The sequence below is a fragment of the Benincasa hispida genome, chromosome 3 (assembly GCF_009727055.1).
Source record: "Benincasa hispida cultivar B227 chromosome 3, ASM972705v1, whole genome shotgun sequence".
NCBI lineage: Eukaryota > Viridiplantae > Streptophyta > Magnoliopsida > Cucurbitales > Cucurbitaceae > Benincasa > Benincasa hispida.
The window spans coordinates 10,792,819-10,864,451 of NC_052351.1; the positions used below are offsets into that span (position 1 = coordinate 10,792,819).

At 34.4% G+C, this 71,633-nt stretch overlaps 6 protein-coding genes across 13 annotated transcripts; all 6 read left to right on the plus strand.

The window, feature by feature from the left end:
- Window positions 1-2,057: 2,057 nt before the first annotated feature.
- LOC120072716 (putative receptor-like protein kinase At4g00960) lies at window positions 2,058-4,990 on the plus strand. The gene is made up of 7 exons (XM_039025180.1): window positions 2,058-2,905; window positions 3,031-3,165; window positions 3,296-3,435; window positions 3,535-3,745; window positions 3,821-4,058; window positions 4,133-4,283; window positions 4,609-4,990. Exons 1-7 carry the CDS (start codon window positions 2,095-2,097, stop codon window positions 4,930-4,932), a joined length of 2,010 nt encoding a protein of 669 aa, XP_038881108.1. The 5' UTR covers window positions 2,058-2,094; the 3' UTR covers window positions 4,933-4,990.
- A 7,508-nt stretch (window positions 4,991-12,498) lies between these two features.
- On the plus strand, window positions 12,499-18,238 carry LOC120074079 (probable UDP-3-O-acylglucosamine N-acyltransferase 2, mitochondrial). 5 transcript variants are annotated; one of them, XM_039027069.1, is made up of 11 exons: window positions 12,502-12,897; window positions 13,056-13,266; window positions 13,389-13,465; window positions 13,936-13,985; window positions 14,340-14,404; window positions 14,500-14,551; window positions 14,658-14,728; window positions 14,866-14,932; window positions 15,021-15,092; window positions 15,263-15,407; window positions 17,350-17,759. In XM_039027069.1, exons 1-10 carry the CDS (start codon window positions 12,750-12,752, stop codon window positions 15,323-15,325), a joined length of 876 nt encoding a protein of 291 aa, XP_038882997.1. In that variant the 5' UTR covers window positions 12,502-12,749; the 3' UTR covers window positions 15,326-15,407; window positions 17,350-17,759. The 5 variants fall into 5 exon arrangements, with proteins under 5 accessions (XP_038883000.1, XP_038882997.1, XP_038882998.1 ...); XM_039027070.1 differs by lacking the exon at window positions 17,350-17,759 and adding an exon at window positions 16,191-16,735; XM_039027067.1 differs by lacking the exon at window positions 17,350-17,759 and adding an exon at window positions 17,766-18,238 and having other exon boundaries at window positions 12,504-12,897.
- A 4,656-nt stretch (window positions 18,239-22,894) lies between these two features.
- Window positions 22,895-25,900, plus strand: LOC120073002. Of its 2 annotated transcripts, none has more exons than XM_039025553.1 (5): window positions 22,895-23,235; window positions 23,430-23,573; window positions 23,701-23,797; window positions 23,985-24,216; window positions 25,770-25,900. In XM_039025553.1, the coding sequence occupies exons 1-5, from the start codon at window positions 23,209-23,211 to the stop codon at window positions 25,798-25,800; spliced, it is 531 nt and encodes a 176-aa protein (XP_038881481.1). In that variant the 5' UTR covers window positions 22,895-23,208; the 3' UTR covers window positions 25,801-25,900. The 2 variants fall into 2 exon arrangements, with proteins under 2 accessions (XP_038881481.1, XP_038881480.1); XM_039025552.1 differs by lacking the exon at window positions 25,770-25,900 and adding an exon at window positions 24,562-24,938.
- Window positions 25,901-25,927: 27 nt separating this feature from the next.
- Window positions 25,928-34,072, plus strand: LOC120072999 (tyrosyl-DNA phosphodiesterase 1). 3 transcript variants are annotated; one of them, XM_039025548.1, is made up of 17 exons: window positions 25,928-26,265; window positions 26,367-26,546; window positions 26,652-26,876; window positions 27,015-27,209; window positions 27,440-27,500; window positions 27,882-27,958; window positions 28,033-28,290; window positions 28,444-28,533; window positions 28,645-28,779; window positions 28,913-29,062; window positions 32,361-32,464; window positions 32,693-32,746; window positions 32,858-32,948; window positions 33,169-33,243; window positions 33,352-33,499; window positions 33,578-33,712; window positions 33,807-34,072. In XM_039025548.1, exons 1-16 carry the CDS (start codon window positions 26,251-26,253, stop codon window positions 33,664-33,666), a joined length of 1,947 nt encoding a protein of 648 aa, XP_038881476.1. In that variant the 5' UTR covers window positions 25,928-26,250; the 3' UTR covers window positions 33,667-33,712; window positions 33,807-34,072. The 3 variants fall into 3 exon arrangements, with proteins under 3 accessions (XP_038881476.1, XP_038881477.1, XP_038881478.1); XM_039025549.1 differs by having other exon boundaries at window positions 33,578-33,694; XM_039025550.1 differs by lacking the exons at window positions 33,169-33,243; window positions 33,352-33,499; window positions 33,578-33,712 and having other exon boundaries at window positions 25,929-26,265.
- A 210-nt stretch (window positions 34,073-34,282) lies between these two features.
- LOC120073001 (ubiquitin domain-containing protein 7SL RNA1-like) lies at window positions 34,283-36,307 on the plus strand. Its single transcript, XM_039025551.1, has one exon. The coding sequence runs from the start codon at window positions 35,486-35,488 to the stop codon at window positions 36,128-36,130; it is 645 nt and encodes a 214-aa protein (XP_038881479.1). The 5' UTR covers window positions 34,283-35,485; the 3' UTR covers window positions 36,131-36,307.
- A 27,964-nt stretch (window positions 36,308-64,271) lies between these two features.
- On the plus strand, window positions 64,272-66,044 carry LOC120073024 (polyubiquitin). Its single transcript, XM_039025591.1, has 2 exons — window positions 64,272-64,426; window positions 64,690-66,044. Exon 2 carries the CDS (start codon window positions 64,690-64,692, stop codon window positions 65,833-65,835), a length of 1,146 nt encoding a protein of 381 aa, XP_038881519.1. The 5' UTR covers window positions 64,272-64,426; the 3' UTR covers window positions 65,836-66,044.
- The last annotated feature ends 5,589 nt before the right edge of the window (window positions 66,045-71,633 follow it).

Here is a 71,633-nt window from a genome sequence, read left to right on the forward strand (position 1 = left end):
TAGGCTTAAGAAAAATTCAGGCCTAGTCAGCCTCGGTTTGGGCAGAGGTCGAGCTCCTAATGAGAGCCAAAAATGCCAAAAGTTCTAGCACAAGCAAGGCCTTAGAGGGATTTAAACTTAGCGTGCTTAGCAAGAATGTTGGGTCGGTCGGCCTCGGCACAAATAAGGCCCACACACGTTTTGCTCGATGTAGATTTCTAGTAAGATAAGAAAAGAGAAATAGTAGATAAAATGGATTTATCTATTCATATTTAGTCTTAACTTATTAAGATTAGGAAAGATCCATATGAACCTTATCATAAAGGGAAAAGGTAAACTCTATCTTATTCCCCCTATAAATATACCCTATGGCTCCATATGAGTTAGGGTGTGCAAAAACTGAGCTAAACCAACCAATCGATTTGAATCGGCTGGTTTGGTTCATTTTTCTTTGAAAAAATTTGTTTCTCGGCTCAACAGTACAAAAAATCGTACCATTTGGTTTGGTTCGCAGTTCAAAATCTTAAAAGTTTGGAAATACTAAACCGAACGAAAATAATAATAGTAATAATATATTGTATTTAAATTAATTAATTTTTTTATCTTCCTATCTCCAATGTGTCCCTTCATATTTCCCAAGTCTATCACTTATCTTTTCTCTTCCCATTCTCCGATGTGTCCTTTTATCACTTGTCTTTTCTCTTCTCATTCCTCCATGTGTTCTTTCCTAGCTTTTGTTTTAAAACTAAAACTGAGATACTTTCGATTTTGCCAGTTCTAATAGACTAGAAACCAATATGTTCAATTCAGTCCATGGTTTTGTCTAAAATTGGATCGAACCGAACCGTGTACATCCCAAATATGAGGTAATTGGGAACTTTTGGTTTCTTCTCTATTCTAAAATTCTCTTGTTGACTTAGGCATCAGAGCCCTTTTTTTTTTGTTTTGCAGGTAATCTCTTCTCTAAATTACAAATTTACCGTTGATGTCATGTGAAGATCGATGCATTTTTCCCTAGCCAAATTTGGCATCAACAAAAATAATTCACAAAAAAGAGAGGGAAATTCTTATAAATATAGAATTCCAAAAAATATTCACACTTTGTAGCAAAAAGTTCCAAAAGTGTTTTGTACTTTTGAAATTTTTTTGTTATAAATTGTAAATACTTTTAAATATTTTTTATATTTAAAAAGGTCGCACAAAGAGATGTGTTGAATTCAAAAGCAAGCAAATTCATTTTGGTGATCAAGCTTAACATCGAAACTTAGTTGGGCTATACCTGATGGCTTCAGTTTTCTCATATATGAGTTCGTACAAGATGCTAGCCTTGACCATTTCATATTTGGATGTGCACCATTCGAGAGACGCATTTGGAAATATTTTATTATTTTTTCCCCGTACGTCACATTTAAAAAAAAAAAATTAAACCGGCAATAGACTCATTTTGGTACAACACGTGCGTCAGAGTGAGTTGTCAACTCACTCTGATGCGCGCGGTCAGAATGCGTCTGTTTAAATTTGGCGTTTTCCCCCACGTTTTAGCATAAAAAGTCCCACTTTTTTCCTTCATTCCACCGTTTTCATCTTCTCCTTTCACAAATTTCATCTTCCTTTAACGAATTTGTGGCCTTTTTCTTGATTTTTTTCTTCCCTTGACTTTCTTTTTAAATTTATTAATTATATTGTTCCTCTCGATTTTTCCACTATCAAATTTAGCTAAATTTCAAAAAAAAAAAATAAAAAAAATTGAAATATACTTTTTTATGGATTCTCAAAATTTGGCTTGGTTTTTAAAATTAATAATAAAAAGTAGATAAGAAAATAAAAAAATTAAAAGTGAAAATAATGTCTATTCACTAACTTTTAATAAAACAAAAATAAAAAATAAAATTATTAGGGAACGGAGCTTTAACAAATGGGTTTGAGTGGTAGGTAGACTGAGATTTACTTTACCAAAAATTCAAAAATGTGGACCAATAGACCTAAAGGCGGCATTGAGAAAATTAAAAGCGACGACTTACTGGACGCGTCAACTGTATTGTTGGTTGCTTCAGATTATAAGATGGGTTTTCAAGAGACATTGTTCACTTTACAAAACGAAAATTGAGAATTGAGATGATGGAAACTTCAAAAAGCCTCTTATTCCTTTGCGTCATTCACTTATTCATGGTTTCTACCACTATTTCCCAACAGGAGTTCATTGCACACTCATGTTCAAACATCGGCAACTACAGCAGAAACAGCTTCTTCAAGCGAAATCTTGACACCCTACTTTCCTCCATCCTCTCCAACTCCCAAATAGATTACGGGTTTTACAATTTCTCAGCCGGACAGCAACCCGACAAGGTCAACGCTATCGCCCTTTGCCGAGGCGACTGGACTGTGGAGCAATGCAAGAACTGCTTAAATGACTCCGCTCTAAAGATTGTACAGACTTGTCCCAACCAGAAGGAGGCTATCGGATGGTACAACGATTGTATGCTTCGTTACTCAAACGATTCAATATTTGGAGTTGCAAACGTTCAAGTGCTTTCCAGAGATTTCAACACTGGGAATTCATCGAATGTTGATGGGTTCAGCCAAGCACTGAGGAATCTGTTAGCAAGACTGCAAAATCAAGCTTCGTCTGGAAGTTCTACACTGAAATTCGCAGTGGGAGACACCGAAGGACCGAGCATAGAAGAGAATAGGATATATGGACTTGTCCAGTGTACTCCGGATCTGTCCTTTATGGATTGCACTAATTGCTTTGGACAGCTTAATAGAAATATTCCGACTGGGAAAATAGGAGCGAGAATATTTGCGGTAAGTTGTTTTCTGAGATATGAGATCTATCTTTTCTACACCCCTCCTCCGCCCCTGCCACCTCCCTCGCCACCGCCATCCCCACCTCCACCTCTGCCGCCGACTCTGCCTCCGGCACCAGGTATCAACGTTCATACGCACATAAACACACACATCTTTCACCATTTTAACAAATTGTTTTGTTTTGTTTGCAATGACAATATGCTTAAGAAAAACTATCATAAATTGCACAGCTTTATTTTGCAGGAAATAATAGCAATAATAGAACAGTTATAATCGTTATGGTGTCCATCGCTTCAGCCATCATTTTCATTGTTGCCATTTGTATCATTTTGAGAATAAGGAAGGCAAAGAACAGAAGGCCATTAGAAAAGTTTGGAAGTGAGTGGTTTATAATTCCTCTGTTTCTTTTAGATGACAGTTTTGCTATGATAGTGTGGCTTTTTCAAGAATGCTTGTGGCTTTAATCCTACAATTGAATTTGATGTTCAAGCCTTAATCTACTCTTTAGGTATTGCTCTCGGAGATGGCACCAATGAAATTAGCAGTGTGGAGACAATTCGATTTGATTTTGATACTATTAAAATTGCAACAAATGCCTTCTCAAGTGAAAACAAGCTAGGACAGGGTGGATTTGGAGCTGTTTACATGGTATAAAATGAATTAGCTAAAGAATAGCAATGAATTGGAGTTTAAAGTATAAAGTTTTGAGTGACATTCTTACTAAAAGTTGACTCTTTATATTTTTAGGGTAAGCTACCTAATGGACAACAAATTGCAGTGAAGAGGCTTGCACATAATTCACAACAAGGAGATGTTGAATTCAAAAATGAAGTCCTTTTGGTAGTCAACCTTCAACATCGGAACTTGGTTAGGCTATTGGGATTTTGCTTGCATGGAAGCGAAAGACTTCTCATATATGAGTTTGTACCAAATGGCAGCCTTGACAACTTCATATTTGGTATAATAGTTGTTCTTTTCTTTGGTCTACAAAAAATGGAAAAGCCATAGCTTTCATATATCGATGACATTGTAGATTTTGGGAAGCGAACTCTATTAATATGGGAAAGACGATTCAAAATCATAAATGGCATTGCACGAGGGCTTCTTTACCTTCATGAAGATTCTCGTCTTCGAATCATACATCGTGATCTCAAAGCTAGCAATATTTTGTTGGATGAAGAAATGAATCCAAAGATTGCAGATTTTGGTTTGGCAAGATTGTTTGAAGTAGATGAAACTCAAGGCAATACAAGTAGAATTGTGGGAACTTAGTAAGTTCAAATATGTTTATTTTCCTTTAAAATATTGTGGAATAGTTTATTATCTATTGTTATTATTTTTGCAGCGGCTACATGGCTCCAGAGTATGTTATACATGGACAATTTTCAGTGAAATCAGATGTTTTTAGCTTTGGCATTTTGATTCTTGAGATTTTGAGTGGTCAGAAAAACAATTGCTTTCGCAATGGAGAAAACGTTGAAGATCTCTCCAGCTTTGTAAGTATATAATATACTTCTTAAAATTTCTATATGTAACGACACTTAAATCAGCTACCAATAGTATTAGAAGATTTTGATATTAAAAAATGGTTTGTTTATTTATTGTTTAAATTAGTCTGTTTTTGCAATCTTGTTATCTCTAACCCATTTGGTAACATAGCTTCATCCCCAGACTTCAATATATTTGTTTGATATTGTTCAATTTGAACTTTAAATGCAATATACCATAATTTATAAGATCACCAATATAACTAACTATCCTCGATTCTTATTTTAAAAAATCAATGACAATAACTATAACCATCGTGGGATTTTCTTGTAGGCTTGGAAAAATTGGAGGGCTGGAACAATTACAAATGTCATAGATTCAACACTCTTGATTGGTTCAAGAACTGAAATGATTAGATGCATTCACATTGGACTATTGTGTATTCAAGAAAATGTAGCAAATCGGCCAACAATGGCTTCGATATTTTTGATGTTAAGTAGTTCTTCTCTCACTCTCCCTATACCTTCTAAACCTCCATTCTTCAGACATAGTAATAGCACCTATGAATCCAACACAATGTTAAAGTTAGATGGAACTAGTAATTCTGGAAGTTCAACTCTTAATGATATTTCAATTACAAAGCTCCATCCTCGTTAGATTGTTCCCCAAGAATACAGGAAACATATGCTATTTCGAAAGTTGTTATTTATTTTGAGAAACTATAGATTCGACATTAGATAAGTTATTTGTTTGTATTTTTATTGTTTAATGGATCATTAACGGGTGTGAGAAAATATGGTTGAATATAATCTATTATTTCCTCTCAGATTTGATTTTGATTTATGTCATTTAATGAGTAGTTAGTTAAAATAGAAAATAACACTAACTATCTAGAAGCTCCTTGAACGATCTACATAAATAACTTAAATGTAAAGTTAGACTTGTTGCTAACAATTCTAAACAAAAGAAAGAATTAAACTTTTTTTATTCATTCTCTCCGGTTATGAGAATCACATTCATTATATTGTTAATTTCAAGTGCAGCAATTTTTTATACAAGCTGTCTCTTATACACATCTAGATGTGTATAAGAGACAGGAATATTGATTATAAACTAAATGAATGTGATAAAAGCATTGATTATAAATCATGAAAAAATTATTTTCATGTTATTATTAGTTTATATGTTGATGATTTATTGATCTCTAGTTCAAATATATTTGTTATAAATGAAACAAAAAATTTGTTGAGCAGTCAACTCCATATAAAAGATTTCAGTGAGAATTTTATTATGGGTATGAAAATAACGAAAAACTCTGAATAGATTTCTTCTTGACTAATCACATTATATCCAAAACATACTTAAAAAGTATAATTATTATGGTTGTAAGCACGTGTATGTTCCATTTGGTTTAAGTGTTCACTTACTTCCAATTAAAAATGAAAGTGATGTAATAAAATCAAAATGAGTATGCTAATGTGATTAGTAGCCTATGATATCTATTAACATGTCATCGATTTTGTTATGAAATATTTATTGGGAATGAACGATCATGGCTTACTTTATAAAAAAAAATTGTTGAAGGATTTTTGGATGTTGTTTGGAATACATTGTCGGGTGATTTTTTTTATCTACTATAGGGTATATTTGTACATATGTTATGGGGGATACCACTGAGGAAATTAGCAACATGGAGACCATTCAATTTGATTTTGAACCATTAAAATTGCAACAAACTATTTCTCAAGTGAGAACAAGCTCAGACATGGTGGATTTGGTGTTGTTTACTAGGTATGGAATGGATTAAGGAATAGAGCTTAAGGTGTAAATTGATATAAATTCTAACTAGAGATTGAAGTTTTTATTTTCAGGGTAAGCTAGCTAATGGACAACGTAACACAGTGAAGAGGCTTTGCAAATAACTCACAAAAATGAACTGAAAGTCTTCTCAGATATGAGTTTGTACCAAGTGCCAGTCTTGACTAGTTCATCTTTAGCTTTGGTATTTTAATTCTTAAAATCGTGAGTGGCAAGAAAAATAGTTGTTTTTGCAATGGAGAAAAGAGAGAAGATCTCTCAAGCTTTGTAAGTATATAATTCACTTCTTGAAATCTTCTTTTAACATATCGACACTTTTGACGTTGTTGATAACATTAAGGGGTCGTTTGTTTCATGAGAATCTAAGATTTTCATGGAGTGGTAAATTACCACTTTGTTTTGCGTTAATGTAAGATGCTTAAGCATCTAGAAATTCACAGACATTCAAGGATGCCCTTACAGAGGGCATCTCAAGAGTTTTAGATGCGTTCTTGAAACATGAGTTTTTCGAGATTTTCGTGTTGATGGGATCCCCTTTACCTTTTAAACCCTTTTTTTTCATATATACAAAAATGTCACTCTTCTTTATTTTCATTTTATAATTAAAATAAATATTGTCAACTATGTAATTCATCACTTTCTTTGATTTTATTGTGGCTTTTTTAATTTTTTTTTAAAGATTATTCAATTTTAAATTTAAATTAATATTTATTTTACAAACATCTTAAATTAATTTGTATTATTCCGTAGAAAAAAATAACAAATAAAATAACAAAAATATATTAATTTAAAAAAATTCAAATAAAAAACAAATATGTTATATAAGTTCAACTTATGTTAAATTAATTATAAATTAAGGAATAATCGTTAGAGCATTTTTAGAACATGATGTAAATTTTAGATATTCCTGGGTAGAAATACTAAAAAAAAAAAATAATAAATAAAAAGATACAATTGTCCAAATATTTCCATATATTTTCAAAAACATTTCGACAAAACGACAAACTTAGTTATCTAAAGATTCCAAACATTTGTAATTTCGAACATCTATAATTTCAAGCACCTAATTATTCTGGTTATCTACACTCATGTAAAACAAACGACCTTAGCAGATTTGATATAAAAATATTGTATAATATAATCTTATATTGTTCTAAGTTAATGTCTTTATCAAATTTCTTTCATTGTAAAATTCACAATCTTATTACCTTTCAAACCTCGCAATAAACTGATTGTTGTATGTTTTAGGCATTGAAAAATTAGAAGGTTGGAATGATTAAAAATGTCATAAATTCAACCCTTAGTATTGGTTCAAGTGTTGAAATGTCAATATGCATTCATATTAGATTATTGTGTGTTCAAGAGGATGTAGTAGATCGTTCAACGAAGACTACAATGATTCTAATGCTTAGTAGTTTCTCTCACTCTTCCTATAACTTTGGAAACAACATTCTTCATGCATAATAACATTGATGAATCCAACACAGAATCAAAGATAAACCAATGGTTGGAAATGAATGAGGTGGCTAATCATTTTGAAAGCATACCCCTCCAATCTTTATCTAATGAAGCTTCAATTATGAGCTCTATCCTCGCTAGATCTTCATCCATTTTTTGGTAAAATGTGTTATTTTGAAATTTGTTTTTTTTAGACAAACTATAGATTAGTATTTGATTGGTTCATTACAATGTACTTATTGTTCTATGGAATAGTAGTAAGAGTTGTGATTCAGTTGGTTGCAGCCATTTTCAACCCAAACCACGTGGACCATGTCAATGGATTATTAGGAAAAAAAATATAGGTACAATTCTTGCTTTATCCAATTAAAAACGGCTACATCGTAAGTTTTTCTTTAAAAAAAATAATTATTTTTTATATGTAGAAAGATGGAGAACATATTATTTAGGTGCAGTATAGACTATACCTAAATATTGCTCTATATATTATATATGGTTCTTCTTTTCCTTTGCCTTTAATCCTCTTACTTTTATTAAGGATTTTTTTTCATTTAATAACATTTCTATGACAAAACTTTATTTTCTTTTTTCAATATTTAGTTTTCTTTTTATTTCCTTTTCTCATCTACATGATACTGTTTATTATTTATCTAATAGATCCTTGATTTTTTTAATAATAAAAAAAAACTAACAATATTAGAGATTATATTGGAAAGTCACCAACCTATCAAATACAAAATTGAGAGTTTAAAGTCTAATTCGATGCCATTTATAATTTGGAGGCCTATTAAAATAGATGCAATTGAGTGAGGCTTGCTAAGAATTTTTTTTTTTTTTTTTTTTTTTTTTTTTTGGAAGGTGAGACTTGGAAAGTTTATTTATTTATTTATTTACTGAGTTCAACAATATTTTTATCAATGGTTCAAATTTCATACCAGTTCAACCATGCCAAAGCTAATGTTTAGTAAGAAAAATAATGTAGCCCAATTGACAAAAAGCTACATCTATCACGATAGCGATTCTAGTTTTTTTCCCTAGTCCCCCATTTTTTCTTAATCAAGCTTTGAAATATCATAAATACAAGGTTCTTTTCAAATAAAGGAAAATGAGCCAACTATTTATAAATATAGCAAAATGTCGCTATCACAAGACGACGACATTTTGTTATATTTGTGAATAAATTAAACAGTTTTACCATTTTAAACAATTATGCAAAATAGAAGCTCGTTACGGACTGAGTCACGGATCTCACTCTCTTTAAGATGTTTCACGGCTCTGCCCAAGTGTGCAAGCAAGTCACTAATACTGCCACGTTGTCCCCAGGATAAAACAGCAAAAAAAAAAAAGAGGTCTCGGTCGAAAATACACCGTTACTGACGAAAACTCACACTTCAGACTAGATTGCTCAGAAAAACGGAAGAGAGGGAGTAATTGAGAACGTTGGGAGAATGAAAAAAATGATGTGTTTGAAACGCTTGAAAGGTTACGCCTTTTATAATGCTTGAAACTCAACTGTCAGAGAGGGAAGTGCGGTTGGCCACCGAACGTGCACGCGGAATGATGTGAGCGACATGGCAACAACTGAAGACCAACTCCATTTAAGAATTTTTTATAATAAAAATAATAGTTATAACAAACAAAATAAATTTTTTTATTAAAAAATAGTCATACACACACGTGTGCCTCGCCTCGTCCAGACGGACGGCGGCGGTGCACGTATAGGATTTCCACCATACCCACATTGGTATATCTTCTCACTCCCTCCAAAATATGGGTACCCCTGGGCCCAAACCTAAGGTCCAACATGGGAGTATAAAAAGTAGAGTTCAATCCTTAACATAACCAATGTGGGATTCTCAAAAGCCATTTTCCTTAACAACTCAATTTCACCAACAATCCTCAACTTGAAAATTTAAAAACATAAGAAAAATATTTTCCATCGAGCAGTTTTAGTCCATACAACATTGTGCATAAGTAAAGGTGTCTTGAGACTTGAACCTTTACGTAGTGTAGATGATTCAGAGTATACTAGAGCAACCCTTGATTTTGAACTCTATCTCTAACAACATCTCACACGCAGTGTCATTAGGGTGTAGTTCGAATGCTCGAGCTTTAAGACCTAGAATGTGTATCCTAGTTTACTAAACACTCTAGAGAGTTTGCTTAAAAAAAAGACTCCATAGGAAGCGACCCCCACTTCCACATTCACATAGACGAGTCTATCAAGAATACTCCTATAGCTAGGTACCCCACTTGAGTATAGATATCATTAAGAACTGAGTTCAATCTTTCTTACGCTCTAGGATATCATGCTCAGACTCTAAGTCATAGAAATGAAACTTTTGGTTCATTTTAACATGGTTCACTAAATATCACTTATGACCAATTATTACCCGTTGAACCTATTTCTTGGGATCTCTAGTCTACTGGTTGGGTTTTCCTCATAGCAAGTCAATTTTTTATAGGCATGAGTCTCATCCTTTTTGAGGTCTTGAAAACCTTCTCTCTGGTCAGTCTTTTCATCAAAGGAAGCCAAATTTTCATCAGTTCGTATATGATCCACTTTAACGACATCAGAAGTGAGAAACTCTTTAATGGTATTATACTTACAACGTATGTGTCTTCTCTTTTCGTTATAAAAATGGTTTTTAACTTTTGCAATTGCTATAGTACTATTGAAATGGATCAATATGGTTGGTACCGACTTTTCCCATAGGGGGAATCTCTGATAACAAACTTCTATGCCAGCCTACTTCTTCACTAGTTGTTACTAGTTCTATCATTTCTGATCTTTGATAACACACCACGTGGGAATATGAACTTCAGATTTGGAGACACATGATTAGCGTATCAAGTTTGGGTGCTTATTTATCAAAACGAGAGTATAAGTCACAGAAAAATAACTGAAGGGAGCAACAGACCGAGCTATGGCGCTTCGACAGAACGAGCTTCACCCACGATCAGATCCGGGTTGGCTGTGGAGCTTCGACAGAACGAGCAACAGATCCGGGCACTGGTCACGGCGGCACGGGTTACATGGCGAACAAACCTACATGGAAGCCAGATCTACACCACAACAGACTCTTCACCCACATGATCGACGGACGAATGGCAAGAGTTTGGAAGAGAGAAGTAAGAAAGAGAGGGTCTGAAGAGGGAAGTGTAAGAATGAGAGGAAAAGGAAAATAGGGGGAGAGTGAAGAGGGAAAAATTAAGCGGGTTCTTAATGTCGGTTTAAAACCAACATTAAAGGTACCCCTACAATGTTGGTTTAAAACCGACATTAAAGATCTGCTTTAAAAAAAAAAAATAAAACCGACATTATACATCCAATTTTACTTTTTCAACCGACATTAAAGCCCAAAATTGTGTTGTGTCTGTCACACAATATTTTTCTACAGTAAGCTGTAAATCTTCTTTAGTATTAAACAACATTGCTTTCTTTATTGAACTACAATTATCTACACCTATACTCCTTTCCTCCAAGTAACCCTAGTTCACATGTTGAATTTATAATTTCCCAATCTATTGGGTGAACATATCGGTATCAACTCAAGATTATGTTCCCCACTACTACCGTTTCCAAATAATTCATCAACTTCAACAATCAATATCACTGTCTCGATCATTTTCACGTTCAAGAATAACTTATTCTTCAAGACGCATCGACATATTTATTATGATTTTTTCAACAGTTAAGTTGACAATATATATATATATATATATATATATATATATATATATATATGTTAATATGTCAACCAATAAAATCTAATTTCTAAGTTCAACATCTAAGATCTAAAATATTATAGATTTAAATCAACCCAAATCTAAAATCCATAAACTATACATTTAAATTAACCCAAATCTAAAATCCATAAACTATACATTTAAATTAGCCCAAATCTAAGATCCATAAACTATACATTTAAATGAGCCAATCTAAGATTCATAAACTATAAATTTAAATTAAGCCCAATAAAAACAAAATAGATATACATGAATCATACATTTAATCCAGCCCAAATGCAAAAAAAATAATAATATATTATATATATATGAAGCAATCTTTATTTTTATAAAAATATAAATATATTTCTAGTTCAACCCAATAAATACATAATCATCCAACAAATTAATTCATTAAAAAAAAAAAACAGCCCAACAAATAGAACATAATCATCTAGTCCAACAAAATCTAATTTTAAGTTCAACATATATCAAAAATAAATAAGGATCCATAAACTACACATTAGCTTTTAGCCAAAATGCAAACAAAATGATATTATATATATATATATATATATGAAGATTATACATTTAAATCATGGATCCATAAATTATACATTTTCGAACTTAATCCTCATTTTTATAAACAAATACATATACTAGAAAAAAATTAAAGAAAAAACTTTACCTCAGTCAAAGATGAAGAAAATCCTTTGGTAGATCGACTCACGGTGGCAACAACAAGAGAAAATAAGGCAAAGCGGAGGTTTTCGGATGATGTTTCGACGGAGGAAGATCGAAGTTTTGGAGGAAGAATGTTTCGGATGGAGGAAGAAGAAGAGTCGCGACGGTTTAATGGAGAAGGAAATCGTGTACCCGGTACACAACTTAAGATAATCGTGTACCTGGTATACGATTACCTCAGTCAACGCTGTTGCGCGTGCCAGATCAACAGGCACTCGTGTATTATTTATGGCTAATCGTGTACCAGATACACGATTGAGGTGTAATCAGTCAAGATTCAAGTGTAATCGTGTATCGAGTACATGATTAAGAAACCTATTTTTGTCAATCTACTTTTTATGGAATTTGGTTACCCTTTATACTTCTACTTGGTCCTTTACTTCTAAATTCTTTGGTAATTAAAGCCTAATTCAAATTTATATTAGTTGAGCTTTTTTTTTTTTTTTTTTTGCAAGTTATTGTTCTGTGCGGATATCTCATCTCTCCTTTTTGCATCTTTCTCCCTGTTAGATTTTTATTCTCGTTTATTCAGTGTATTGTTTCTTATATAACTCTGTGTATAGAAGTGAATGGCCTATAATATGGCTTTGAAATTGAGATCGCCGGAGAAGAGAGCACTTTGGAGCGTGACTGTCCCTTTGGAAGAACTTAACTAGCACGCACTTCATCGTCGAAGGCTTTCTTTCCCGGAGTAACTACTGATACTTCCTCTGTTTTTGTCGGCTATGGAAATCCTTGTTAGACGCTTAGCTTCTACCGATGTTGCTCGGTGCTTGTCTACTTCACTCACCCGTTCCGCTTCTAATTTTCGAACTCGATTTCCTTCTCAGATCGGTAGCCTTTGTAGTTTTTCCCACTTCTCCGTCACCTCTGGTAAGGTTTTTTCTTCTCCAATCTCCAGCTCTTGCATTTCAGTTTTGTGCATTCTTTTAAATCTTTTAGCAAATATGTTAAAACTTGTCAACTGTAGTTTATCGGTTGCAACTTCAGAAGAGTTCACGATTAAACTTCGCTTTTTGTTGTTTGCAAAGTAGAAGGTGATGCTGCAGTAAATTGCCTCGGATTTCGGACATGGCACAATGGGGGTGGGACTTTCCACCACTCCGCTTGCATTGAACCAACAGCAGTTATCGAGGTCGGTGCCGTGGTTCACGCGAAATCTGTCGTTGGCGCAAGTGTGCATATTGGATCAGGATCTGTTATTGGACATGCTGTTACAATTGGTCAATCAACAAAGATCGGGTTTGTTATCGTCTTTGACGGGATTCAAACAAAGCTTTCCATAATTTTCAAATTATGAATTCTACACCTGCGTTCTGCTATTTTGATTCTCTTTTGTAATGGAATTACTTTGCGATATCTAGGTTCAATGTTGCACTTAGTAATTGCACCGTAGGTGATTTTTGCGTTATCCACAATGGAGTATGCATTGGTCAAGATGGTAAGGCTGATTTTCATAAACTCAATTGATGGAATTCATGGGAATTAGACTAACCATCATGAAGAAGGCATTGGAATTCATGTTAATTTCGAAAGTAGCTGGGAGAGACTTAACTTACTAACCCAAATACTCAAATCTCAGTCCCACCAAATTTTATGGATAAAATTTCATGATCTAATGCCTAATAGTATAGAGGTCAATTAGGGTTCTAGCCACACAAGGGAAAATATCCATTGAAACACGTTAGCTACTAATGTCTGAAACTCTTGAGATTATATGTGTATTTGCTTATAACTAGCTAGCACTGATGCCTATATGTTAAAATTCCAAGTCAGTGTCCTCCCTGGAATGTTTAACTGCAGACTGCAGTAGTTGTGATCTTTAAGCCATCTTTATTCATCAAATGAATGTTGCACTTCCAAGATAAATCATCAAATCAAGATGCTAATTCCAATATTTTCTCCTTGCAGGATTTGGATTTTTTGTGAATGAGCACGGGACTATGAAAAAGAAACCTCAAGTTTGTGTCATAAACCTCTATTTCCATTATTTCTCCATTCTTTTATTGAACAATTTAAGAATAGAGAGTTTTAACAAATCTATTGTGCTAGTTCTCCATCAGCTACTAGTTTCCACAACACTCAGTCATGAATTAGCGAATTACTTGATTTGAAAGACTTAGCTTGTGCTTTTCGAGTCTCAAATCTCTTATACTTGATAATTAGTTATGATTTTGGGATTTTTACTACTACATCTTTGGTATCAGGATGGATATTCATGTTTGGTAGAAGCAATAAAGATGTTGCCAATATCAAGTTCCTTTTACATTAGCAACTGAAATTGTTGTCATATATTTTCTTCTCTTTTTTCTTAGATGCTGAATGTCAAGATAGGAACGAATGTAGAGATTGGTTCCAATACATGCATTGACAGAGGAAGGTACTAATGTAACGGGCTGGTTATATTTCCTTGACCGACATTGCTTTTGGGAGTAGGCTAAGTTGACATGCTAATATAGTGGTCTGTCTATGCAGCTGGAGAGATACTGTCATAGGCAATAACACAAAAATTGACAATTTGGTTCAGGTTTTTTCCTCCCCCACCAGCCACCACACATCCACCCACGCACGCACATCAATAATTCATAGTCAAAATCATCATAGTGACTATCAAACTCTTCCTGGCTATTTAGATCGGTCATAATGTAATCATTGGAGATTGCTGCATGCTTTGTGGACAAGTGGGAATTGCAGGCTCCGTGACGTACATTTTTTTGCTTCTCCTGGACTCTGTCGTGATTTCTTATATTGCCTATTCAATTTAGATTCAAACTTTTATGAGAGCTTCTTTTATGGTAACAATTCTTCCAACATTGACTTTGGGTGACTCATTTCTTTCAGGATAGGGGATTATGTAACGTTGGGAGGGAGAGTAGCTATCCGTGATCACGTATCAGTTGGATCAAAAGTAAGTCTCTTCAAGTTGGATTTACTATTTACTATGAAAACACCAAACGGATCTTAGATTGAGGTGTCTAACTGGTAGAAGTCTGCAGGTCCGGCTTGCTGCCCTGAGTTGTGTCACCAAAGACATCAAGGAACCTGGGGATTATGGTGGCTTTCCTGCTGTAAGGATTATATATTGGTTTTATATTTGCATATGTACTATATTTTCTTTTTGAGGGTTCAAGAATAGTGAATTAAACTTATAGGTTATGAGTTGATATTGACTGTCATCACATGTAACTACAAAACCCATCAATGTTTGAACCATTTGTCCAATTCTTTTTCCCTGTAGATACCAATTTCTGCATGGAGAAGGCAAGTCGCTAAGCATTCTCAGGCATCGAGGAAGAAATGAAACTAGAAAACTTCAAGCTTCTTTCATCTGTTATTGACTGATATCATATGAGTTTGGAGTTATACGTCATGCAAGAGTGGAAGTAAGTGCTGCTATGACTAGCATTTTTAGATACTTAACTGACCACTTAGTTGATGATTATTGTGCTTTTTGTTTCTTACCCTTAAAAGAATACCCTTTGCTATTGATTAGATTATTACTCAGCTTCTACATGCTCAATTATTAAGCATGCTCTGTGTGTATTATATAAAGATTCAAAGGCAAAAGCCTTTTCATTGGCTGGGAACACCTTATTAGATGCACTGATTTATTCCACCCTTTTTTCAATATATGAAAACAGAGGCTTTGAAATTTGTTCAATTTTAGTCCCTCTACTTTGAATAAATCTTAAATTTAGTCCCTCAAAGTTCATTTTTATCAAAATTGGTTAAATAATAATAACAATTTTCATGCAAAGAAATATAATATGTGAATATATTTTCAAAATTTATAGTAAAACTGCTAATAGATAACAAAAAGTTTTTAAAAAAATCAACAATAAACGAGCATTGAGGACTAAATTTAAGATCCTAAAATTGAACAAACTTCGGACCAAAATGGTATTTTAACCTAAAATTTTTCTTATTCATTTTTTAGTTATTGCAACTTGGTCTCAACCCTACTCAATTATTCAGTTCGAAGTGTTTTGTGCCTTTTCATTTCTTATGGTTTAGTTTGTGGAACTCATATTACCTTCGTCATTTGGCAGTCTACTAAGTACTAGCTAAGTTCGTAGTTAGTAATGCTTGCTTAAATGAGTTCATTAATGGACCCATACCAATACCGATTACATAACATAACGTTGTATCTGCAAAGAATATTGCAGAAGAATTTTCACAACTGGAACATACTAGAAGAACCACCCACACCAATTACAGATTTTCTTGCACAATTCAAAATAACAGGTAAACATACTAATTCCAAAGAGGTTCATGGGTTACAAATTTTCTGTAGGTAGGATTAGATTCATGAGAGCTTCTACTGTAGAGCTCTTCCATCTCTCCGTAAATTTCAACTTCCCACCGAGGTTCGTGGATCTGTCATCATCAATCATTCAATCTTCTGTGGATACTCTCTAACTGGAATCAAGATCTGTAATATATTGAGATGTAATGGAATAACTACAAGATAATGACATTTGGAACCTCCTCTTGAGTGTACACACCCAAGCCCTAGATCACTCCACAAAATAGCCTCCATCACTCACACACCCTCCTATTTATAACGGCACGCAGTGACTAACTTCCAATCTACTTATACCCTTTACTAATACTATACTAATATACTTATTTTGGTGTCTTATATCTTTCTACACAAAAAACAAAAAACAAAGAAATTGGAAAAGTATAGTTTTCCTGCTTCCTATAGTGACAACTACATCCTCCAACAAGAGCTGAACTCAACTAGCAGTTGTATGTCTTGCAGACTAAGAGGTCATTGGTTCAAATCTCCCAACCCCAATTTGTTCTCCAAAAAAAAACCCTGTGACAACCACATCCCTGGCTACTAGAGAAAGGACATCAGCACAGCTGACCTCCCCAAGACAATCTCTTTCCAATGCAGTCTTAACTTTGTCAGTTATATGAAACCCACGAAGACTCAGATTGGGAAGTGAGTCTCTTTCAATCTATGGATAGAAGACTCAACAACACTGACCCATCACAACCCTGCATGCAGAGACATGCAAACCAACTTTCCTAATTATACTCTAAACTCTTGACACACATATAAAAGCACGGTCAAACAAATGAACACTTGACTCAATCAGTTCATGCAGTTTGGATAATCTCCATCATGCATGGATTCAAACGTTAATTCAACTTACAAGACTCAACACGTTGACTGTTAATAAGAAACAAAGAGGAAATAACATTATTCAAGTTTTAATGCCATATCAAATTGTTGTTATCCCAATATTTCAAGTTGTAGGGTCGAAACATGAACATGTGTTCATCTGTGCATGTGTGTAATTGCCTAATTGGTAGGGAGCATGGATGTTACTTCAGTTTTCCACCCTGACGAAACAATCATGAAAGTACATCCTCAACAATGCTGCAGCTAGTGTGTGGGTGCTTTATGGATGTTTTGAACAGTTATGTTCATAACCATGGCCTCTGCTCAAACCCTGCCCTCAGACCCAATCCTTGCCCATTTGCAAATCACAGAAGCCAACTGCACGAGAAAATCAACCAAAACTTTCGAATCCACCATGTCAAGCAAATGGCTTTGAGTTTGATACAGAAAGCCCTGAACTTGGGGCCATAAATATACAGCATAATATGCCATGGAAAAGGAAGTGTCATGTGACACTACATCCATGATTGCACGTTGTATTTTGATCTTATTTACAGATGTAGAATGAGATTAGACGATGTGATTAATTTGCTCTGTTTATGTGCAGGTTGGTATTAGCCACTGGATTTGGATTGACTATACCGAGATGAACAGAAGACGGACCGATGGATGGATGGATGGATGCCGTTGAATCAAGTTGGTTGATGTATGCTTGACTTTGACTAATTTAATGAATGATAGATTAAATATCAGTGCAAGACCCGTTTATGCCGCCAAAAGAACCAAACCCAACTGAAGGGAAAGAAAATTCAAGAGAACTCAACATTTGTTATAGGCTTTAATAAGATCGAAAGATCATTATCATCCAACCTTGGTATTTCTTTAGTTTGTTTGTGCAGCCGAATTTGTGACCTATACGTGGGACCTTCAAAACAAGCCAAAGGTTCATCAGATTAATTTCAAATTGGTCGCAGTAATTTAATTTAAGGAACCCGTGTTCTTTTATTTTTCAGAAATACGAGAGGCCAATTGACTGTCGGAGCAAATCAAGTTTATGCCAATCTTGCAGTATTCTTTTAACTATATGACTTGTGAGTTTCTTCATGCTATTTCTTAAGTTTACAAATCATAAATTTAAAAATATTGGATTACAAATGAGTTGATGTATTTTGATGGCTGATTGATTTCATCATTAAGTTCCAATTAGGTTTCTAATAATTTTGTATTTGGACCATTGATTGATACTTTTGTCATGTGAATCACCTCTTTTTTTATAGTTTGAGTGGAGATTTAAACTTCTAATCTTTTAGTCTGAGATGACAATAGAGTATGAACAATTTTTCTCTTCCACGGTTGAGAGTGGAATAGATATTGTGATCGTTTTCTAGACATTTGTTGGCATTTGCAATTAAAATGAAAAAACGACCGCAAAAATAATTTCAAGCTTTTCAACGATATCAACCTGTTAAAGAATATCTAAAACGAACACTAATTCAAAAGTCAAATCTGTGCATTCCCTACTAACCATGTCAACATTGATTTTCTGGAGTCTGCACAACTCAGTGATTCATATTCCAAGCCTGTTTCATCCATCTACCAGAATAAACCCCGACTCGGAAATATAATTAATTACCCTTTTTTTTTTCACTCTCTGTTCCTTGCCTTTCAAAAACATCAATAAAATAGTTATTTCATTAATAAGGACCAAACCAAGCCGTCTGAACAGAAAGCAAGTGCTATTTCATCAATCAAGAATGTGGAGTCTAGACTTTATTCAAATTGCCATATATATATTAATTGACCACAAACATGAAGCCCATTATGCTTACATATATTATAAAGTATAAATGTCATATTTTGAACTTGTAATATAATCATATAGTATAGTTTTAAAATTGAATGGGAATTAGTTCCAGCTGAGCTCCACTTATTCCGCAGATTATTCCACAATACTCACCAGAATCCATCCAAGTCCGGCTCAAATGACTGTTTGTTCTCCCTTATATCTTATCCTAAATTCCTTTGAGAAATGACAAGTGTTGGTTTTTTTAGTTGGGGTGGTGAGTGGTGGTTGGGAATGACGTGATTTTACTTTTTACTTTGGTCCACTATATATATATATATCATTCAAATTAGACTCTAATCTCCATCTAATTTGTATTCTTAGCAATAATCATACTGAAAGTGAAAGGTTTGACAAATGAAAATATATTTTTTTATCGTGATATAATGGATTTACATATATATATATAATGATTTATTTTTCTTAATATAATAGAAAGTGAGAGAATTTGAACTACATACCTCTTTACAAGTAGCATATATTAGTTGAGTTAAACTCTCATTTTGATAATAATGATATTTTGAAAGAAAACAAAAGATTTCTATAAATTTATGTCATGTTTAAGTTACAAAATATCAATATTGTAGGTACTTCACCAACGTTATGGAGAAAAAAAATCTATATCAACGTCAAATTCTAAAAGGTAAAAGAAAATAAAATTGTCAAGAATAAAAACAAAATAAAAGAAAAAGAATTAAAAAGAATACTATTTGAATATCTTAAAGAATAAAAAAAAAAAAAAAATATCCAAACCCACATGATTTAAATTACCAATTTAAAAGTCAAATCAAAATTATCTCATTTTAAAGATAAAATACGCACGATTATATGTATCTATGCTATTTAGGTTGTTATTTATTTGTTTTTTGTTAAATAAAATTTTAAATGTATAAGATGATTGTGTGCCTAAAAAGATCTATTATGTCATTTTCTGGTTAATATTTATTAATATCTTAATAGTATAAAATAATAAATTAATACTTTAATCAATTTTAAAACAAAAGTAAGAGCTTAATTCAACTAAAACACTATTGTTTTGAGCCAAAAACAAGTTAAGGCAAGGCCGACCTTTTAAAAAAAATATATTTGTTTATTATTTTTCCAAAAAATCTCCCTAACCCAACTCATGGGCATCGAAATAAAAATACACCTGTTATTTCTAAGTCCCCAACTGACACAGCCGCATGGACTTACTTTATTTTATTTTGCATTTATAACCTAATTCAAGATATACACGTGTCACTCCATAGTCGATACTATATGACATGTTGTGAAACAAAATTAGTTTATTATAAATTTGATCTGAACTCAATTAGTAAGTATTATTCTACCTTCAACTAAAATGGTTAAAAATTTAAATTCTCGATCGTTTATGTATTTAACATTTTTTAAATATAATGTTTAAATAATAAAATTATAATTTTGACTTGTATTTAGAAAGGATGAAGATAGAGTTTCAACGTGGAAAGAATATTGTATAATCGAAATTTTTAGATTCCATTTGATTACTATTTTATTTTTGAAAATTAAGTTTCTTGTTATCTACTTTCCATTAATGGTTTAAAAAACCAAACTAAATTTTGAGAACTAAAAAAAAATAGTTTTAAAAAAGTTATTTTTGTTTTTTGAATTTGGTTAGGAATTCGACCGTTGTACTTAAGAAAAATGTTAATCATGGTAAGAAATATAGATGATATAGAATTAAAATAGTTAGCAAAACGGAACCTTAATATTTGATAATGTTTGGTAAGGTAGATTGGGTTACTTGTATAGGATAAGGTTGTTAAATATCCCAACTTATGATTGAAACTAAAGAAAGGAAGGAGAATTAAGACAGATTATTTCAAGTCGGAATTTGTTGGCATTGCATATGCTTTCGTATTTTTCCTAAACTTCGCTTCAACAATTATTGCAACGCCAACTATTTATGGTCCATTTTATACAAACGATTTCTCATCTCTTTATTTATTTCTTTTTTCTTTTTGTGGAATGGCCAAATGGGGTTCACATATGACACACCTTTCCATTTTTTTAATTTTTAAAAATTAAGTATATTTTCTTCTCATTTTTTATAATAATTTACATCTTTAATCAGAATTCTTAATCAATTTCCAAAAACAAAAACAAATTTTTAAAAGTTTGGACCCGTTTGGTAACCATTTTATTTTTGAAAATTAAACCTATGGATAATACTTCCATTTCTAAATTTCTTCTTTTATTATCTACTTTTCACTAATGATTTTAAAAACCAAGCCAATAAATTTAATTTTTAACGAAATTTAAAATTTGTGGGAAAAGAATTCCTACATTATTTTTTTTTTCCTTCTAAATCTTTGCTAACATTTAAGTTTATCATTATTAATATTAGACTGTATTAAAAATTATGAAAAGCATAAGGAATTAAATAAATATATTAAATATTAGAGACTAAATTGGAAAAATAAAACTAAACATGAAGATTAGCCTATATGCTCCAAATTCAATTCAAGTGTATAGTTGAAAATTTTATAAGGATGAGCAATGTCTTATTTTCTATCCAATCATTGAATTTTGAAAATTAAACATAATAGCTCATGAGTTAACATCTCAATTAAAAGATGAAGCTTGGGAAAATTTATACTACTAATCTTATACATATATTCTTTTCATAATTTGACACAATTTATTATTTATTTAGTTTGTAGATCTTACATATTCTTAAATTTTATTTTGTGACAATCAATATTGTCAAATGAAATATTAATTTTATGGACCTCACATAATACTGAGATTTTATTATATGGTAATCAATATATTAATTTATTGTTCATTAATTTTGTAGACTCCACACCCTTCTTAGATTTTAGGAAAAAATTACCTTTTAAATCCTTAAGTTTAGAAGAATATGTATATTTGGTCCATAAATTTATAAAACATATCTTTTTAGTTCTCGAGTTTTTTTTACGATAGGTTTATTTGGGCTTAAGATTTTAAAATGTATTTTTTTAGTCGTGCAATTTTTTTTTTTAAGAAACAAATTTAAAAGGTCCTACAATAATTTATTATTGTTATTATTTTAAATTAGAAAGTTATTTAAAAGAAAATACCGCTTCTTTCTAAAATTATTTTTAACCATATTTTTATGATTCGAAATTTAATAAAACGAAAATTAAAAAAAATTAGGGATCGTTTAAACCTATTATGAAAATTTTGGGACTAAAAAGATACTTTTTGAAAATTTAATAGTCAAATGAATTCATTCTAAAAAATTCAGAGACTAAAATTATACATTTTGAAAATTTAAGTACCATGATACATCTATTTTTCAAAATTTAGAGACAAAAAGTAATTTGCTCTAAAATTTATTTTGTAGTAAACAATTTTATCAAATGATATATTAATTTATTGTTGATTTATTTTATCGACCCTGTTCAAGTTTTAAATTTTACTTTTTGTACCTGTTAAAAGAAATTCTAGTTTAGCACATGTTTTTCCTAAAAAAGAAAAGAAAAAAGAAATATTACCTTTTTAGTTATAAAATTTTAAAGAATATGTGTTTGACCAATGAATTTTTAAAATTTACTTTTTTAGTCTATAATTTTTTTAGAATATGTTCATTTGATCTCAAAATTTTCAAAATATAACTGTGTTTAAAAATAGGTATAAAAGATTAATGCAGTAATTTATTATTATTATTTTAAATTAAACAGAGAATTTTTAAAAAGTTACATCTTTTCTCTAAAAAGGATGTTTAAACATATTTTTGAATTTAAAATTTCATATAATTACAAAATAAAAATAAAAAATAGTTACCCTTAAACACGAAAAAAATATACAATTTGAAAATTTAGCAATCAAATCGCCTAATGTATATATAAATAATGCAGAGGCAAAGTCTTGAAATTTCCCAAGTCATTCTGTTTTCTTTTTCCTCTGTTTCTCCTCGACGCTTCTTCCCGGCTTCTTTCCTCCGCGCTTAAGTACAAGAATCGTTCGTCTGCAACTTCCACAGTCCACTCAAATTCAAATTCAAATTCAAATTCAAAATCAATCAGATCTCGGATCTTTTATACTGTAATCCATATTCGTATCTGTTGATTGTACCGCTTTAATTACAAGGAGAGAAAGAAAGATCGAGAAGGATCTTTCTGAACTCTTTCTTTCCCGGCGCCAGTTGTTCAACCTCTTCCTGTAAATTCAAACTCATCTCCCTTAATTTCTTTCTTCAATGGAATTGGCGGACAATCCAAAGCCAGTAAGCTTCTTCTTTTTCTAAACTAATAATAATTTACGCTTTTCAACTGTTCCATTGGGTTTTGTGTCATAATCAATTTAATTTTGCTCGTTTCCCATGGGCTTATATTTAATTTAATTTCCCGGAAACCTCTGTAATGGTCTTTACTTTTAACCACTTGTAAATTGAATCGTGTTTTTTATTCTTTCGCTCAGGTTATAATAAGTTCTGACGAAGTGAATAATAATGGGTTAGAAAAAACAGCGGTTTCCGATCAGTACAAAACAAAATCCGATAGCTTCATCGTCGATATGGACAATTTTTCCAACAAGGAAATTTCTCACAATTTAAGAATTACAGTGAGTTTTTCTTTCTTGTCTTTCCCGTTCGATACTCTGGAAAAAAAAGTGGAAATTTCGACTTATTAAAGACGCTACTGAAAAGAATTAATGGGTTGTTCTTTGTTTTTTTTTGTGGAAATTGTAGAGGAATTTTAGCAGAAAAGGAATGATACGTGGTGGAAATAAGATGGGGCAAGATCATGGTGATGATGATGATGCAGGAGAGTCCATCTCCCCAGTAGGTAAAGTAACTTCAAAACACGTGCACAACACTCGCAAGTTTCAACAACAGACCAAAAGGAAACATTAACATTTGGAATTTTTCATAAACCGACCGCACCCAAAATGGGATTTTCCTTTTTTTTTTTTTTTTAAATCTTTTAGTTATTTAATTAATTTTGCCCATGAAACAATGTCGCGGTGTGGTAGGAGGAGGGTCGAGCATGCTCGAAAAGCAGGCGGTGGTGGGCATAGAAGAATTGGGCGGTGGTGGAAACGGCGGTGGCGGCGGCGCACTGAGCCATGAGATAGTGATTAGTACGACCCACAGCAGCGGCGGCGCGGAAAGGCTGAGCTTTAGAAGAAACAGCCTCAAGCGGTCTCCACAATCTTGCAGCTGGTACTTGGACCCCAGGAAGATTTTCTTGTTCTGCGCCACACTGTAAGCTCATTTATTTTGTTCTTAGTTATTTACTCTAGTAATTCAATGCATTTATTAAAGATTTTAATTACAATTTTAGTGTTTTCAACTTCCAATTTTGTGCTAGATATCTAATAAAAAAAAAGAATTGACAATTTTTAAAAGTTAATTTATAGGTGATGTATTAGATGGAAAATTGAATTTTATTTCTAATAGAAACTTACTTAAATTAGTAGATATGTGAATTCAAAAAATTATGGTAAATAGGTCGATTTTGATACAAGGTTGAAAAATGTTAACATCTAATACACATTTGAAAGTCGATCAAAATAGACAGTTTTAAAAGAAGTTTAGAAATGGGTGCAGGTCGTGCGTGGGAACTATGTTGCTGATATATTTGGCATTTTCATATGGGATGCTCAAAGTAGAAGAAAACGAGTTAGATTCATAGAGATCGATAGTCCAAACTGTTAGATGACAATTTTTTTTTTTTGGTGATATATGTACAGTTTAGTGCAGTAAATATATGTTGAAATTGTGAGATGGATTAACAAATAGGGGCAGTTGTAGCCTGCAGGCAGGCGTAGAGAATGTAGGGAAAAGTAAGTTTAGTTTGAAATTAGTCTTAATTAGAGGAGATCATTTTATATTAGTGTGTATATATATGCATTAATCTGAACCAACTCGGCCCTTCTGCGGTATATTTTTCTTTATTCTACTCGTAACTATAGATTATAGATCTGATGAAAAAGTCAAAGGTACTTTATTGGTAATTATTGTAATTGGCTTCATAATATTTATTTTTGTTGTATATTAAATTAAGAAAAAATATTAGCTATTTATCTATGTGCATTTCACCTTATTATCAAATCATGATTTAACATATGGTAAATTAGTGTTTATTATATATATATATATTCGAACCAATGAAAATCGAGGAAAATTATTTAAATTGTAACTGTTTCAAAAAAATGCAGAATTATAAGTTAGGGGAAAAAATCGAAGCAGCTAGCTAAAATTATATTTTGTTACTTGTATAAGTTTTGCTATTTTTTAAAGAAAAAAAATATTTTCACATCTCTTTAACGATTTCTAAAACGTATATTTGATACAAATTTGGTGAAATTGATTATATTGTTGTATAGTATTGAAGAAAATATATTATAATTTTGGGTCAACTTTTACAAGGAATAAATAGGTGTTAAACAAAATCAAGCATAACTCAATTAACATAGAATGTGTTCGTAATTACGAAATCTGTAGTTCGAATTCTCTATTTTCAATTATACGAATAAATAGATATTAAGAATAACTTGTAATATATGGATTAAGGATTGATATATTAGAAAAATTAAAAGTAAGCAGTAAAATTGAGAATACGATAATTTACATGAAATATTTCAACTTAGAGAAAAACTACAAATCAGAAAAAATTAGTTATGCGAAAAATTATTACAATCACACCAAGATCTTTCCTCGATTCCAATTACAAAATCATAGAATTATATTTATCATATGAATTCTTCCAACCTGGTTTTTGAAATATTTTAATTTATTCTTTATATATGTGATAGGAGTAAGGAGTATAAAGACGGTGTATTTTAAGATTCATTCGACTTAAAAAAAATATACATATATATCAAAATCAAGAGTATAAGATGGAAATCAACCGTCAACATGAATACATCGGAGTTGGGGAACAGCAAAATAAGATGAAAATGAGAGCAAAATGATAGTTAAAAAAAAAAAAAAAAGAAATTAGGGAGAGAGCAGACCCAGGCCCAAGACGGTGCATTTCATCAGAGTCTGGCCGCCGTGGCATGTGTCTTGTCTTGCCCGCCGCTTCAGCATCGCCACCAACAACAACAAACTCCGTCGTTCATCGCCTTTCCTCGCCGCTAAGCCGCCATTTTCATTGTCATTCCCACAGATTTTGCAGTATTCCTCTTCTCCGTTCAATCTTCTCTCCTTAAGCATCACCACCATCAGCTTATTTCGCCTTTGGCTTCATCAAGCTCTTCTCCTCTCACTCTGAAACGCCCTCTCTGCTCAGCAATGGCTCGCCTCCAGGTCCTGACTTTTCAGCTCACAGTCAGCTTATTTACACTTACTCATATATTGTATTATTTGTTTTCTCTAATTACTTTTCTGTGTTCTTCTGCGGGAAGAAGGTTGGGTATTTGGTTCCGCTTGATAAAAATCTGGAGGAAGACAATTTGGGGCTAAAAATACCTCTCTCTGAGGGCCCAAATACCGTCGGCCGTAGCAACGTTCTCGTTTCTGATCAGAGGATCAGCCGCAAGCACATCACTCTTACCACTTCCACTGACGGTTCTGCTAAACTACTCGTGGTAGCTTGCAACTTCCCTCACCCGTTACCGAAGTTTTGTTGACCTAATTTGATAGAGGTTTGCATGTAGAGCAATTGCGTGAAGATTTATTTGTTCTAATTGTAGGAAGGTACGAATCCAGTTGTTATTAATTCTGGTGATGGTAGAAAGAAACTTGGTCCTCGTGAAAGTGTGGTAATTCGGGACGGGGATGTTATAGAGTTGATTCCAGGCCATTATCTTTTCAAGTATGCATCTCATTGTTTCAGTACAAGGCCCAGTCATGAGGATTTGGGACAGAAGAGAGTTAGACAAGTGGCGGACGATAAAATTTCTGAGAGAAAGGCTAAGGTGTAGTCAAGAAGTTGTTAATGTTTGCTTCTTTGTATTATAATTTTCAGCCACGTTGTGGAATTTTCAAATTCAGTTGCTGGATTGGATTTGAAGATTGTTCCCTTCTTTATTTGATGTCATTATACACTTGTGTAGAGGGTTGAAATGGTAAGCCCTTGGGAGAATCTACAATCTGGGTTCTCGCAGTCTAAGGAAGATAATAGTGTGGAAGCTATTCGCAATTTTCACATTCCCGACGACAGATTGCCGATGACTTTCAGACTTTTGAGTGTTAAAGGCCTACCACCATGGGCTAATACATCATGTGTGAGGATTACTGATATTATACAGGTAATAACAGGCATGTTAATCTTCCATTTCAAAAGTGGCAGCTGTCAACTACCGAGTACTGAATTAATTGATATATTTTGTCAAGTTGCATATACTCTATTTTGTTATTTTACCTGTTATGAAATTGTTTTATTCTATATCTGGTGGGTACCTCAAGATATATTTAAATTGTAAGGATTTTAACATGCGTAATTTTAGTTTGCATTGGAATTTTGGTTTTTATTTCTCAGGGAGACATTCTCTTTGCCGTCCTGTCAAATTACATGGTGGATATTGATTGGTTAATACCTGGTGAGTTCAACCCCCCCGCACTTGGAACTTTTTTGGATTTTTTTAGTTGTTTCCATATTCATCCACTTCCTCCTGGTTCTTGGAGTTGCTTCAGTGTAATTTTAGTAGTATATACATAGCTTACTAGCTAGGCTAATATGATATTCATGTTTTAATTGCATTCGGCTATTCATCATTTATACAGTTTCTGAATCTGATTGTCATCATCTATTATTATTATTTTTTAAACAATGGTATTTCATTATTACTTCTGGTTTTACAAGCATTTAATTTTAAGCCAGACAATTTACGTGACTTTGTTGTGATTCATTTAGTTATGTTATGTCCAGACCATAAGTTTTTGCATATTGTATTTGTGTTCCCCCTTTTATATTGGTGCAGCATGTCCCGCTCTTGCAAAAGTCCCTCACGTGCTGGTTATTCATGGTGAGGGTGATGGAACACTGGATAATATGAAGGTATAGTGCATTGATTCAAACTAAGTTTACATTTATGTTGGCAGTATTTAACAGTTGGTTTATATGGATCATAGAGGAAGAAGCCTGCTAATTGGATTTTGCACAAACCACCACTACCTATATCTTTCGGGACTCACCATTCAAAAGCAATATTTCTTGTCTATCCTCGAGGAATAAGAATGGTTGTACACACTGCTAATCTAATCTATGTTGATTGGAACAACAAAAGCCAAGGTTTATGGATGCAAGATTTCCCCTGGAAAGATCAAAATTCCTCTACAAGAGGATGCACATTTGAAGATGACTTGGTTGATTATCTTAGTGCTTTGAAGGTACACGTTGAGTTGTTAAGAAAAAGTGTGAAAACAATTAGATGTGTGATTACTACCGTTTAGATAAGGCTTAGTTGCTGTAGGATGAATCTTCAGCATATCATCCCTTTTAAAATTAAAATGCTTATTCTTTTTCCTTCTGACCATTTGCAGTGGCCAGAATTTCCTGCTAATTTTCCAGCTCGTGGGAACTTCAATATCAATCCATCTTTTTTCAGAAAGTTTGATTATAGTAATGCTGCGGTACTTGATCAATTACCTAAGCTTGTACTCCTCCATATCTAGTATTTTCTTGGTGTTTTTTTTATATCTTTTTGACTAATCTATCATATTGTGGAGTGTGCTTGATTTCAGGTTAGATTGATCGCTTCTGTGCCTGGATATCATACGGGTCGCTATTTAAAGAAGTGGGGCCATATGAAGCTACGTTCTGTTCTCCAGGAATGCATTTTTGATAAAGAGTTTCAGAGATCTCCTCTCGTATACCAGGTATAATCACTAACCTCATTAGCTAATTGTAATGATTTGTGCTATGTGGTCTCCGTTGATTTTGCAGGTTTTGGACTTTATTTTAATAAATAATTTTTATGCTCATGTGCCTATCTTTTGTGCCATTTTCTAGTTCTCTTCACTTGGGTCGTTGGATGAGAAATGGATGGCCGAGTTTGCAGCATCACTGTCATCAGGTTCCTCAGCTGATAAAACGCCTCTAGGTCTTGGGGAACCATTAATAGTATGGCCTACTGTGGAAGACGTCAGATGCTCTCTAGAGGTACCGCTGAGTTGGTTATCATTTGAAACCTTTCTATGATGTTTTCTTTCTTTCTTGCCCCCTCCCCTTTGTTTGAGGAAATATAGTTCCTCTTTATGAAGCACAGACACGGATATGGATACGATAGAATACGACGATACGTCAATTTCTAAAAAAACTAGAATACTGATATGTTGAAGATACGTTTTCTTTTTCTTAATAAAAATCTAGGATATAGATAAATTTAGCATACAAATTAATGAAAATAGTACAAAATATAATACAAACACTGAAATACAATACAAAAAGTAACATCTAAGATGTTGAAGTACAATAGTCAATAAAATGTAATAGAAAAGTTACTCATATTGATCAAAGAAGAAGAAGAAGATCAGAGAGAGAAGTATGAAGATAAACAAAGAACTTCTTTGTTGAATTGTTGAAGATATCCAAGTGGATTATATTTTGATGGACTTTGTGGGACTCAAATGTGAAAGTGAAGATTAGATTATTAGGGTTTGGTCTTTTATTTTCATTTTTTTTCCTTTTAGTTTTGGACTCGAGTAGTGAGATTTTTAAATAGCCTGTCTAGTTTTAGATTGGGAAAGATTAGATGATTTGCTTATCTTTTTTCTTTAAAAAAAAAAAACGTAAAAATAGATATGTCAAATCGCGTGTCGTATCTAAGTATCGATATCTGATACGTGTGATACGGATTCTTTGCCTCACATTAAGTATATGTGCTTCATAGGTTTCTCGACCACCTATAGTTTAAACAATGTTCCAAAATTTGAAACACTTGGCCTAGAAGGCTGCCACTTGGGGGCTAGGTAGGGGTATCCCCGGTTTTTTTTTTTTTAATTTTTTTTTTTAAGAAACCCAGAAATATGCATTACACAAAATACAGGACAACCTGGGGGATAGGGGGAAAGAGTTTCCTTCCAAGGAGAACTAATTACAAAAACACCCCCCAATCTCTAAAGGTCGTATCGAAAGGAGGTAATTACAAAAGAATTTGCTATAGATGTGACACCGCATATAAGCTTGGTACTAAGCTTACAATGTTCCAAAAAATGGAGAAAACAGCCCCGTCGTATAATGTATGTATTAATCTGAATAATGTATTAATCTGAATCTGACGTTCATGGTTATGCTTTAGTTACCTTCTGGCCCTTGATCCTGAAAGTCTTCTAGTTAGCAATGTTTAGGAAAAGGGAACAACTTGAATTAATTACTGATACCACTCAATGATTCACTCACAAAATGAACGAAAGAAAAAGAAATGCGAAGGTCTGGAGGTCTCCACAAAAGCCCATTAAACTGCCTACTTCACTACTGGCATATATACTACTACTTCAAACTGATTACCTTCCCTGGTTCCTGCTACCCTCTACTGCAGTACAAATTATTTTCCTCTAGGACATACTTAACTCTCTCTCTTTCACGATTTCCCTCGTGCACTCTCTGGCTACGTGAAATGCATTGGAGGACTCTTTTGACTGTCATTACACTCTTACTCTCTATTTTTATGTAAGGACTAAGGATCTCATGGCCCTAGTGCTGCATTACACGAAAAAAATACCATGAAAGTTTTCACTTCTTGTCCTTTCCTTAAACTTCTGACATATCCTTCACATTTATTGCCAATTGATTCCAATGTTTCTCCATTTTATAAAGACATTGATGACTTTCTGATTTCATTCATCCTCCAATGTGTAACATCCAACTTCCCCAGCACTAAGTCATCTCACGGTTCAAATTTTATGGAGGCCCCCCGCTCTTGACCGGTTTCATTTTTACTGAGTAGACCAACTTCTACCAGGTTGGCTTGCATAATTACTGCTTTATCTAGCTTGAATGGATGGAGTTCAGAGCAAGTATTCATTGATAGCTTACTTCAACGCTTCCCTTGAGCGAACCTTGAGCGAAACTAGATATCATGGACTGATAGTCTTTTGATTGCATTTTACAGTTTTCCTTTCCCATTAAATCTTTGAAAAATCTGTCTCAAACCCTGGGTACTTTTTCCCCCCTCCACTCAATTGAGCAAAGATTTTCGTTTCTGTTCCTCAATCTCAGTCAGTGGCCAACCTAGAAAAATGTTTCATCCTTCTTCATTTTCCCCAGCCAGAATTAGCAGACTCCTTTTTGCACCTTCATTGGATAAAGACAACTTCTACGAGCCTCTCTCTCTTTTCTAATATATATATATATAAAGTCATTCAAATTAGTTGTCTTGATCAAACAGTATTAATTTTGTTAAATTACTGCCTTAAACTTCATAGCTAACCACACGGGGAGAATATAAACATCGTTTTTCCTAGCAACTAGGAGCTCCTTGGTGCCAAAGGAAGACACTAGTTACGTCTTCCTCGAATTAAAAGATATTGGAGTTGGGAGGCTTTAAACGAATTTCCAAAATAAGAACTTGCCTCTTTCTATATTTCAAATATAATTTGATCGAAAATGAAAATTCATCCAAACAAAAATAAACTGAAATGGTAAAAGTTTATTCACCCCTTCAAAACCTCAACTCACCTGCTGATTGAAAAAGACTTCACCCAAGGGTTAAACTTCTTTGTTTTGGGATATTTCTCAATCGTACTACTTTGGAGTTCTAAATTTTTTTGAGCTTGCCAAAAGGGGAAGCTACCGTGGATAAGACAAGTGAGCAAACGAGATAAAAGAGACTCATAGGAGATATAGTGTCCTCTAATCCTGTCCAAATAACGTTGTCTTATAAGAAAGCTCACTTGAAGACTCAAGAAACCAAGTATGGCTATCACTGGAATCTGAGTCACAAACTCTATGCGAAAAGATAATGAAGAGGTCATAGTTGTAGCTTTCCTATCAGACAATTTTCTCCCTATATGAAAGTTATAAGAAAGACCCCCAAATTAAGATAGAATAGAGGCCATTTTCTTATAAAAGATAGAATGGAAAGAGGGGAAAGCAAAAGAGACTAGATCAATGCCAATCCAACATTCATAAAAAAAGCAAACATGAGGCATATGCCACTTCTAGAAGTAAATTTATTCTGCAGTTTTAGAATTCATTTTCCCTGATTATTGGCCGACAGCTCCTTCTCTAAAATTCCAGTGTAAACCTGCAAACTGACCCCTGTTTTCTTTGCTAAGTTTTTTATTTTTCAGACTTGACCAGAAAGTATTGAATTTGTATATTTTCTCTGAATTCTTAATCAAGCCGAGTTGGATGACTAATGTGGCATTTATCTCCAAATTATTTTGGGAAGATGTACATTTTATAGCACAATGTTCAGTTTACTCTCTGCTCAAACTACTTCATTTCCCTTGGATAGGGGTATGCTGCTGGAAATGCCATTCCCAGTCCATTAAAAAATGTGGAGAAGGGATTTTTGAAAAAGTATTGGGCAAAATGGAAATCATACCATAGCGGCCGATGGTTAGCATGTCTTTCTTTATATATATTATATGTCACAGACTCATAATTTTTTTTAATAGCATTTCAGCAAAAATATTCCCGATACTTTAGCTTATTTTTCAAAGCATTTCCTCATGATATTAATGAATACCAACTCAAAGAAACTAATTCCTCTTAAGGCCATCTTCCTGTCCCAGAAGCTACGCCATGAGAATTTGATCCTTGTCTTCGTTCTTTTCTGTGCTGCAGTCATGCAATGCCGCACATAAAGACATTTGCTCGTTATAATGGTCAGAAACTTGCGTAAGACTTCATGCCAAGCTAATTGGTTTTCTTCTATTTACTCGCTAATTTTAATTGGAAATTTGGAGTAAATTTGAAGACGTGAGACTTAAATGAGTTTATTGTTAACAGTTGGTTAGTGCTAACGTCATCTAACCTCAGCAAAGCTGCCTGGGGAGCACTTCAGAAGAACAATTCTCAGCTAATGATTCGTTCTTACGAGGTAAGTATCTCTTAAATGTGAGAGATGGATCTGGTTGCACATTACTAAATTTATCTATTACCATTTCTTTTATGAACATGGGTATGTGCAGTTGATTCAACGTTGCATTTATTCATTGAATATCTATCTATGATTACTGATAGATAACCCAACTGATCCATTCATCTTATTATTGTCATTTTCGGAGGATGAAATATTTTTGTCTTAAAAAAACTTTCAGCTTGGGGTGCTCTTTCTTCCTCAAAAAAGACATGATTATAGTTTTTCTTGTACCAAGAGTGGAGGTTCAGCACTGGTAATTCCTAAACCCGGTCCTTGAATGAATACTTGGAATACATAGCAAATTCTTCAAAAGGGAAGATTGAAAGTTTTTTTCCCCCCCTCTTACTCAACTTACCTTTAGAACAAGCCAAGACCATCAGAAAACTTAGAAGAAAAAACAGAACTGGTGACATTGGCTTGGCAAGAAAATAGGAAAAAAGAATCATTGTCTGAAGTAATTCAATTGCCTATACCTTATGATCTCCCTCCTCAGCCATATGGCCCTCAAGGTCAGGCAACGCTCATTCCTTCATTGTGGCAACTTGCTTTACTTAATTACATATTCTGACTTGTTTTGATCCCACCAGATGTACCCTGGTCTTGGGACCGTCGGTATACCCAAAAAGATGTCCATGGTGCGGTTTGGCCACGTCAAGTTCAGCTTTATGCTTCTTAGGATTCTTGATATCCTCTTACCTCTCCAAGTAATTATTGAACTTAGGGTTCGTGTGGACGGTTTTTTGTTTTTTGTTTTTTGTTTTTATCTTACTACTATATCCTCTGATTAAAAGTACTAATTTACATCACTCTTATTAGGAAAGGGCGGGAAAGTTGGAAGTAGGAAGAGTTGTTAATTAGACAAAAGACATTCGGCTTCATGATATTCTTGTATCAGCTGCATTACATCCTAGGGAACAAAATACTTTTTGAGTTATTCTTCATATTAAAGAATATTCTGTTTATTAGAATCTTTAAGAAAGTAGGGGTAAGGCATATTTTTCTATTGACCAAAATGTATATGTGGTTGAACCAAAAAAACATGTATAATACAAAGGCAGATTGATGGGAACTTACCATGGAAATATGACAAGTAATCTCATGCCTCTTTAACTAGTTAGTAGACATAATATCATTTGTAATTGGTTTGGCAGATTTTATTTTTTTAGTATTGATGATGCAGTAATTGAAGTTTCATTTTTTCTTTCCTATTATCGAATTATTAAGATGTAAAAGGATTATATTATTGAGAATCAGCATCAATACAAATTAGAAGTTTTTTTTAAAAAAATTCTTTTTGACAATTTGGGATGTGAGAATCGAACCTAATACGAATTTTATGTTAATTGCTATGATATTTTTTAGGACCCCATATTTATTCTTCTCATGAAATAAATGATAGAATTGGAGCATCTATTGATCTTTTTGGGCCGTATCATTCCAGTGTGTGTACTTACTATGAATATGAATGAAAGAGAAAAAGAAATTCAGAAAAACTGAGTTGAACAAATCATACTATTTCGTTAAATTTTAGGCTCAATTTTTCAAAATATACTTTCTTACTTGGGTGTTCTTTACTTGTATAGGTAATAATTATCATCATACTTATATGGATCCATCCAATTCTCTCATATATATCCATACTTGGGTTTCATGATACATTATTTTTTAATTGAATGACAAAAACTGCATATCGACTAAATTGTTATAGAAAAAAAGGTATAAACCATGTATTATTTAATTGATTCGTCATTAGATTTAATTCAATGCTAAATTAAGGATATAGGAATTGAACTACTATTTCCTTAGTTCATTAGTTGTGCAAGTGCAAATATCGCGTTCACTGTGCTATGTCAGATTTGTTGAATTGAACTAAATTGTTTTAAAAAAATGTATAATCATAACTTATCCCATAAAAAATGGTATACGAGTTGATTAGGTTTTTTCCGTACATATATATAAAAAATGTGTGCTTTGAAAAAATAAAAAATCCTAAATTTGATATGGGGAAATCAGTAGTAGATTAAAATTTTATTTTTGTAAATGAGTTAACCACTACTATTATTTATATATTTAACCAGTAGACGAGACGGTCTACATTCGGTTAAAAAATCTAAACTTCAGTACCCTGAAGACGAAAAAAAAGGAAAGAAAAAGGGGAAATATTTGATAGAAGAAATAAGAGTTAGGGTTTTTTTTTTTTGTTTTTTCTAAAAATAGAATTAGAAAGTTAGAAGGAAGTGTGAGTTGGAACAAGAATCACGGTTACACAGTTATAAAACCACCATTATTACCATTTAATTTACCCATAACCATTACAGTCCACTGAATGGATCAAAATCCCATTCTTCTTCTTCTTCTTCTTCTTTAGTACTACTGTAACGTGCATTAAATTGCCTCGAAATCAAAGACTTAATTAGAATAATTATTACAACAAAAAGGGGCATTCCTTTGTTAGTAGTAATGTAATCTGGATCCCCTGTGGGCGGACGGATATAATGGACGTGATATTCGTTCCTGAGCAAGGAGAAACGTTCGGCATTGAAGTTGGTTTCTTCGACACCGTATTAGAAATCAAAGAGAAGATTGAAAAATACCATGGCATCCCCATTCCCAAACAATCCCTAATCTTCAATGGCCGCATCCTCCAAGACCACCGCGACGTCGAATTCTGCGAAATCTTGCAACACTCCCGGATTCAACTTGTCGTTGCTAATTCAGAATTATCCGCTCAATCCGAAATCGGACGGCTCATCATGAAGCAGAATAATATTCTTCCTGATCCTCCTCCTCCTCATCAACCGCCGCAGCCGCAAAAGGAGATCACCTCCTCCAAAAATAATAATAATAATAACAGCAGCAGCATAAACAACAACAATTATAACAAATTGAAAGTGATGGTGAAACCGAAAAGTGGGAATTCAAAGATAGCAATGGAAGTGAACCCAACAGACAACGTCGGGGAATTGAAGAAAGAGTTGGAAAAGCTGCAGCAGAGAATGCAATTTCATCTGCCACCAGAGGGTTTCTTTTTCATTTATGACCGTGACGTTATGGATGAAGACCGTTCCTTTCGCTGGCATGGTGTGGCTCATGGCGATACCATTGAGATCTTCAATGGCACTGTTACTGGTGGATCTTGATTCATCAGGTACCACGAGCCCTAATTTTCCTTTTTCTTCTTCTTTTTCTTTTTAGATCTGTAAATAATACACATCAGATGGATGCAGGAATTGAATGTTTATTGTAGTTGGTTATCAATTGTCAATTATGTTAATGAATGGAATCTTCATCTCTATAATTTTATTTAGACAGAATAGTAACCTCTAATTCTTCAAACCCATTATAGGGTTATAGAAACAAGGAGTTGTTAAAGGAATTCTGCTTACAAACCCTACTTAATTGATTGGACTTTTTTGTTATTGATCTTAATAAATTCTATTAAGTAGTGGGTAGTTTTCTGCAACTTTATTGTGATTCAGTTGAAATTTAATTTAGAAAAACATGTGTCTGTGTTTGTTGTTGTTGGTTTTATGATAAACTATAATACAATTGCCTTTTTTCAGGTTCTAGGTTTAGTTTTTATATTTGGTCTTTGGATTCAAATATTGCATATTTAGTTTTTTTCTTTTAAATTGCTGAAAATTTCACTAGACATTTATGTAATACCTAAGTATTTATAACCATCTACATTTTATTTGAATATTACAAAAACTATTACAATTGGACCATCATACTTATAATAATAGTAAAAATTAGACCCACAAATAATCTACGTAACCTAATTTTAACACTCAAACTTTAAAGGCTCAAGTTGAGTATAATTGGAAGTGGTTTTTGCAATTTATCCTAAATGAATTACTTTAGGAAGATGTTTCGATTTCCCTTTTAATGTGGTCGCTTTCAACGAGCACATTTATGTTGCATTAAATAAATAAAATAAACGTTATCTAAAAATAATGGAGTGGCTGCTATAGGCCACCTTGTTGGTTATTTTATTTTCGATGTGCTGATGCACCACCTCATTGTAACTCTTTTGTTACTTCTTTCTTCTTAATGTTATTTTACTTCCGTTTCAATATATATAAATATAACGTATATCCTAATATTAGGAAATTTCAATACATGACTCAACTAGCCTTAGATGTTTGCCATGTTTGTCTTAAAATTTTGTTTTGGATATTCAAAACTTGTAATTTTAAAAACTATGTATTATAAACCATTCAATATAAGAATTTGGGTATTTCTCGATGGCGAAAGTTGTCGGCATAAGCTGAAAAGGTCGTCAAGAAAGATTTTCTCGATGGAGAAAGGTCGATGATATAAATTTATAATCTTGACGGTGTGAAGCCACCATCGGGAGATATTAAATATCATTCGACGGTTAGAGGGTCTCTAGCCACCATCGGGATTTCTTTTCCCGACCCCTAGGACCATTAGGGGATATCTTTTAGCGTCGAATTATATATTTAACCAAATGTCATACCTATTTGAATCTGTTTATTTATTTTCTTTTTTTAGATGTTTGAATCTTCAACCTTAATCCAAAAGTTACTATAACATCCATGGTTCCTTAATTCAAACCATAACATCCACAATTTCTTAATCTAAAAAATATTACATGATAACAAAGTACATGGTGGGAGATGCATCTACAACCTTAATCTACAATTCGAAAATCCAAAATAACATTAACATCTACAACCTAAATAACACTTGTTGGGAGATAATGCATCTTCAACAAAAATCGATACCTACAAAATACAAATTTAAATAAGTTTAATGTTCAATATATTATATACCAATCTCAAAATGAATATAGAATTTAAAACTCAACTAAGAACATTAATGAATTAAATAAACCAACTCAAACTTGCATATTTCAATCTCAAACTCAATATAAAACTTAAAATCCAACTCAAATTTAATCATAACTTAAACTTAAACATACTTCTACTTAAATATAGATATGCATATTTCAATCTCAAACCAAGACATATCTATATTTACTTAAACAAAACAACTTACCCCCCAATCCCAATATACAAACCAACATAAGTAAAAATTGAAACAAACAAACACTTACTTAAACTTATATCTACATTTACTTAAATAAACCAACTTAAACTTAAACATATTTGTACTTAAAACCAACCAACTCATAACAATTGAAACAAACCAAGACATATCTATATTTACTTAAACAAACTAACTTACCTTCCCCCCTTCCCCTCCCCCCTCAAAATTATTCTAAATTGTAATATACAAACCAACTGAAACACATATCTATATGTTTATGTTGTTATTTTCTAATTAGTTTACTACAAAAGTCGAAGAGCTCTTACCTAGTTCGATTTATCTTTCATGAGCTGTAAGGCTTTCATATCCTCCATCTCAGATTGTCTTATTGCTTTTAGTTCGTCCAATCTAGCCAATTGCCTTTAATTTCATCTCTTCTTGTTGCTACTCTAACTCTTGATGATGCACGGGACGATAATTTATTTATTTATTTTTCACTTTTTGACCCTTCGGTGTCCTACCAAGGCCCACTCTTGTGTCCAACACCTATTCGCATATTTCTTCATCCGATATTCGTTCAGGCCCTTATTGGGTGGAGGATTCTCTCAATTCAACCATTTGACTCTACTTCAATAATTAGGACTAATTATTGTAAGACAATTGTATATGAATAAAGTTACATTGCAGAATAAAAACTTACATATGCATCATTCACAGCTTGATTAACAAACGTCCATTGATTAGTCTCTACATCAATAATTAGAACTAATTAGTGTGTTTGCTTAAATAAGTCCATTAGGTCCATTGTTTGACCGTTGGGTCCTTTCTGTAAAATAATTCGCAACATATTAAACACACTTTCTTAGAAATCAAATATAGAAATACTTTTATTTTTACCGTGGATTCTCTTATGCGAATGAAAGTCTTAAAACCAGTTGTATGAGTATATTTTATGGCTGACCGATTCCTTTGATTAGTCTCTGTCACTTTCTAAGAAAATGAGAAATTAAGAGGAAATGAGTAATTGAAATATAAGTAAACAAAAAAAAAATAAAATATAAAAATGATTACTTTTCAGTTGGTGGATTCAAACTTGTTGCATAAAAAGTGTCGATCCTTTATGTCGTTTTAAGATCAGGTGGGTGTGCTCGTGCCTCTTCATGACTTGTATATTTTTATAGTGTTTGTGTAATTCCCCCCTATACTCTTCGAATGAATTTTTCATCTGTTCATTGATGAAATCATTGACCAATTTGTTGGACAAGTCTAACATAAAATGGTTCTGAATTAAGAAAGAAAAGAAAAACTAATTAGTATCTTTGCAGATGCATATATAATTTGTAAAATATAAAATGACCATCTTACCAATAATCGATTTTTAACAAGCTCTCTTGTCTCTGTTGGTACCACTCTCCATGATCCATAACGAATGGAAAAAGATTCCCAAACGTTGGTACCAATGGCATTGCTAAACCTTGTTGCATTGTTGCAAATTGGTTTCTCCCATACAGAGTCGATCTCGAAAGGAATTCTCCCAAATTGTTGAACAATTTATCCAAATCAACATTTCAAGAGTATTCGTGTCCAGCCCTAATAGTCGTACAACTAGATTCTAAAGAAATTTGCGTCGTTAGTTTAATTAAAGATTAGTTTATATAAAAATGTGGATCTAAAATAAACTGAATTATCTCCCACAAAGGATGATGCACCAATATACCCAGACTATAAATACCAATATGACCTACCATTGTTCATGTATAAACAACAATATTGTAACATCCCGGATTTCAGGAAAATTTAAGTTAATTATCTAAAATTATTGAGTTTAAATTTCCCTTTCATTTGAAAAATTGGGATTAAATTAAAATAATTGAAAAACTTTTATTGGTTAAATTGAATTTAATTGATTAGATATTCGAATTGATTATTTTGAAAATATTGAATTTTGCTTCCTTTGATTTTGGATTTTAGGGCTAACTTAAAAAAAAGAAAAAAATTAAGAGATAATTAATTTCATGTAATTTTGAATTGATTTAAATATTTGGAATGATTTAATTTGTATCAAATTGATGGATTTTATGCCATTTAATTTTGGTTTTTGGAACTAAATTAAGATAATTTTAAAACTTAATTGATTTATTAATTTAATAGAATCTTTGGAGATTTTGGAGATATTGTGATAAAATATTTTATTTATCTTTTCAAAATTTGAAAAAAAAATTAAAAGAATTGAGATTTTTTTGAAATTAAATGAGAGTGAAAAGAGGCAAAAATTGGGAGAAAGCAATTCGGTTTTTCAGCGACAGCTTCCACAAAATTATTTTGAACCGTTGGATTGTGCTCAAATTTTGGATCGTTGTTTGAAGCTTTGGTTTATTCATAATCCCTGCTGAATAAAATCTGTAAAACTAGAAATTTCCTTTCTCTCACTCTCGCAAACTCTCCTCATGCAAGACCTTCACTATCAACTGCTAGCCTAAACAATTTATGCCATCCGACAGCAACACCTACTGCCTATCTATGGTAGCCACGAGCCAACGTGCTATTAGCCACCACTTGCCCGATCTTTGTCGGAATCTTGAGAAAAACCTTGGGTAAGACTTATTTTCCTTATAATTTGGGAGGTGAAATTCATCCATTTTATTTTGAGTTAAATTAGTAACCTCTCTTTGGTGTGAAACTTAGAATCAAGATTTGAAAGTTGTGAGGCATTGACCATCAAGCTATAGACCATTTTTCGTTTTGCAGAAAATTGGTAAAGATCGATAAGTTTTGAGTAAGTTGTTGGTTGGTTATTCTTTTGGATTGAGAGTAAGAGTGGAAAAATTAAGTTATTAATTTTGGATTTAATTCTTGATCAGATTGGCTAATTGAATCGAGTTTTGGAATTTGTCTTGGATCAAGCCACAACTTTAGGTTATTCAAGTTTTCCAAAAGTTTTAAGGAATTATTTGCATGGACTTTTGTGGCCAAGTTGAGGTAACTGGTACTATTACTGGTGCCTTCATGCCAAGCGGCCTAGATTAGATTTATAAAGTTAATTAATGGACTTTAAAAGTATGATTTTTTCGTTGTGATATACTTGTTGTATGATAGTTATGAGTATTACGAGCATGTTCAAATTTCTAATCAGTACTGAAATTATGTATGTGCTGCATGAATAGACCAATAGAGTTGTTTACCGTATCGCCGTGATGCATGTTTTATTTAAGAGGACCTACGGGTCTAGTTTCATGTTTGACGGTGTGCGTACGGGCCGTTAGACATGCGTGAGTCTGACAGGTTCATACTCTGTTATTTTTCATGTTTGACAGTGTGCCTACGGGCTGCTAGACATGCATGAATCGACAAGTTCACGTTCATGTTATTTTTCATATTTGATGGTGTGTCTACGGGCTGCTAGACATATTGAGTCGTCAGGTTTACGTTCATGTTATTTTCCATGTTTGACAGTGTGCCTATAGGCCGCTAGACATGTGTGAGTCGATAGGTTCACGTTCATGTTATTTTTCCATGTTTGACGGTGTGCCTACGGGCCGCTAGACATGGTGAATTGACAAGTTTACGTTCATGTTACTTTTCCATGTTTGACGGTGTGCCATCAGGCTACTAGATATGCAAGTCAAGGCAAGACAGTATGTATTTTGGTTTCTTTTCATCATCTAAAACAGATGTAGTTGTTTGAGCCACGAGCCCATCATTCTCTACTCATGGATACATAGCCTGATCCCAGTAATGGGATCACTTACCAAGTATTTTTATACTCAACCTTTCTTAATTTATGTTTTTCAGGTAAGGATAGGAATGGACCAGTGGGTGACGAGAGGAAATGTTCACGTACCGTTGGAGCTTCGAGCCACAGGTCTATAAGGTCCCCTAGGTAGCTTGGATAAATTTGAGAATCAGTTTTTGGGTCAGTTTGAAATGTTCAAATTGACAAGAGGGAGTTCGATTATATATGATATAATTGGACTGGTTAATTATATATGATATAATTGACTAAATGTATGAAATACATTATTTTGGAGGAAATTAGATATAAATATTAGATATAAATATGATTTATATCAAGTGGAGGAGAAATTACTATAGTAGATATATGATATCAAACTATAGGATAAGAATATAATATGATTATATTCATTTATTTAATTAAATTAGTTAATTATATGATAATTGGCCAAAATCTTCTCCTCGATCGTACGTTAGTGGAAAGTTCAGTATTCGTTTATTGTAACAGAAGAATAAAATGAAAATTTGTTTCATTTTGCAAAGGTTCGAAAAAATCGCAATCGGTGTGAAAACGTCTTGATCGCTTAGCTGAGAGCCTATACGATAGAGCTTAATCGTTTAAATGATCGCATACCCGCGTCTAAACGATCGCACGCTTTTCTCTAAATGATCGCTTAGATTTTCTAAAAATCATCTAGCGTGCCATGTTTTCTAAACAATCGTTTACCTATTACTAGACGATTGCTTAGTAAAACATACACGATCTTGTAGCTTTCTCTAAACGATGAGCACCCGTTATACGATAGCCTTCTCTCCAACTTGCTTATCGTCTATACGATCAGCCCATTCCTCCCACCTCTACCAAATTCAATAAAGACCACACTTTGGATTCTCACTCCGAGAATTCCAAGGGCTCTAAGTGGTGGTGTCGTCCTCGCTCAACCTTGCTCGTGCTTGTTCGAGTTGCTGCCATTCATGTAAACGATCGTGTTGTTGTAGTCGATTGTTTTGCTAGGCAATAGAGAACGTAGAGGTTCTTCCGCTACGTTGAGTTTGAAAGTGAAGAGAGAGTCTTCAAGTGGTATGTGAACTCAATCCCTTGTATTTTATTTATCAAAGCATGCTGTTAATTAGTATTAAATTGCATAACTATCTGTTAGAATGTATGTGTTGTATTTCAATCACAATGAAATTGGAAAGATTTGAACGCGCTCATGGATGCTCTTCGATAAGAGTTCCTTCAGTTGGTATCAGAGTTAGGTTGATCTGATATTCTAATTTCATTGTTGCAACGAATTGCATATACATTCTTAGTTGGTGCATATCTGCTCTGTTTAACTGTTAAACTGTTGTGGATGTGGGGATTAATGGAGTTTTCTATGATATTTGCCTTGGTTTGATTTAATTCTTTTATATTTTCAGTTGATTGTAAAGCCCCCTGCGTTTTTGGGCATTATTAATCGTTATCGAGTCTGTAATTCAAAGTAAGTTTGAGTCTTAAATCATTCATGAAGAAGATCGGAGCAAGGGTTGTTGTTCTTCGAGGAAGAAGACGATCAAGGATTGATTGGGTCATGTAGACGATGGGTAAGCGATCGCTGAGTATCGGTTCGTGTAGACGATGGAATGCTCGCGTATCGTTTAAGGCGTGCGCACACTAGACGATTGTTTAGCTCAGCAAGCTTCATCGCTTAGTAACTGACTAAACGACCACTTAACAACGCATGGTAAATCGTTTACCTTTCGCCGCTTTAAGTGATCGTCTAGACGATCAGGCTTCATAGCCTCGTTGTTGTCTAAGCAATCATTTAGCTTTTGCGCCTATCGTCTATTGTGCGTTGAGCGATTGTCTACCTTCAACGTTTACTAAACGATGGGTTTCTCCTGGCGGTTCAAGATCCGGTTCGCTTGTGAACCGATTTGCTTGATGGAAAATGTAATAGATAGAGTTATTTCATTCCGATTTTTTTGTAAATGATCATCCCAGTCCATTAATCCTTAGTTTATTACATGCGATGTATGGTTTTTTTATGTCATATGGTATGCACATATAGTAAATCCCACCTTAGGTCATGCATTGGTCATGCATCATCTCTTTATTATAAATGTTATAATTTAGAGAAGCATGATTTAATTATGTAAGAGCATGCTCATGCATCATATAATATAAGAGTTATATTTATGCATGCATAAGAAGCATTGACATGCATCATCTTTATATTATAATTGTTATAGTATAAGGGTGAATGGAAAGCACGTTTGCTTGGTTATTACACGTTTATATAAAAGTTATGTATAGTAATGACCGGACATTGCATGAAGCATGACACAAGGTTACTTTATAAGCGTTATAAACACCTAGTTATGCGAAATTGGTTTTTTAGTTGTTTCTTTTTAAAAGTTAAAGAGAAATTAAAACTAAAAGCAATAAGAAAGACATGCATGCTCACTTAGGTTTAATTCATATTTTAAAATGTATAAAACTTAGATGACATAGACCTAAGATCACCGTTCTAATATGATTAGCAATCCTAAGGCTTTAATCTTTTAATTAGTTTAATAGGATTAAATTGACTAAAAAATGTTAAAGTGTAACAAATCTATCTATAAGGGACATTTTGTCTAAGGCGGATTCTGTCTAGGCTGGGGTATTTAAGTTGACGGAAATGTAACACCCCTACCTAGGAACTTACCTAGAAAGGTGAATTAGATAGATTTGATGCATGCATGCAAGTTAAGGACAGTCCATTAAAGTGTTTAAATGAGACTACTTGAACTTGTTCATATTTCATAGACAAAAGTTGTTTATAAGCAGACTTTAAAAAGTTGACTTGGACTAAAATTAGTAGCCGGATTTCTAGGTTAATGAACCCTTAGGTAGAACATTCAGTGGGAGGTACTTGGGGAATATGATGTTTCACTTAAACATTTCACGTTTCTCTTATATAGTCCCCTAACGGATGGTATTTAGGTAGGTCAATATCAAGGTGGATGGAGAGAGTGTTTATAGTAAGTGAATGCAGGAAGTGCGATAGCATATCCCTCGGTCTCCCTTGTTGGATTGAATAAAGTTACTGCACATTGCCTTGAGACACCTTGGGAGTGTCCCCCTAAAGGATTGCAGTTTTGCGTGTTTCTTTATTTGATCTCCTGTAAGAGGATAAGGTAACTTAGTCTCTTGTCCTAATCTACTTCTTCCCTACAATGGGCTCATTAGGGCGGGACTCTGGCACTGAAAACGAAGGGATACACTTACGCAAAATTATTAAAGGTTAACAGTTCTAGACCGAATAAATGGTGGCTGTTAGGTTCAGTTCCAAGAGTTGGTTCTGCCTAATGGTTGAGAATGTCTCATCCTAGCGAAGGGGCATCTGATCACCTCACCAGTGATGTTTGTCCGACCTCTCTAGAGCATCATTGTAAAATAAAAGTCTTACATTTAAGGTACTTAAAATTGTTTTGCAAAACTAATTGGTTAATGTGCTTTAGCAAAATCTAATAAAGTTTTGTTCGTATTTTCAGCAATAAGTTTTCAAAATAACCACAGCCACGTTACCTTTGCTTAGCGCCGAAAAATTTAATGGCGATAACTTTTCGACATGGAAACACATGCTCATGACGATTCTTATCATCAAGGATCTCATGTTCGCTCTTACGGAGGCCTGTCCTCCTATTTCAGCTCCTAATGCCGCTTGAAATGTTCAGGAGGCGTACGAGCGATGGACACAACGAATAAAAAGGCCCGAGCCTATATCTTGACAAGTCTTTCTGAAGTCCTGGCCAAGAAACATGAGTCTATGGTCTCAGCACGTGAGATCATGAAGTCCCTATGGGGAATATTTGGACAACCGTTTGAACAAAGCATGCACGAGGCTCTTAAGTATATATTCAACTCCAAAATGGAAGAAGGAAACTTCTGTTCGTGAACATGCGCTTAACATGATGGTTCACTTCAATGTGACGTAGTTGAATGTGTCTACCATCGATGAGGACAGCTAGGTTAGCATAATCATGCATTCTTTGCCGAAAAGCTTCATGCACTTTGTTAGTAATGTGATTCTTAACAAAGTGAAATATAACCTTACAACTTTTCTTAACGAGTTGTAGACTTATTAATCTTTACTGAAAATTAAGGAGAGGAAGAAGAGTGAGGCAAATGTTGCTTCATCCTCTAGGACGTTCCATAAAGGTTCGACCTCAGGAACAAAGTTTACACCTTCTACTTCTAACTCTGGAAAGGGGAAGAAGAAGAATGGTGGTAAGGGAAAAGGGAAGTAGCTTGCTAACCCATCGCTTGTCGTCCTAAGAAGGTGTCCACCACCGATTGAAAAAGGAACTGTCCTCGCTGGCTGAAGGAAAGGAAGGTTACCAAGGCTAAGGCCAAGGCAGATAAAGGTAAATATGATTTACTTGTACTTGAAACTTGTTCAGTGGAGAATGATGATTCTACCTGGATAATTGATTCAGACGCCACTAATCACGTTTGTTCTTTTTTTCAGGGGATTAGATCCTGGCGACAGTTTGAGGCTAGTGAGATGATGATGCAAATAGACATCGGGCACGTCGTCTCAGCTGTGGAAGTAGGAGGGCTCCAATTAGCTTTACAAAATAGGTTTCTAGTTTTGAATGATGTATATATTGTTCTTGAACTTAAGAAGAACCTTATTTCTGTAAAGTGCTTGTTACAATGTAAATACACTATTCATTTTAATGTGGATAAAGTATTTATTCATAAAGATGGTGTTACTATTTGTACAGCAAATCTGGAAAGTAATTTATATGTGTTAAGTTCGTTAGCCATTAATTCACTCCATAACACATGATTGTTTAAAACTGTCGTAACTCAATCAAAACATTGACGTATTTCTCCAAAGGAAAATTTCCATCTTTGGCATCTTCGTTTAGAGCACATCAATCTTAATAGGATTAAGAGATTGTTGAAGAATAGAATTCTAAGTGAGTTAGAAGAAAATTCTTTACCGGTGTGTGAATCTTACCTTGAGAGTAAGATGACTAAATGACCTTTTACTAAAAAAAGATTATAGAGCCAAAGAGCCTCTTGAGTTAGTACATTCTGACCTTTGTGGTCCTATGAATGTGCGAGCCTCAGGTGGCTATAAGTATTTTATCAGTTTTACTGATGATTACTCCAGGTATGGGTATGTTTATCTTATGCAATAAAAGTCTAAATCCTTTGAAAAGTTCAAAGAGTTCAAGGCTGAAGTTGAAAATGCATTGGATAGACGGATTAAAACACTTCGATCGGATCGAGGTGAAGAGTTTTTGGACTCGGAATTTCATGACTATTTGATAGAACATGGAATCATTTTCTAACTCTCAGCACTGGGTATACCTCCGCAGAATGGTGTAGCGGAGAGGAGAAATAGAACTTTGTTCGACATGGTTCATTTGATGATGAGTTATGCTTCCTTATCGGACTCATTTTGGGGTTTCGCAGTGGAGACTGCGGTATACATACTCAACTGTGTTCCCTCCAAGAGTGTTGCGATAATACCTCTGGAGTTGTGGAACGGGTGTAAAGCTAGTTTACGTCACTTCCGCATTTGGGGTTGCCCTGCATATGTGCTTGAGGAAAATCCCAAGAAGTTGGAACCACGGTCGAAGTTATGCCTCTTTGTAGGCTACCTCAAAGGTACACGAGGGGTTTTTTTTATGATCCATCGGAAAATAAGGTGTTTATTTCAACGAACGCTACTTTCCTAGAAGAGGATCATATAAGGGAGCATAGTTCACGAAGTAAAGTCATGTTGCGTGAGCTTTCCAATGAAACTACTAAGACTTCAACAAGAGTTGTTGAAGAGTCTGCTACATCAGCAAGAGTTGTTGATGGGAGTTCATCTAGTAGGTCGGTTCCACCTCAAGAGTTGAGGGAACCTTAACGTAGTGGGAGGGTTGCGAACCCCTCCGTTCGCTATCTGGGTTTCACGAAAATCCTTGCTATGGTAGCAGATGGCGACATTGAGGATCTGTTGTCTTATCAGAAGGTAATGGAGGATGTTGACCAGGATGAATGGGTCAAGGCCATGGATCTCGAGATAAAGTCGATGTACTTCAACTCAGTATGGGATCTTGTAGATCAGCCTGATGGGGTAAGATCTATAGGTTGTAAATGGATCTACAAGCGCAAACGGGGTGCTGATGGGAAGGTACAGACCTTTAAGGCTTGACTTGTGGCAAAGGGTTATACCCAGGTAGAGGGAGTCGACTATGAGGAGACTTTCTCGCCTGTTGCCATGTAAAGTCGATCCGCATCCTTCTGTCCATTGCAGCTTATTATAATTATGAAATCTGGCAAATGAACATCAAGATGGCCTTTCTGAATGGCAATCTTGAGGAGACCATTTACATGGTACAATCTGAGGGATTCATAGTCCAAGGTCAAGAGCAAAAGGTTTGCAAACTGAATCGGTCCATTTATGGCCTGAAACAGGCGTCTCGATCTTGGAACATACGGTTTGATACTACAATCAAGTCGTATGGCTTTGAACAAAACGTTGATGAATCTTGTGTCTACAAGAAGATCATCAATACTTTAGTAGTCTTCTTAGTGTTGTATGTAGACGATATACTACCCATTGGGAATGATGTAGGTCTACTGACTGCAGTTAAGAACTGGCTAGCGACCCAATTCTAAATGAAAGATTTGGGAGAGACTCAATTTATTCTAGGTATATAGATCTTTCGAGATCGTAAGAACAAAGTGCTAACACTATCTCAGGCACCGTACATTGACAAGATGTTGCTCAAGTACTCGATGTAGGACTTCATAAGGGGTGTACTGCCGTTCAGGCATGGAGTCACTTTGTCTAAGGACATGTGTCCTAAGACGCCTCAAGAGATTGAGGAGATGAGATAGGTCCCATATGCGTATGTTGTTGCCAGTTTGATGTACGCGATGCTCTGTACTCGTCCAGACATCTGCTACGCTGTGGGCATAGCCAGTAGGTATCAATCTAACCCAGGCCAGGGTCACTAGACCGTAGTGAAGAACGTTCTCAAGTATCTTCGGAGAATGAGGGACTGCATGCTCGTGTATGGATCTAGGGATTTGATCCTTACCGAATACACAGATTCTGACTTTTCAGACTGATAAGGACTGAGCAAGTCCACATCAAGGTCAGTCTTTACTCTTAACGGAAGAGTTGTAGTGTGGTGAAGCACTAAGCAGGGGTGCATCGCCGACTCCACCATGAAGGCAGAGTACGTAGCGGTTTGCGAAGCTACTAAGAAGGTCGCCTGACTCAGGAAGTTCTTGATAGAACTGGAAGTTGTTTCAGATATGTCTAGGCTCATTATCCTCTATTGTGATAATAGTGGCGCAGTGGTAACTCCAAGGAGCCTAGGAGTCACAGGCACGAAAAACACATAGAGCAGAAGTATCATTTGATCCGAGAGATAGTGCATCGAGGAGTCGTGATCGTCACAAAGATCGCTTTGGAGCATAATGTTGTTGACTCGTTTACGAAGGCTCTCATGGCTACAGTGTTTGAGAGTCACCTACGGAGCATGGATATACAGGATTGCCCGCGGTTGGACTAGGGAAAATGGGAGATTTTCTTGTACTGGGATTTTATGCCCTAGTTTATTGTTTTGTACTAGTTTTATGTACACCCTACTTTGCTTTAGGACAAGTGGGAGATTTTTGGGGTTGATGTCCTAAAGTCTCGTGTCCTGTAGTTTGTAAACAGTTTGTACGAACGCTTGTGTTGTATAATATATGATATTTACTTCACATCTTGATTTTGCTCAATTGTCTGTTTTATTTGCTTTACCACAAACCAATAAACATAAAATCTCTGGTTATCTGTATGTAACTTAAGCATGTATATGGTGACATACAAGTGGATCATGTCTTGAGTGATAACCAAAATGGTCTGTAGTATATGGATATAGGAGGGAAACCTTATCCTCGTAACGTTACGGATGTGATCCGCTTTGTGGAATGGTCACAAGTGTTGTGACTTGTCACAGATAGTCTGATCTTGATCATTCGTGTAGGGACATGTGAGCGGGGGCGTCCTATACAAAGAGTTTGTATAAGACCTGACCACGAAGTGTTAACGTCTCGTTATATAACATCGTTCATGAATGAGACTTCACTTCACTAGAATGACCATAGGTAATATGACTTCAATTCTAAGTGAGTTAGGAACTCCTACCATTGAGGGTGGTATTTTGATTTGTATGGGTGCGAGTGGCTAGGTCGTCGATTCAAACCTACCATTTTGGGGATCCGCCTGATTTTAGGAGCTGGGAACTCAGCTACACAAGATGGAATTCACTCCCTCCCCGAAGTAGGGGTAAGTAGATAGATAACTCCCTTAAGGGCTGATTCCAGGGCTTAAACGATGTGGCAGCCTGAGAGGTGTTCATACATAGTTGGACTATGTTGTATTGTTCATTAGAGGAATCAGTAGTACTTAAAGAGTGAGAAACGATAAATTGGCCTAGTTGTACTTATAAGCATTTGTGAAGGGTCATCGTACTCATGATTGGTTATATCCGATGGACACAGAAATATATTTGTGGTAAGAAGAGTTTAGTTGTTGGTCTTTAGTGGAATGTTTGACAGTTAATAGATGGTGGATCTAACCAATCATGAGTATGATGACCCTTCACAGATGCTTTCTAAGCGACAACGAGAGGTTATTGTCAATAGAAGAAGAGTTCTTTAAACGTATGTCTCTCGTTTCTTTTGCATTTAATTATGAAAGCATGTGGTAATTTTTTAGAAGATGCATAACTAGTTTGTATGTTTGTGAATGCCTTTAATTCTGTCACAATGGGTTTGGAAAGATCTTGCTTCCTCTCATGGGTTCCCTTGAATAAGAGTTCCTTCAGACATAAAGTGGATCAAGTTCAATAAATAGCCAAAATGGTCTATAGCACACGAACAAGACTGGGTACCTTATTCTGGTAACACTATCGGATGTGGTCGACTCTGTAGTTGTTACAATTTGTTGTAAATTGCTACAAATGAAGTGATCCTGATTCGTTCATGTATTGACATGAGGAGGGGGCATCCTATGCAATGAGTTTGCATAAGGTAAGACCAAGAATTAAGTCATTCTTACTTTATAACATTGTTTACTGTTTAAAACTAACTATTTCAAAGCGATGACTTAGATAACTTGACCTTAATTCTAAGCTAACTATGAACTCCTGATTATTCAGGATTATCTTTAGATTTGCATGGGTAAGGGTTGACTCAACAGTGCCAACTCAATAAGCCTCCCATTTTAGGGGTAATACCGGGAAGATAGCTGGGGACATAGGGTGCAAGACGTGAAGGAACTCTAACTGAGGAGAGATCCTTGAGCGGAAGCAAGATCGACCATTTTTTGTTGAATTTAAGTTTTACAGTAAAACAAGAACAAGATATGTATTTACATAAATTATAGCATGCAACAAATAAAGGAAAACTTAGGGTTTCAGAAACCCTTACCTTTGAAGAACACTTTCTTCAAGAATCCCTCGAACAAGTCACGAATGGACCTTCTTCTCCAAACAGGACACCACCAACGGGAGCCTCCTGTATTCTCTTTAGGGATTGAGAATGGCAGGAGTTGTGGGCTCTGCCTTAGGGCTTTGGAAGAGGGAAGGAGATGGAGAGAATAGAAGGAAGAGAAAAACTTTTCTTCTCTATGAGTTTTTTTTTTCTCCAGAGAAAACTCTTTCTCTCAATGTTTTCAAGGAAGAAGATGAATCTAACCAACTCATGTTCTCTCACTCACTCCGCGTATATGACTAAAAGAAATTAGTGGGAAAAGAAGTCGTAAATCCCTCCATTAATTTAATAAAATTACATTAATAATAATTATACATATAATAACAACCTTATTATATGTACATAAACTATATGTTATATCCCATAGAACATATAATCTATAGTTACATATTGTATCAAATACAATATATCCTATAGATATATTTTCTCTCAACAATACATGACATTTAATATAAATCATATTTATATATATGAAACTCAATCATATAGTTAATATTTGAATCATTCAAATATTTAATTCCTCTCAATTTATTTATGGTATTTAATATAAATCATATTTATATGAATCTCATTCATATAATTAGTATTTGAATCATAATCAAATTCCTCTCATATTACCTTATATTATAATGTATCAAATACATTATATTGATTATATCATATATAATTAATTCCCTCAATTAATTTGAAAACTTCAAATTAAATCAAAAAAAATTTTCAAGCAAATCCCTGTTGAGCTACAAAGGGGACCTTATGGACTTGTAGATTAAAGCCCCAACGGTACTCGGATAATTAATTAAACTCATTAATTAAATTACCCAACATCTATTAACTGCCAGTCATTCCCCTAAAGACCGACAACTGCACTCTTCACACTATAGATAAATTTTTGTGTTCATTGGATATAACCAATCAACAGTGCAATAACCCTTCACATATTGCTCGTAAGTACAATTGGGCCAAAAATACCGTTTTGCCTCTATAGTTACACCTAACTCCTTAAGTACCATTGATCCCTCTAATGAACAATAAGTCATAGTCCAATTATGACCAAGTCCCTCTCGAGCTAGGAGAGGGTGTGGCCACTATGTTCAAGTCCTGGAATCAGTCCTTAAGGGAGCAATTTATCTACTTGCTCCTGCATCGAGGAAGGAGTGAATTTCGTCTCGTATAGCTGTATTCCCAGCTCCCCGTCAGACGAAACCCCAAAATGGTAGTCTTGTTGAGTTGGAAATCTGGCTACTCTCACCCATACAAAATCAAAAGATCGCCTTTATGAGCAAGAATTCACAACTCATTCAAGATTCAGGTCATGTCACTTATGGTCATCCTAGTGAAATGTAAGTCTCTATTATTAACGGTGTTATATAAAGGGACTAATTATTTCGTAGTCCGATCTTATACAAACTCTTTGTATAAGATACCCCCGCTCACATGTATCCACATGAATTATCAGGATCAGATTATTTGTAGCATTTTACAATACTTGTAATACCTACAAAGCGAGTCGTGTCTGTAGTGTCACTAGGATAAGATACCCAAACTTATCCATCTACTACAAACCATTTAGTTTATTATTTAAATAAGATCTACTTATATATCTCTACATACTTGTTTAAATTACATGAAATAATCTCGGATCTTAGTTTATTGGATTGAGTATATGCTTATAAAATAACGCTTATTTTATTAACAACAATATGTTTGTATAAAGTTTACAAACTACGAGATTACAAGAGATTTAGGACATCAATCCCAATAATCTCCTACTTGTCCTAAAGCTTAGAGAGCCTAATGTACAATACAAATAAAGTACAAAATCATAATAAACTAAGGCATACACTATACCCCAATAACATCTCTCATTTTCCCTAGACAATATGTCGCATATCCCGTAGACCCAAACTTTCTAGATGACCCTCGAACACTTTAGTCGTGAGAGCCTTTGTAAACGGATCAGCAACGTTGTGCTCTGAAGCAATCTTCATGATAGCTGCGTCACCTCGATGCACAATCTCCCGAATCAAATGATATTTCTGCTTTATGTGCTTGCATCTTTGGTGACTCCTAGGTTCCTTAGAATTTTCCACAGCACCACGATTATCACAATAAAGTGTGACAAGCAAAGACATAATTGGAACAAATTCCAAATCTGTAAGGAACTTCTTCAGCCAAACGGCCACAACTTCACAAGTAGCTACGTATTCGGCTTTCATAATGGAGTCTGTGATGCATCCTTGCTTGATGCTTCACCATACTATAGCTCCTCCATTCAGAGTAAACACCGACCCTGATGTAGATTTCTGAGAATCCCGATCAATCTGAAAGTCAAAGTCTGTATATTCTATAAGGATCAAATTCTTATCTCTATACACGAGCATATAGTTCCTTGTTCTCCGAAGATACTTGAGGATCATTTTGACTGACATCTAGTGATCTAATCCTGGATTGGACTAATATCGACTGACAATCCCTATTGTATAGGAAATATCAGGTCTAGTACATAACATTGCATACATAAGGCTACCAATAGCCGATACATAGGGAATTCGTCTCATTTCCTCAACCTCTCGTGGAGTCTTAGGACACTGTTCCTTAGACAATACAATTCCATGCCTGAAAGGTAATAAGCCTTTCTTGGAATTGTGCATCGAATATCTGACAAACATCTTGTCAATATACAATGCCTGAGACAAGGCCAACCTTTTGTTCTTACAATCCCTTTTAATCTGGATCCCTAGAACAAATTGTGTCTCTCCCAAATATTTCATTTGGAATTGGGCGGCTAGCCATTTCTTTACATCAGTCAGAAAACCTACATCATTTCCAATGAGTAGGATATCATCCACATATAACACGAAAAAGCTACTGAGTTGTTGATGATTTTCTTGTAAACACAAGGCTCATCAATATTTTGATCAAAGCCATAAGATTTTATCGCAATATCAACTCTTATATTCCAAGATCGAGATGCTTGTTTCAGTCCATAAATGGACCAATTAAGCTTGCAAACCATTTTCTTTTGATCTTGTTCAATGAATCCTTTTGGTTGATTCATGTAGATGGTCTCTTCAAGATTACCATTCAGAAAGGTAGTCTTGACGTTCATTTTCCATATCTCATAGTCATAATATGCGGCTATGGACAAGAGAATCCTGATAGACTTTAACATGACAACAGGTGAGAAAGTTTCTTCATAGTCCACTCCCTCAACCTGGGTATAATCCTTTGCCACAAGTCTAGCTTTAAAGATCTGTACCTTTCCATCTACACCAATTTTCCTCTTGTAGATCCATTTACAACCTATAAGTTATAAAGCATGTCCAGTTTGCAATGTTGATACAAGCTTAATGGGACTAAAGAGCAAAATTTTTTATATGGGACATCGTCGGTATCTATCTTTAACTCAGGCTTGGCGCAAAAATAAGCAACATGATGGAAAACAAGAAATGCGAGCAGCTCCGAATATATTATCTGGACAAGATATTATAAATCAATTGAATTCAATAAGTTTCCTATGCTCGGTAAGAATCCCACAAAACGTGATAACAAACGAAAAAGGATAATTAGCTAGCACAATTGGACTAAAAGAAGCATTTTTTTCTATCTTCCTTATTGGAAAAATCTTAAACTACGTCATAAACTTGATGTGATGCATATTGAGAAAAACATATGTGATAATTTGGTGGGTACTATATTGAACATCGAATGGAAGACTAAAGACACCATTAAAGCTCGTGAGGATTTAGCTAACTTGAATATAAAAAAGGGGTTTCACATACAAGAAATCGAAAATAAACGTGTCAAGCCTCATGCATTTTACACATTAAATACTGTTGAAAAAGTAAACTTTTGTACATTCTTGCAATTTGTGAAGTTTCTTGATGGTTTTGCTTCCAATATATCCAGGTGTGTAAATGTGAATAAGGGAATAATCTCTGGTTTAAAAAGTCATGATTGTCATGTGATGTGTTGTAAATGGTGATGCGATTATGATATGAGTTGCGGTGATGTGTTATGCATTTCACATGCAAGTTTTTCTAATAAGACTCAAGTATAAATCTCACTAGGTTTCCTGGTAAGTCCAGGGTCAAACACAGAGATTACTGAATTAACATGCAACAGTAAATTTGATTCCTTTGCGATGGTGAAAATAAATAAGTTGATGGTGTTTTTGGTTAAGTAGATTTCCTATGCGACGGAGTTCGAGTAAAGAGTTGATGAAATCGAGAGTTACAATGAGTATGTCATAAAAGGGTTAAGAAGGGGTTTAGCTAACACTTTCTAAGGTTACGTACAAGTTATGGGATCATGCTACACACAAACAACAACATGTCATCTCTCAATGAAAATGCCATAATTCCTATTTCTAGGCCGCATGCGATGTATACGAAAATGTTGATAGGACTTATGTCTAAGCCTCTATTCTTGTCTATGTGATGATGAATGATGCACACATACACAAGGTGACCGCATACTATCATATCCTATTTCTAAGGTGCGTGCGACGCGTAATAGCAAAAAGAACTTATGTCTAAGTTTCTATCTCTTGCTTATGCAGTTCTAATCTGACTCCCTCAAGCCTAGATTCTAATCTGACTCTCTCAAGTCTAGATTCTATCTTTAGACTACTCTCTCAAGTATCTCTAAAGGGTGAATGACGCATACATAAGACAAAATGATCGCATAAGTGTACATCTTAGGTCATGCTGGCTAAGTACTCATTCGAAAATTTAGCTACTCATGCGAAGTATGGAGAGATTGAACATAAGTTGAAATGAGATTTCCATTGTTTATAAATTAAATGCAGAATACAGAATAACAATAGAATGTAAAGATAAGAAGCCCGGTAGCAATGTCTTGCTTCCCGTGGCCTTTTACACTGTCTTTTCACTCCAACTCTGCCCAGATGAATATCCTTGCTTTCACATGTGTTGGTCCTCTCTCCTTTTGTAACGCTTCCCGACAGTCTTTCGACTTGTCCGGGAATGATCTCTTGGCGTCCTCTTCTTTTCGCCCGTCTCTGTCTTCTAAGTATAAGAATGATTATGAACAGACTAACGCTATTTATCTTCTATATCATCTACTTGTTAACCCCTTTTACAATGGTGGCTTCCGATATTTATAGAACTCAAGGTGAAACAGCTTTTATCTCTAATGATTGTAATGATGAACAGTCATTAAATCTCCTGCTCTGATGCACCGATTAAAGGTCACCGAAAGTTTAGTGTACTTGCTACAGTGTGGTGTTAACAACTTGTCAACTAAATTTGGATTTGATCGTCATCAGCTTTCCGTCCCATCATGATTTATTATGCTGTCACCTTGATGCGCAGTCTTTATGCGACCACCTTCTTGAGCAACTTCTCCGATCGCATACAATCGCATGACTTTGCGATTGCAATCTTTCGATGCGCGCGGCGCCTAATTCCTTAGATCGCAATTTCATTTGTGCCAACGCATTTTTCCTGCACAAAATAAGTAAATTAGCTACTTTTATGTGATGGACGCATGCGATCTCAATTTTCTCAGTTTAACGCTTTTGGACATGATATTATATATTTTTACTGTCACATTCCCTCATTGTTTTACTTATTTGTGCTGTAATAACGTGCATTTCTAACCGTTATCATCATGTTTTATTACAAAGACTTCTCCCACTTGGCATTCGGTCATATCTATGCAAGGATATTTATACAACTATATCAGAGTTGTCTAATTTCTTCCATGGTCTATGTAAAAAAACTTTGAGCATACCAAAATTAGAAAAAATGCAAGCTAATATAATACTCATCCTATGTAAGTTAGAAAAGATATTTCCACCAGCATTTTTTGACGTAATGGTCCATTTAGTTGTCCATTTGCCATAGGAAGCAAAAATTATTAGCCTTGTTGGATATAGTTGGATGTATCCAATTGAAAAGTATGTAAATTCTCTTATATTCTTTAAATCTCACGTTTAAATTATAGGCTTTTAATACATATGCTTTCGATATTATGTATTAGGAGTTTGTGATATTTGAAACAATATGTTAGAAATAGAGCTCGACCAGGAGGTTCAATTGCTGAGACTTACATCATAAATGGATCTTTAAACATTTGTTCTATGTCTTTACATGGAATTGAAACAAGGTTTAATAGAAGTGATCGGAATAATGATAACATTGATGATGATAAGAGCAATAGTGGATTATCAGTTTTTGCTGGACATATACGATGGTTAGGTGGTGGCCAATTTTGACAATTAACTTCTGATGAGTTAGAGAAATCACATTGGTATACTCTAAACAAATGTGATGAAGTGGAACCTTATCTTCAGTACATGACGCTTATAACACTCATTTTTATATCTGTAATATAAATGGAAAAATTAAACTAACTTACAAAGTATAGGGAGCATATGAGAGTACTTGAATTAAATAATGGACATGTTGATTTGCATAAGAGGCAATAACTACAATTCCCTACATGGTTCAAAACAAAGATACGCTCTTGAGCGTGATAATACCTCTAAGCTAGATAACTCTATTTTACCTAAACATTGTCTTTTATGATTAGGCCCAAAGGTTACATCGTGATAAAATGATATCCGATGATTTGTATGCTCTTGCTTGTGGTCCAAATGATTTTGCTCGATCTTATAATGGGTATATAGAAAATGTAGTTTGATTCATTAGACCACGCAAAATAGTGGAGTTACGGTGACTGGTGATGATGAATCTCGAAAAATCATTTTCTATGGTGAATTACATGAAATAATAAGTCTACAATACATTTGTATGAAGGCAATTAACTTTTTTAAGTGTGAATGGTATGATACCAGTTCACGAAAAGGTCGAATTAAGATAGCTGATAGCTTTACATCGATAAATACTCATTACCGATGGTACAAAGATGAGCCATTCATCCTTGTAAGTCAAGTTGTACAAGTATTCTACTTAGATAATTACAAACTTGGTAAAGACTAGAAAGTTGTTCAATAATTTCAATAGAAAAATGTGTGGGATATTTCAAAACTTGAAAGTGATGAAATAAAGGTAACTGTAGATGTAACCATACCTACATGTTATCCTCGAGTCGAAGATAATCTTGATTCACAAACATTTAATAGAGAAGATGTTGAGCCTTTGACTATTGAAGATCAAGTAGATTTACTTGTACAAAGTAATGAAGAAGATTTTGATTTCAATCATTCTAGCGATGAGTCAATGAGCACACATTCAAACACATCACTATGTGATGAAGATTATGACAGTGACACAGAAAACTATTTGTAAGGTTTTACATAACTACTTAAACTTACATTATATGTATATGAACCTTGGATTATTTTTTCTTTTATTGTTATGTTACAGGATGTCGTCGAGAAGTATTGAACCTGGAAATCATAGTAGGTCCACCTCAAATGTCTCACAAGTAAACAACAATAATGAGATTCTATTAGCGAACAAGAAGTTGGTTTGATAAATTCAAATGTTCAAGGTATGTTAATTTCTATGCATAAATATTCAAATTTCTTATAACCTTAAATATACTAATATTTCATATTTCTTATGAAGGATTTGGGACTCAAACAAAAGGCTAAGGAGCAACTAGAGGGGTTGCTATTGAGAAGTATGTCAAAAAAAATGGTCGCATTTCAATCAAAATTGAACTTGAAGATTAGAAACCTATTTGTAAGGACTCATCCAAGTTGAATTTTACCATTGGAAAAGAGGTACATGGAATAGTACCTCTTCAATATGATAAATGATCATATGTCTCTAGAGAGGTAAAGAGGGAGATAATAGACGGACTTTCGGTAAGTCAATTAGTTAATTGTATTTTTTAAAATACAAAATACTTCTTTTAGATAAATTGGAAACTAACAGGATTTGTTCTTCAATGTTAGAATTACTTCATTTTGGATTTGGATTACCTCGTAGTACAAGATTATCTTGAACATGAGATGAATGTACTACATAGAGAGTTCCATTATTCTTTACACAAAACATACAAACAGTATAACTCTCTAGCTGAAGTACGAAAATACTGCGAAAAACGAGTGGCAAGAGATTTAGATTGGAATCGTTTATGTGATCGATGGGAAAGAGAAGACTTTAAGCGCATCTCTGAGGCAAATACTAAAGCCTGAGTTGCTCTTGCATTCACTCGTAGAGGTGGCACTTAGAAGTTGGTAAGGAGTTAAGTGATATTAAATTAGTTAAGTACGGTCATTCTAATGCAAAGAAGAGATGGGTGAATAATGCGGCAAAAAATAAATAAGTAAGTAAACATTTGTGTTTATATATTTTCTTTCTTATTTTAGACCATAATAATGCTATGGCATATTTATCTTATAAATAATATGATGGCATTAAAAACAACTCCAGAAGAAGCAGATGCACCGATTGAAGATAGAGAAATCTGTGAACAAGTGTTGGGTAAACGGTCGGGGCATGTGAAGGGAAAAGGTTGGGGACCAAACCAAGAAATGCTAGGAATGATGCAAGTTATCAGCATGCTAAAGAAACAAATGCTCAAGTTGCACATTTGCAAAGTGTAGTTGAATCACAACAAGTCGTAATTGAAGAAATCTTAATAAGGTTGGCAACTCAACCCCCCTCCCCTAGTTATTTTGCTGGTCATTTTATAATAGTTTCTATGTTAATGAGGTTTGTTTACTTTTGCAATATTGAGCAAGTTTTCATATAATTTGTAATAAATTATATTTTTTGAATGTAATTATGTCCCCCTACTTCAATTTGTTATTCTAATGTGCTCACAAATTTCAATTTTTATATGCCAGATTTTATGTCTTGATGGTGACAAGCTAGTACGAGATTTCACAAAGTTCAATCTAAATGAAAATGCAATGAATTTGGGGATATTTTATATTTTTGTTTCAAATTGATCTTTTGTGCTTCAAATATACTTTATATTGCGATTTATGTTATGTAAACTTGTGATAGCTAGTGTTGGCACTAATTTTGATTGATATAACTTTGAGCTTATTTAGGAAATGATTGAAATAGGTTGATATTACATTGGGATTTTTGTCATCCAAACTTGTGATCAAGTTGGGTTTTGATGTTTGGGAATGAGTGCATCTTCATTTATAATTTTTTGTTTTAATTTAAAATGACTAATCAATTCTTAAAATGTTTAAAAGATTATTACATTTTAGATTTTGTAACAGGTTCACATATTAAATTGAGCATTATTTTTTTATTCAATAAAATACTTTTAGCGTGTTTTTTTACTGACGCTTGTCACTGTCGCAAAAGATGCTTGTAATGAGAGAACCAGAAATTCACATTTACCAGTAGTCTTATACGTCGCTAAAACTTAACTTTTAGAGACAAACTCTTCACGTCACTATATAAAATAAATAGAAACAAATTGTGCGTTGCGTTACTAAAAGTACGCTTTTAGTAACACTTTAGCGTCTGTAAAAGTCGTGTTTTAGTGGTGCGTACTAAAATACGTCACTAAAATTTTTAAGTACGCAACTACTACGACATTCACAACGACACGCCTGTACGCGTTGCTAATACTTTTAGTGGTGTTTTTTCGCTTTTAGCAACACATTTTATTCGTCACTAAAAGCTATTTTCTTGTAGTGATTTACACAAACATTTACAATAGATATCTAAATGTTGTCTTACTTTAAAAAAAATATATGATTAAAAATAGTTAATTATAATCTACTTAAGTCACAATCAAAATTTCATTAACTAGTTATAATAATTTCCATCAACCTCTAATAATTTTCATAATCTTTCTCAAAATTTTCATCAACAATCAAAGTCATCGATATTTTCATACAATCGAGAGATCAATATTTTACTCGAATATCTCGAACGTTGGGTAAAACCAACACAAGGACCGCCAAATATGTAGAGTAGTTGGACAACCCAACCAAGCCCTTTATCCTCTCAAAATAGAATTATTGTTTAATTATCCCTACCTATAATAATCTTTTCCATAATTGATAAAAAGTAATTTTTATATGAGACGAGACCTACATTATTTAATAATATGATTGCATCAGATTACGTGTCAATTATGTAACTTAATTAAAAAGGAAAGTAACACGTCTAATCAATAATTGTATTCACGCACGCGCCGCCTCTTCATTGTATGTCCAAATCTGTGGTCTGCCAGAAGATAAGGCCTCAACATAGGTTTGCAAAGAAGTAAACACCACTTGCTTTTATTTTATTAAATTTAATCAAATTAAAGAAACTTGGTTGTTTTGCAAACATTTTTTTTTCTTTAAAGGGGTTGATATTTTTTTTTTTTTTTTGTAGCATAAGATTGGAGAATTCGAACGTCTTCTGATTATTTATCTATCAATATGTCCATATAAAATAGAGACTAAAATGAACAAATTGAAAATTTATGGACCAAATCAAATGCATCCATTACTCAAATTTAGAACTAAAAAAAAGTTTTTCCAATTAATTTCAAACAACTAAATAGACTTATATAATGGTAAATAGTGTTAATATTGTGGTATGCCAAGAGGCACGATAAAATTTGAAGATTGAGAGAAAAAAAAAATCTTAGCTAATTATTTTGTTTTATTAAAAAAAATTAATTAATCTGTTGAGAAAGTTAATTAAAGATGTACTAATATTTTCGAAAAAAGATAATTGCAAATGAACGTCATTAGCCGCCCATAGAAACACTGCGTGTTAGGGCCCGCGTCAAGAATCAAGTGAAAGCCGTGTCAAATATGTTTCATTTTGTTTTTGCTTTTTTGTTTTTTTGTTTTTTTCCAAATAGTTGTTCAAAAAATCTTATAATTTTTTTTTATAAATTACAAAATCCACCTTTAAAGTGGAATAGTAGTTGCAATTATACCATTAAACTTTCAATTGTAAAAATTAAGCTCCTAAATTTCTACGTGAAATTAGACATAATAGTAGAAATTGAACCCACACATGATAATATTTGAACCCTCAAACTTATACAAATGTTATAATTTATTTGATTATGTGAGTCATATTCAATTTAACTAATTTTAATATTCATATAAGTTTGAGGGCTTAATTTTGAAAATAAAAAGTTTAATGGTATAAATTGCGACTCTCACCATATTTTAGGGATAGATTTTGTAATTATTGTACTACAAACAAATACAAAACAAATGAAACCTTAAAAGAATGTTATATAAATTCTCAATATTTATAAAAATTGATAAATTATGATAGATTTGTTTCTTAGTTTAATCAATTATGTGATTTGTTACAATTTTACACTCATGAATTTTAATTCAATTGATGAGTTCTAACTTTTTAAAATTTTATATTTATATTTATTTGTAAATTAGAAACATATTATTGTTATTATTATTGAAGTGACATTAATAAAAGTTTAAAAAGAACATTTTAAATTAAATTGAAAATTTTTAATTACAATTAAAAATATTTAGAAATCACGACGAAGTTTTGATATGAATTAAATGATTAAAATATTATGATAACTTAAGTTTTTGGTTTATCATTTAAAATTAAATATCGATATTAATATCAAAATCGCAAGTTTACAAATACATCATGGATCAAATTAAAAGTTTTGAAGTGTAAATTGTAATGGACAAACAAGAATTAAGAAATGATGGATTAAATTATCATATGATAGTGCAATGGTAAAAAAACTCTATATTTCGTATGGGGCAGTCTTTGTGGGTTGTTTAGAGTGAGGTTGAGAGGTCTTGGTGCTTGAGGGTTATCTTGCGAAGTAGAGATAGATTCAAGCATCTAGTTCTTTTGATGGTCGACGATGGACGGTTTTGTTTTGTTTGGTGGGATCCTTAGCTGCCGGAGGGTGCGATTTTGGATTCATATGGGTCTACGGTAGTTTATGATGCAGGGAGTAGTTTGAAGGTGCGGTTGTCGGAGTTCATGGATGGTGAGGGAGGTTGGAGGTGGCCTACAGTGTCTTGGGAGTTGCTTAAGATTTGGGATCTTATTCAGGCAGTGGGGCCTAGGGTGAGGGGGAGGATTATTGAGTTTGGGTGTCGGATGCTAGTGGTCGGTTTCTATCGATAGTGTGTGGGAGAGTTTGCGTCATCATTGTCCTAAAGTGTCTTAGGCTGGTATTTTGTGGACGGGGATGGTATTCCACGTCACTCCTTCTGTGCGTGGTTAGTTATGAGGGACAGACTGGGTATGCGATATTGGTTGAGGAGTTGGGGTGTGTTGTCAGGGGGTGTCTTCTGTGTGGAGGAGGTGTGGAGTCGCGGGATCATTTATTTTTTGAGTGTGGGTTTGGGAGAGAAGTGTGGTCTGGTGTTGTGTCAATTGAGTTCGTCTTGTCGGGTTGCGGGTTGAGATGTCGAGTTGAGTTGGTTGTACCGAGTGGGGTCGAGTAAGGGGTGCGTAATAATTGGCGGCTGCATGGAGGTCAATCGAGGCCCGTGTCTACTATGTTTCACCTTATGGTCTCTATGGTTCGTGCTCAAGCTGCTTTTTGGCAAGTTGATCTTCTTGGTCTTATCTAGTGCATTTATGGTTGTTTCTTCTTTATGAACTTGCTGTTGTTTTTTGTTTTGTTGTTGTCCCTAGTTTATAGGGTTTTGGTTTCTTCTCTCTGGCTTTCTCCTTAGTGGTTTGGGAGTTTTAGTCTTATCTTGTTAGCTTTGTTTGGTTTTGTTGTCATGACTTTATTTCTTTGATGCCTTGATCTCGAGCTGTGAGATCCCTTTGTTGTTGTATAATAATATCACATATTCTAAAACAAAAACTCCATATTTCAATTTTTCCTAAAATAAAATCAATGATATAAATTACAATTCAATAAATATCTATATATATATTTTCAACTACCCCGCCTTTGAATAAAAAAAGGGAAAAAAAAAAGAAGTAAATATTCGAAATGCATTATTGGAGAGATTGCATGGTCTTTGCCCTTTGGCATCGTTCTTATCGCTTCCCATAGAGGGCCGTTTACCTCCACCACTATTTCCAACTTGTTTTGTAGCCTACCTAAATTGTTTGACACCTACATTACACGTGTCATCCATCTACTGGACCTTCGTCATACTATATTTTTACCGCACTGGCGAAATTGCCCTTCTCGTCCAGCTATAAATACAGCTCTTCGGCTCCATTTCCTTTCATTCAGTTTTCGTTAATTGTTCTTTGTATCGATCAAATTCAATTCTTTCAAGGTTCGTCTTTGATTTTCTTTCTTCGTTTTTTCAGTCTGCACTTGTTGTGATTTAGATGCGTTTTCTGGATCTTTGTTCTTATCACGGTTCTTCGTTTATGTTTCCTATCTCCCGATTTGAGTGTTTGAATGATATGATATTTGTTGGATAAGGATTGGGATGTTTGAGGCTTCTGATTTAGGGTTTTTGGTTTAGATCTACTGTAGGGTTCTTGTGATTTTCGTGAAAGGAGGTTTTAATTTTATGTTTTCCTTCTCTTGCAGATGCAAATCTTCGTTAAAACCCTAACCGGCAAGACCATCACCCTCGAGGTTGAGTCGTCTGATACGATCGACAACGTCAAGGCCAAGATCCAGGACAAGGAAGGAATTCCTCCGGATCAGCAGCGTCTCATCTTCGCCGGAAAGCAGCTCGAGGATGGTCGTACCTTGGCCGACTATAACATCCAGAAGGAGTCAACCCTCCACCTGGTCCTCCGTCTTCGGGGTGGCATGCAAATTTTTGTGAAGACCCTGACCGGGAAGACTATCACCCTTGAGGTCGAGTCATCTGATACCATCGACAACGTAAAGGCCAAGATCCAGGACAAAGAAGGCATTCCCCCAGACCAGCAGCGTCTAATCTTCGCCGGAAAGCAACTCGAGGATGGGCGTACCTTGGCCGACTATAACATCCAGAAGGAGTCTACCCTTCACCTTGTCCTACGTCTTCGTGGTGGCATGCAAATTTTCGTTAAGACCCTGACCGGTAAAACCATCACCCTCGAGGTTGAATCATCTGATACCATCGATAACGTCAAGGCAAAGATCCAGGACAAGGAGGGAATTCCCCCAGACCAACAAAGACTTATCTTCGCCGGGAAGCAACTAGAAGATGGTCGTACCCTTGCCGATTATAACATCCAGAAGGAATCCACCCTCCACCTTGTGTTGCGTCTTCGTGGTGGTATGCAGATTTTCGTTAAGACGTTGACCGGAAAGACCATCACCCTAGAGGTTGAGAGTTCGGACACCATTGACAACGTCAAGGCTAAGATCCAAGACAAGGAGGGAATCCCACCTGACCAGCAGAGGCTGATCTTCGCCGGAAAGCAGCTGGAAGACGGAAGGACTTTGGCTGATTATAACATCCAGAAGGAGTCAACCTTGCACTTGGTGCTTCGTCTTAGGGGTGGGATGCAGATCTTTGTGAAGACCTTGACCGGAAAGACCATCACCTTGGAGGTGGAGAGTTCTGACACGATTGATAATGTGAAAGCTAAAATTCAGGACAAGGAAGGCATTCCTCCGGATCAGCAGAGGCTGATCTTCGCTGGGAAGCAGCTAGAGGATGGAAGGACTCTCGCTGATTACAACATTCAGAAGGAATCTACCCTTCACCTCGTCCTGCGTCTCCGTGGTGGTTTCTAGATGGTGGTGGATGTTGTTGGGTCTTGATGATTGTCTTTCTTTGAATGCTTTCTGAATGTTAATGGGTTGAAGATCTGTACTTGGAAACAGCGGCCTGTAGGCCCTATTATTGCTGTTAAATAAAAATTGATTTCTCGAAATGTTGTTTTTGTTTATGTGAATCTGTACTTTACTTTCTAGTGTAATGAACATCCGAATGGTGTATTGCATTGTGTGTCTTCATGGCTTTCTGATCATTCCAGTTTGTCTTTGTGTTCATGTGGGACGGTTTGATGCTTTTGAGTTTTGAGTTTTCGGCTCGACTCTTGTTCTACTTCATGCATGCTCTGTTTCCATAATCTGAGGATGCCTTTTAACTGCTCATGCTGGTAATTCCTTGTATATCAAATTCTGAAGACGTTAAGTCGTTTCTAACTGAAGTGATGGTGAGTAATTGAACTGGTATTTCAGCACTATTGACGACTAAGATTAACTGTTGTGAGGGATGAAGATGAAAGTGTGCTGTAACATTTTAAGCTGCAACACAAAAATGCAATAATGGGAATTTCTAAGGATGATTTTTATACGAACTGATAGAAACCTAAGATTTCCAGATTGGCTTGATAGTCTCATTATTATAAGGTGGTCAGTGAAAATTGTAATTGATCAGTGAAATTGTAATTGATGTTGAGGGTTAACATTCCTTGCCCCCTTGCCCCTTCCGTTTCTTTGTGTGAGGTTTTTTTGGAACAGTTGCATATTATTGACTTTATAGAGCCATTAGATCTTTTTCTACACTTAACTGTGATAGGAGCTCACTTTTAGGGGTTGTTTGAGAAGTGGGATAAGGGGTGTTAGGATGTGTGAGTAATTAAGGAATCGGTTCCAAACGTTCAATTTAAACATGGGTTTTTTTTTATTACATTACAGTATATAAACACATTACGGTATCCAAACGGTTAGCTTATATTGTTTCTGCATTGGGTGAGACAGAAAATATTGTTTCTGCGTTGGGTGGACTGAGATTGATGAATTATATTATGCTTCCTTCACTATGAACTTTCGTATCCGTTTTGTTTGGTTGACAAAAAAGAACAGAGGGAAATGAGTGATGATTTAAGAATTTAAATCTACGAAAAAATATCAGTTGAATATAAATAATTTAAGGCATAAGCACTGTTGATGCAGCAGGTACGGTAGAAGAAAGCCAGATAATCTCAGGAGTTGGCCAATCTGGAATCTGTTAAACCTCCATGTTTATGGTAGAAGGTGCAGAAAAGAAATTCATTTCAGGCAGCAAGGATAAGTAGTTGTTCTTTTTGTGGTGATTGATATCAGTTATTATGTTTGTATTTTGTATTGTGTTGGGGTGTTAATAGTTATAGCTGCTCTCTGTTGGTTATATTGTTCTTTTCATATGGGTTGTTTGCACCGTGTTCTGTAGTTGTTTTTGTTAAGTGTGTGGGAAGATTGTGACCCTTTCGAATAGTAAATAAAGGATGCCTATTCAAATCACGAGGTTTTATTTGGTAGAAAATCTTTTGGTTCAGCCGAGGTGAAAATCAAATTTAATATTTACTTAGTTTATCTAATTTGAGTGACGGGTACATGTTTGAGAACGATTTTAAAACAATTAAAATATCTTCAATCTTGTACATACAAACATCGTTAAGGAAACACACATGATGTCCATTAAATAATTTAATATACAACAAACTTTACGAAATGTTTTTACGTTGAAGAAGGATTTTGTCATCTTTGTTCATCTCCTACTCATTTTAAAATCTTGCTTATTCGATAACCACTCTATTGTTTATTTCTAAAAAAATTATCAAGCAATGTTTCTTTTCTAATATTTCCACATTTTGCATAGAGGAAAAACATTCTGGAAAAGAAAAATAAAGTAAAAATAATTTATCTTGTGAAAAGTAACAATTCTGTACAGAAATTTGTAGTGTATAGCAGAAACATGTTAAGTACTTTTAAAAATGGAATAACTTTTTTATTTCCTAAAGTAAATAAGGAATAGGTTTTTCTTATTATGTTTTATATTGGAGTGATGTTTTGATGTTGCCATTATTTTACAACTTTAAACTTCTTGCCAAATTTGAAAAAATATAGTTCATATTATGTTATTTGTGCAAATACCTTTTTTTAAAGATAAGAAACAAGGATCCATTAAAATGAGAAGACAGTAAGCAGAACTTAAGGACAAGAGGTTGAAAACATCCCCAAAAAGGTTATAATAGCTTATCAATGGCAAAAGATCATAGACAAAGAGTAGTTACAAAAGAACTTCCTTTGGCTATAACTCCACCTAGCAAACATGAGCTGTTGAAGAACACGTAATTTTTTAAACACACTGATTTTGATAGAACGTCGCCATTTACAAGCTTATGACTTCTACACTCAAACAACCAGGAAATCTTGTAGAACTGAAAGGCACACATCACATCCAAAACAAAGCCACCAGAAGTCTTCAAGCAGATCTGGTTTATCCATTATATTTGCTAGAGCAGAAAAGCTCTAAACAATAGCTAATTGTCAAATAAGTTCTTAACAAAATTGACTATTTTTTCATTAAATCTATTTGGAGCTCCTCTTTCATTGGCTGGAAAACACCTAGATTTATCTGAAACATTCTTATTTTATGGAGTGAACCTGATTACATTGTTCTTGAGGTTATCCATGGCCTTTTTACTGTATCTATGCATCTTTCCTTGGCCGACGGATTTTCTTTTTGGCTTACTTCTGTTTATGGTCCTTTTGATGGTGTTTTTAAACCTGATTACTGGCAATAGCTTGATAACTTAGTTAGTTTAGGAGGCGATAGTTGGGTTATTGCTGGTGATTTTAATATGACTACATGGACTTGGGAAAAATCTCATGACCACTATGTTTCCTCAAGTATGTGAGCTTTCGACCAGTGGAAAATGGACTATCAGTTGCATGATATTCCCCTTAGTAATGGCCGGTTTACTTGGTCCAGCTCGGGTCGTACTTGGTATCTCTCTCTATTGGATAGGTTCCCAACTACTGATCGTTGTATTGAAAAGTTTGGTCCCTTGTCTTTGAAACGGTTGGACAGAACTACCATTTTTCTCTTCTCCTGTCTTCAGGTAATATTGTTTGGGGTCCATGTCCATTCTGCTTTGAAAATACTTGGTTACAGATTCCTTCCTTTAAAACCATAGTGGAGGACTGGTGGTCCAATAACCCCTGTGTTGCCCACCTTGGCCATGGTTTGATGTTGAAATTAAAAGTACTAAAGTTTTTTCTGTGACGTTGGAACAGGACAGAACGCCCAAAGGCTTCGATTGTTCCTCCCCTTATGTCTCAATTAAAGGAACTTGACAACCTAGAGGACCACGACCCCTTGACTTTGGAACAAGTTTCTTCTAGGTGCAAGCTCCGTGAACAAATTGAGCTCTTCACCACATAAGAGCATGTTTACTGGCATGAATGATATAAATCGAAATGGCTTAAAGAGGGGATGAGAACACTCGTTTTTTTCATTCGTATTATTGTTGCTCGAAAGCGAAAAAATTCCATTGCTGAAATTCTTTCCAGAGATGGGCATAGTTTGTTATCTGCAACGGACATTGAGTCCGAGTTTTTGGATTTTTATTCGAACCTCTTCAGTAATGTGGATTGGTCTCCCATCTCCAATACACAAGCTAGAGCGACCTTTCACTGAGAGGAAATTTTTTGTGTTGTTTCCTCTCTGGTTTTTTCTAAATCTATGGGTCTTGATGGCTTTACAACTGAATTCTTCAAGTTCTTTTAACGTATCTTCATATGTTTAATCCCTAAAAAGGTTTATTCAAAATCAATTTTTGATTATCACCCTATTAGCCTTATCTCTTGTGCTTACAAAATTGTTGCTCCGGTGTTATCGAACCGCTTGAAGTTTGTCCTTCCTTATACCATTGTTGCAAATCAGCTTGCCTTTGTAACTAATAGACAAATTTTGGATGCTTCCTTGATGGATAATGAGCTCAATGATGATTAGTTCTCTTCACACAAGTGATCCTTAGGTTGGATCTTGAAAAGACTTTTGATACTGTGGATTTGATGTTTCTGCATGTTGTGTTATAGGCCAAAGGCTTTGGTCCTCTCTTTAGAGATAGTGGATCAGAAAGTGCATCTCTAATGCTAATTATTAATGGGCGTCTTTGTGGTAAGGTCATTCCTACTCGTGGTATTCGATAAGGGGATCCTCTCTCATCTTTCCTCTTCATTTTGGTTGCAGATTGTCTAAGACATCTTATGCACCATAGCTTCTCCAGGGGACTTATTGCTATACACCCCATTGGTTTGTCATCTTTCTCTTTGAACCATCTTCAATTTGCCAATGATACTTTACTTTTTTCCATCGTGGACTGCATTGCTTCACAGAATCTTTTTGACCTCGTTAGTATATTTGAAAGGGCTTCTGGATTAAAGTTAATATTTCTAAAAATAAGTTGTTTGGCATTAATATTGCTGATGATGATTTAGAGTGGATGCTAACCACTTTTGGTTGTAAGAGGCCATGTTGGCCGTCTACTTACTTGGGTCTCCCTTTAGGTGAAAATCCGAAGCCTTTGACTTTTTGGCAACTTGTTGAGAAATGTAAGCACAAGCTTTATAATTGGAAAATTTGTACGGATGACCCAATTTTTGGGTCCAAAATGTCAAATGACCAATTTTTAAAAAATAATGTCAATTGGCTATATCATCACCATACAAAATTACGTAAATTGCCCTTACACTAGCCTTACGAGATAAATCTCGCTCTCGTCTGATTAAACGCTCTTGCTCTCACTTGAAATTTCCTAATTTGATGTGATTGCTCGTCAGTGTACGAATGATTTGACAATTTTCACGACAGAAACTTCAAATCAAATCAATAATACCTAAACACAATACAATGATGATTTCTTTAAACTCTAAACTCCATTTCAAAGGTGATTGCTTGTCTGGTTTTCGACGGTGTTTTGTTGAACGGAGATTTTTTGAACGAGGATTTCCAAGACGAGACTTTTTCAGAACGGAACAAGTTTTTCAGAAAGGTGTTTCATTATTGTGAGTGTATTTAATTATTTTTGTTGTGTTATTTCTAGAAAGATAACATTACGAAATTTTGTATTGGGAGAGAGTAAGAAAGAGCAAGAGTAAGAGAGAGAGTAAGAGTAAGAGAGAGAGCGAGATTAAGAAAGAGTGAGATAAAGAGAGGGCGAAATTACAAGAGAGAGCGAGATTTTGATAGAGAGCGAGAGCGAGATTTTGAGAGAGAGCGAGATTGAAAGAGCGAGATTAAGAGAGAGAGCGAGAGTATACTTCAATTGCTTGTACAACTTATGAAAAATGTTCTCTTGCTTTGTAGGATGACAGAGAAGTGGCTACTTATTCGATATGGAGGTGATTGGGATAAGAATGAAAGTTCGTATATTAGGGGACAGTTGACATGAATCATTTTGCCTCATACATTGAAGTATGAAGAACTTAAATCTCACATTTATAGGATTACAAATGTCAGTTCTTCAGAGTTTGATCTTTTATTGAAAGTTAAATATAAGCTTGAATTTGAAGCCCTTCCATAATACACAAGGAATGATGATGATGTTCGCTTCCTTCTTTTGCGAGAAGAGCTTAGTAAACTTCAGTTAGCTGTAATGTTGAAATCGAATCAGGAAGAAAATATTGGAATGGGGTTTGGAAATGTGAGTTATGATGATACGACTGTGGACAGACAATACGAGGAATCATATCAGTTTCGTCAGGAAGAGGATGATATTCCATTGTCTACCAACCTGTACCATCAACATTATCACTAG

Bases quoted from the DNA above. Each gene is read 5' to 3' on its own strand.
- LOC120072716 (XM_039025180.1), top strand. From the start codon at position 2,095: ATGATGGAAACTTCAAAAAGCCTCTTATTCCTTTGCGTCATTCACTTA. The intron at 3,436-3,534 runs GTATAAAATGAA...TTATATTTTTAG, and splicing joins GATTTGGAGCTGTTTACATG to GGTAAGCTACCTAATGGACA. The intron at 4,059-4,132 runs GTAAGTTCAAAT...TTATTTTTGCAG, and splicing joins AGTAGAATTGTGGGAACTTA to CGGCTACATGGCTCCAGAGT.
- LOC120074079 (XM_039027069.1), top strand. From the start codon at position 12,750: ATGGAAATCCTTGTTAGACGCTTAGCTTCTACCGATGTTGCTCGGTGC. The intron at 13,267-13,388 runs GTTTGTTATCGT...TGCGATATCTAG, and splicing joins GGTCAATCAACAAAGATCGG to GTTCAATGTTGCACTTAGTA. The intron at 13,466-13,935 runs GTAAGGCTGATT...TTCTCCTTGCAG, and splicing joins AGTATGCATTGGTCAAGATG to GATTTGGATTTTTTGTGAAT.
- LOC120073002 (XM_039025552.1), top strand. From the start codon at position 23,209: ATGGAATTGGCGGACAATCCAAAGCCA. The intron at 23,236-23,429 runs GTAAGCTTCTTC...TCTTTCGCTCAG, and splicing joins TGGCGGACAATCCAAAGCCA to GTTATAATAAGTTCTGACGA. The intron at 23,574-23,700 runs GTGAGTTTTTCT...TGGAAATTGTAG, and splicing joins CTCACAATTTAAGAATTACA to AGGAATTTTAGCAGAAAAGG.
- LOC120072999 (XM_039025548.1), top strand. The intron at 27,210-27,439 runs GTAATAACAGGC...TTTATTTCTCAG, and splicing joins GGATTACTGATATTATACAG to GGAGACATTCTCTTTGCCGT. The intron at 27,501-27,881 runs GTGAGTTCAACC...ATATTGGTGCAG, and splicing joins TATTGATTGGTTAATACCTG to CATGTCCCGCTCTTGCAAAA.
- LOC120073001 (XM_039025551.1), top strand. From the start codon at position 35,486: ATGGACGTGATATTCGTTCCTGAGCAAGGAGAAACGTTCGGCATTGAA.
- LOC120073024 (XM_039025591.1), top strand. From the start codon at position 64,690: ATGCAAATCTTCGTTAAAACCCTAACCGGCAAGACCATCACCCTCGAG.